This window comes from Ochotona princeps, chromosome 8 (assembly GCF_030435755.1).
Source record: "Ochotona princeps isolate mOchPri1 chromosome 8, mOchPri1.hap1, whole genome shotgun sequence".
Lineage (NCBI taxonomy): Eukaryota > Metazoa > Chordata > Mammalia > Lagomorpha > Ochotonidae > Ochotona > Ochotona princeps.
This window is the reverse complement of record NC_080839.1, coordinates 37706513-37778601: the sequence shown is the minus strand read 5'-3', so window position 1 is coordinate 37778601 and position 72089 is coordinate 37706513. Positions and strand designations below refer to the sequence as shown.

General features: G+C 46.7%; 1 protein-coding gene, 1 long non-coding RNA gene and 1 other non-coding gene across 3 annotated transcripts; all 3 read right to left on the bottom strand.

Annotated features, from left to right (window-relative positions):
- Positions 1-19835: 19835 nt before the first annotated feature.
- On the bottom strand, positions 19836-38955 carry LOC131480996 (uncharacterized). Its single transcript, XR_009245963.1, has 3 exons — positions 38494-38955; positions 23831-23958; positions 19836-19895 (listed from the first exon to the last, which is right to left on the bottom strand). It is a non-coding gene; the product is annotated as an uncharacterized LOC131480996 (long non-coding RNA).
- Positions 38956-38992: 37 nt separating this feature from the next.
- On the bottom strand, positions 38993-69938 carry B3GNT2 (UDP-GlcNAc:betaGal beta-1,3-N-acetylglucosaminyltransferase 2). The gene is made up of 2 exons (XM_004580111.4): positions 69749-69938; positions 38993-41497 (listed from the first exon to the last, which is right to left on the bottom strand). Exon 2 carries the CDS (start codon positions 41486-41488, stop codon positions 40295-40297), a length of 1194 nt encoding a protein of 397 aa, XP_004580168.2. The 5' UTR covers positions 41489-41497; positions 69749-69938; the 3' UTR covers positions 38993-40294.
- On the bottom strand, positions 54232-54294 carry LOC118760762 (small nucleolar RNA SNORD43). Its single transcript, XR_004996971.1, has one exon. It is a non-coding gene; the product is annotated as a small nucleolar RNA SNORD43 (small nucleolar RNA).
- Positions 69939-72089: the final 2151 nt, after the last annotated feature.

Genomic DNA, 72089 nt, shown 5'->3' with positions numbered 1-72089 from the left:
TGGCACAGCTCCTACAGAGAACAATCTGGAGGTTATTGAGTAAGTTAAACATGAAATTTCCACTCAGGAATATACACTCAATAGAACTGAGGAGATATCTTCACACAAGAATTGCACTCAAATGTTCATAGCAGCAGTAAGCACAATACCAGTAAGTAGAAACATCCCATACATCCATCATCTGGTAAGAGGACAAACAGGATATGGCAGAGTCACACAATGGGGGGAACATGACATAGCCACATTAGGAAAGAACTACTGATGTATGCTACAGGTTGGATGGACCTTGCAGGCACTGCACTAAAGGAAATCAGGGACACAAGGCCTGGTGTATAACGATCCATTTACATGAAATGTCCAGAAGAGGCAAGTCTAGAGAATCAGAATGTGAATTAGTGGTTTCTAGGGACTGCAGAGAGGAACGACTACCTATGGACATGGAACTTTGTTTTCAAGTGATGAAAATGTTCTGAAATTACATAGTGGTGATAAATGTGCAACTCTGGAATATTAAACACCACTGGAGCAGGGAAGGGATTGTGCTGCAGAGGGTAAGCCTCTGCTTGAGACACCTACCTTCCATATCAGAGTATCTGGGGCTGAGTTCAGCCTCTTCCTCCAAACCCACATTCTTGCTAATGTACCAGGGAGGCAACTGCTGATGGTCCAGACACGCACATGGGAGACCTTGATGGAGCTCCTAGTCCCAGCCTGATCCAGTCCTGGCTTCTAAGGAGCACTGGGGCAGTGACAGACGAACACTTCCTTCCATTCCCCCTCCCACCCTCTCTGTTGCTCCACCTTTCAAATAAATATAAACGAATCAATACTTCTCAAAAATCCCTGAATCATATATTTTAGTTTGTAATCTACGAGTTGGACTCAGTTGGAAGCACATCATGGGGAAAGCATCTGGCACAGCAGATAGGACACCAGTTGGGTCACCCACTGTCTATTAGAGCTCCTGGGTTCATGTCCTAACCCTGCTGCTGATCCTGGAAGGCAGTGCTGATGGCTCAACTGATCAAGTTTTCTACCACATTCATAGAAGACCTGGATTGAGTTCTGGGCATCTGGCTTCAGCCTGATCCAATCCCAGCTGTTATAGTTATTTGGGAAGTGAACCAGCAGATGAAAGATGGATTGTTTGTGGTCTATCTCAAATTAAAGAAATAAATACTAATTTTTAAGATTTTGTCCATTTTTATTGGAAAGGTGGATACACAGAGAGGAGAGACAGAGAGGAAGAGCTGTCCACTAATTCACTCCTCAAGTGGCTGCAATGGCCAGAGCTGAGCCTATCAGAAGCCAGGAGCCAGGAGCTTCTTCTGGGTCTCCCACACTGGTGTAGGATCCCAAGGCTTTGGGCTGTTCTTGACTACTTTCCCAGGCCACAAGCAGGAAGCTGCACAGGAAGCAGGGCCACAGGACATGAACTGGCATCCATATGGACTCCTGTCACATGCAAGGCGAAGACTTTAGCTACTAGGCTATTGTGCCAGGCCCAGAAATAAATATTCTTAAAAAGCATACCCTGCTCCCAATAATCCATTATAAGCAATCAATGTGAGATCAATCTTTTCCTAGCCCATCTTTTGCTGCTCTAACAAGATACAATGATCAGGTTTCACAGTCTGAAAGCTAAGAAGTCCAAGCACAGGGTCTGGCCTCGGGTGAGAGCATTCATGCTCACCATCCCTGGGCAGGCAGTGAGCGGCAGAGACAGAGCCAGCCAAACCCATCCCTTCACAGGGAGCTCCCTCCTGTACTAGCGAACCACTCTGGCAATACCATTCACCCTTGTGATGAGGACAGAACCCCTTGACCTAAGTGCCTACTAAAGGTCCCACACTGGGGATCAAGGTTCCAACACCCAAACTTTGGGGTCACACTCAAACTCCAGCAGATATCTTTCCAGGTCTATGTTCCAAAAACACATACTTCCTAAAATGAGCACAGGGAGCAGGGCAGCGTATATACCACATCTCGTCCCAGGAAGCTGGGTCTAATACTCAGCTCTAGCTCCTGACTCCAGTTTTTATGCTCAAGGAGTTTCTGCTGTCCACGTAGGAAACCCAGGACCAGCTTCAGTCACCCCGCCCCTGGGAGATCTGGGGAGAGAACAAGTGCATGGGAGTGCTCGCTATATGCCTGCCTGCCTGCCCCTCACTTACTGAGTCTCCCAACAAAAATGTAAGGGTACAATATTTAAACTGACTAGCCTATATTTGTCCCAACAGTTTTTGAATATCCATCTACGCCAATAAATACAGATCCACATTGTCTATGCTTGTGACTATATATTCAGACAACTGTTAAACATTTAGGCTGCTTCTAGTTTCCAAGCACTTATCAACAACACTTAAATATGCCTCTGGTTTACTTTGCTAATTAATTCCCTTAAGATGTATTTCAAAGAGGAGGATGCTTGGATTGGTAAGATACTGAAAAAAAAAATCACAACATTGGGCCCCAACAGTCTGTGTAATTTTACCTGATGCCCAGATCAGTAAGGAGATTTAAGCCCCCGGATCTTCAACATTGGGCACTCCTCCCCGCATTCATGTGCCATTTCTGACCACTTTTGCCACCTGCCTTTCCTTCCTTACCACAGTAATTTATTACTAGATAGTCCTACTGCACTCACCAGCCATCTTATTTAGGGGTACATCTGCATTTACCAAATATCTGCCCATTTTCTAAACTATCCATTTATTACAGTGGATACTTCAATATTTAAATGACCATGCGCATTGCTGTGTCCCAATTTGCTCGTCACAATACCATAGCAGGTAGGCTTTCCATCTTTTATAGCTGAGAAGATTGAATTGCTGAGACCACTGGAACTTGAAGCAGGCATAACAGAGATTCAAACACAGCTGCCTCACTTTAAACTTTCCATACTTCCCACGCAGACTGGAGTCGTGCTTATCTGTCTCCCAATCTGTCTTTAAAATTGCCCTTCTCAAGTCCAGGGCATAGCAACAAGACACACTCCGCATGCAATTCCCTACACACCTGTAGAAGCTGAAAGTCCCTCCTGGTGGGCCAGGGACAATTCTCTCGCTGCCCGAATAGACCACTGAGAACCCTCCTCGCATGCTTAGGCCCTGTGGCAAGTCCCTGGTGGCAAATGGACCTCACTCTGAGGCCACGTGGATGGTTGCCAATGGCAACCAGATTCACTGAAGTGAGCAACTCAAAGCTAAGGCTGCCTCAGGAACAGGGAAACCTGAGGTTTCTTTTTCATAGCGGGGTTTCATCTACAGTATGCTTCCCCCAAATATTAGATGTGCCTGTGAGGGTGTTTTCTGAAGAGATGAGCACTTGAATCAGTGCAGGAGGTAAGGCAGATGCCCACCCCAGTGTGATGGGCCGCACCCATCCCATTGAGGACTCAAAACAGAACACAAAGGCTGAGGAAGGCAGAGTCCCTACAGCTTAGAAGTCATCTCCTGACCTTGGACATGAAACCGTCCAGCTGTCTGGCCCTCTGTCAGGACCCTGAGTGAGGCCAGCCCTCCACTGCGCCCAGCCCTGCTTTCATGCACTGGGGTCAGAATTGGCACTGACACCACAGGCTGCCATGGTTCACAGACCTTCAGTCTTACACTGAAACCACACTGCCAGCTCGCCAAGGTGTCTGAGATAGCCAAAACAAACAGGTTTCCCTGCTCTCACACACTCACCACGCAATGCAGGACTTCACAGCACATCACGAATATGGCAGATCTTCCTCCCCCTGACAGCCAGGTTCTCCAGCAGACTCTACCTGGGCGTCTGGCCATGTAGCTGAGGTCTGGCACTACCCACAGGTTGGGTGCTCAGTCCCACACACGACTGCTTCCACTTCACACAACTGTGCTTTCGACCAAGCTGCTATGAATCAGCAGTTTCATGTTACTCCCTTCCTCAGGTTCAATTAATTTGCTGGATAGGCTCTCAGAACCAAGGGAAGCACTTCAGTTTACCCAAATGTTGTCAGGGGTGTTACAAAGGATACAGAGGAACAGCCACACGCGCGTGCATGTGGGAAGAGCTCCCAGCCCCTGCGCCTACATGCATTCCATGTGTTCAGTAACCTCACCTGCTCGGCCGGTCTGAGCCTCGGGATCAGGGAATGTGAGGGAAGCTCCGTCACACAGCTATGATGGATTAGTACAATCTCGAGTCTCTCTCCCTTCTGGAGAACAGGGGTTTGTGGAGGGAATTCCAGGCTTCTAATCATGACCTGGTTTTGTTCATGCCCAGCCCCGACCAGGAACCCATCAGGACACCCTTGTTAGAAGCAGAACTGCTCCTACCATCCAGGAAATGCCAAAGGATTAGAAACCCTGGGCTAGGAACTGGGGACAGAGACTAAACGTGCACTTCTTGCTAACATACAATTTCCAACTCACAGATGCCAAATCCCAGTATCAGGATTTGGCAAAAATCACACAAGCCAATGATTCATCATAAATCTTTCTCTGTACATCAGTTTTATTGCAAATACCATGTCTTATCAAACTCTGGAATCTTTGTCAGGCAGTTCCTAGGAGTTACATTCTACTTGGTTCTGATGAGCTGTCTAGCTTCAAGTTAACTGTATATTGGCAGAGCTGACCCTTGCCTTCTCATTTGACCCTTGCCTGTGTTTCTGTTGAATTAGGGTCTTTTTGCCTTTTGTTTGTTGAACTCTTTCGTGGAGTTCAACGAAACTCCTGTGAGTTTAATGTTTAAGCCTGTGAGTATAATGTGAAATTTAAAATTTTTCACAATGTTAAAAAAAAAAAGTCCATTTTCCTGTGTCTATGTATATTCTTTTGGTTCTGTTTCTTGGGAGAACCTCACACACACACACACACACACACACACACACACATTCACACAGGTGGATCTGTTGTCTTCTACGTATTCAATACTCTCCAATGAGCTCACATTACACAGAACATTACCTGTCAAAAACACAGGCTCCTGGCAAAATTCCAGTGAGAGATCACAAATAAACAGCAATGAGCACCAGCCACAGCCCACGACTTACTAGCTGCAGTGTCTTTCTTGTTAACAGAAACCTGATTTAATTCAGGGTGAGTTGGCGGGGACAGAGCAGGTGGTCAGTACGTACACCCAGCTAAAGAAGATTAATCATAATTGATCCAAACTTCACCTCTTTGTCAGTAATTGGTCTAAGGGTAGGTACATGACTCAACTCTGGCTAATCAAGCACAAGTGAAATACTGCCTGCAGCTGTTAGTAGGATGGCAGTCTTCGGTTGAAAATGAGAGAGGATACACACTACTTGGGGAGCCTACATCAGTACTGGAGTGCCTGGATTTGAGTTCAACTCTGCTTTGAATTCCAGTTTCCCGCTAATGGGCATCCTGGGGGCAGTAGATGATGGCTCAAGTGTTTGAGTCCCTGCCACCCATGTGGAAGACCTGGATTGGGTTTCCAGCTTCACTTGTTATGTACATTTGGGCAGTGAATCGGTGAATGAAATGAGAATTGCTGTTTCCATGAGAATCATAAGCGGAAAAGGCCCATCTTCATGTTAGGATGGTGCCATAGGAAGGCTCAGTAATTCCCAAATAATATTTGGCATCCAGAGAGAAGCTTAGGAAACAGGAGATGGCTGAAGCCACTCGAAAAGCCAGAGAAAGACCATGGTGAGTGGAACCAGAGCAAGTGATATTAAAAATATTTGTAACGACTGGACCCTCACAGGAACAAAGCAACCAAAGGGGGAGCAGCCCCACAGGAGGCACCCCTCACCACATAACACTGGTGTTTCCCTCCTGAACATCAGCCCTTGAATAGCTGCAAAAGATAAAACTGGACTCCACACAACCCATGCCTAGGAGTGAATTTGCTGGGCCACCTTTGGCCCACTGCTGGTCTCTTCAAAGCTCTGGCTCTCCCTGCTAAAATCAAGCCTTCCATATGCTCAAAGCCTTCTCTCAGCTTAAAGGAGAGCAGGGACTGGCTCACTTCAGAACATAGGGCCTGGAAGTCAGTCATTTACTTTTAATTTTTAAAAAAGATTTTTTATTGGAAAGACAAAAACACAGAGAGGAGAGACAGGGAGAAAGATTTGTCCATTGGTTCACTCCCCAAGTGGCCGAAATGGCTGTTTCTGAGTTGATCTGAAGCCAGGAGATTCTTTCGGGTCTTCCATGCAGCTGCAAGGTCCCAAGGCCTTGGGCCATGCTGTACTGCTTTCCCAGGCCACAAGCAGGAAGCTGGATGGGAAGCGGAGGAGTTGGGTACAAGCCGGTACTCATATGGGATTTCAGTGGATACAAGGCAGATTTAGCCACTAGGCTATTGTACTGGGCAGTCACTTATATATGGAACTGATATTAATGCTTCAAGGATGGAGGTGGTTTTGATCCATTTTCTGTTGTCTTTATTCAAAGAGTACATGAAGTTAAAGCATAAGTTAATTTTGGCAAAAAAAAAACCTCCTCCATACATAATTGCTTTATTAGTATGCATTTCCATAAACTTTTTGAAAACCCATTATATACATGGGCTTCAAAATAATTTTACACCAAAATAAATGTAACGTTTACTCTCAGATTCAACAAACTTTTTCAAATACCTTGTACATGGTCTGGATATAAAAATGTCAACATTACAGAATGTGTCACCCTTCATTCTAGCACATTTTTTGAGTTTAGGCACATTATTAATAATCTCCTATATATGCCTGTATAAATATTCTGTACATAGGAAAATGTGCACATATATATATATAATATATATATATATATATATTTTTTTTAAACATAAAGTGTTGTAGGGTTTGGTGTTATGTTGTAACAGGTAAAGCTACCACCTGGGAAGCAGTCCTCTTTATATGAGCACTGGTTCAAGTCCTGGCTGCTCCACTTCTGATCCAGCTCCCTGCTAATGCACTGGGAAAGCAGCAGATGGTTCAGTCCTTAGCTCCTGCATCCGTCCACATGGGAGACTGGAATGGAGTTCCAGGCTCTTGGACTCAACTTGGCCAGTGTCCACTTGTTGTGGCCATTTGAAGAGGGAATCTGCAGATGGAAGCTTGCTCTGTCTCCCCCTTACTCTGTAGCACTGCCTTTCAAATAAACACATTTTTATTTTAAAAAAGGGAAGGGTATTTTGGGCCCAGTGGTTAACATACTGCTTGGGACACTGCATCCCATACCAGAGTATCTGAATGATGTCCTAGGTCTGCCCCAGATTCCATTTTCCTATAGTGTATACCCTGGAAAGCAGCATATAATGACGCAAGTATTATAGGAGTTCCAGGTGAGTTTTAGGTTCCTGGCTTTGGACTGGCCAAGTCCTGACAAATGCAGACATTTGAGGAGTGGGACAGGGATGGAGAATCTCCCTCTGGGTTGGTACTCTCTCTCTCTCTTTCCCTGCCTTTGAAATTAACAGATAATTTTAAATGCATATAAAACACAAACAGAAACATACTTAAAAATGTTTATGCACTTTGTTATACTCACAATTTCTTTTTAGTTCTTATTCCATATCTGCACATAATTCCACATGGTTTTACAACCACATAGCAGTCTACTATATGACTGCATCATTCATTGAGTCTTATGTTGATTAACATTTAGAATATCTTGTATTAGAAACAAGGCTTCCACAAATATGACATCAGCTGGAATGTTTAGGATGTGATGAAAGCAGAAGAACACCCAACTAAAAGCAGTATGTGCCAGAGGATTTACTATCTGATATAGCAAGAGAGGTACAGCTCAGTTGTCCCAAGGTAAGCTGACATACTGGCACAACAATGTCATTTCAGAGACCAAATGTATTCACTATTTCTCTATCTCTCTTTTTAAGTATTTGTCTATTTGATTTATTTGAAAGGCAGAATCACAAAGAGAGGGGGAGAGACACAGAGAGAAATAAAAAGAGAGAAGGAGCAATCTCTCATCTGCAGGTTCACTCCTCAAAAGGCCAAAAAGCCAAACACTCTACATCTGGTCTCCTGTGTGGATGGCAGGGACCCAAAAAGTCATCCCCTGTTGCTTTGCTAGGCTTCTATTAAACAGGAAGCTGTATCAGAAGCAAAGCAGCCAGGATTAGAATTGGTATTCATGTGGGATACCAGCAGCACACTCAGGGCTTGATCAGTTACACCACAACGCTGGTTCCTAGAACGGTGACTGACAGGAGTTGCAGAAAGGAAGAACATGGAATCATCATTGAAATTTCAGTTTGTGAAAATGAAAACGTTCTGTAGATGGATAGTGGTGATGTTTGCACAGTAATGTGAATGTATTTAATATCATTCAACTGCATATTTTTAAATCTTTAAAATTTTAAATTTTATGGTATGCTTGTTTTGACACTACGCACACACACACACACTCACACAATGGTTTACAGATATTGCTAAACTAAAGAAACTTCAGCATTTAACCCTCTCATCCCAGAGTGGATGAGGAAGTATCTAATTTCCATATAATGCTCTGAGAAGGAAAGAGTGAGAAAAGAAGGAGAGATATTCCATCCACTGGCTCACTCCTCAAATGCCTGGGACTGAAGCTGGGATCCAGGAACTCAATCCAGGTCTGGTGGCAGGGATTCACTTGTTTGAGTCGTCACCTGCTGCCTCCCAGGATCTGCACTGCTGGGAAGCTGAAATCAGGAGCTCGGGGCAGGAATCAAATCTAGGCACTCACATGTGGGACACTGGCATCTTAACCACCAGGCCAAATGCCTGCTGCCTCTCCAATATTTTGAGCCCAGTACTTACTCACAAGGGTCCCTAAGTGACAGCACAGAGGGTGTCAGTCATGTGAGAGACCAGCAGTAGCTTTGTAAGGCTCAGGAGCAGTGGAGCGGGTGCTGTGAATACAGTGATAAAGCTGCTGCCTGGGGCAATGACATGTCTTATGGGAATGCCTGGCTTTGAGTCCTGCCTCCATTTCCATTTCCAGCTTCCTGCTAACGTGGACCCTGGCAGGCAATTGATAATGGGTCAAGTATTTGGGTCTCTGCCATTTGCATGGGAGACCTGCAGATTAAATTCCAGGCTCACTCTCTCTGTGTCTGTTTGTCTTTTAATAAAGAAAAAAGCAAACTAAAAAAAAAAAAATCAGTGGCAGAAAGGTGACTTTTTGAAGTAAAAGAAATCCTGGGGACAAAGGAGGGGGCGGGGCCAACAGGCAGTCAGTCTTCAATAACTTCAGTTCCCTGGATCACTTCCACACCTTCTTAGTGGCTACAAAACTTCACTGATAGAGTCATCCTGTGACTCAATGAAGCAATAGTCCAGTGCCTTACTTCCCCTGTTTAAAAAACACTCTCCCCAGATTGGAACTACAGCACGAAGAGTCCCACGTGCAAGGGCCGCCTGACCAGCTGTTAGGCAACAGCCCACCTGTGAGTCAGCCAACTCTCCAAGGATGTAACAGGGACCTGCCATTTACAAGCTATTGGGCTGAAATCGGTGAAGTTGCCTTTCCTGTGGACACACTGAGAGGCTGTGCACATGCCTGCTTGTGATCCTCCTCTGGGAGAAAAACACAAGGCAGAGGGCTACAGTTTCTGCTCAGTTCAGACAGCAAGCAGGCTGCTCTGCACCTGCTACTGTGCACCCCGACCAGCGTCCCTCTTCTCACCACCCACCTTCTGCACTTTGGACCCATGTTGCCACCACACTGGTTCCCCAGGAGGGAGCTAAATAACTGCTAAGGGATCACTGTATGCTTATAGCAGAAATATGTTCTTAACTTTTCCACAAGTGTGGTGGACATTCTAGCCGAGTCATAGCAGGCTTTCAAACTTCACTAGGTATGAAAGAGAGTAACTGAAAGAAGCATAAAAAACCATCTGGCGCACAGAGTGAGACTTCCGACCTTGTCACAGCAAAGGAATGATCTGCTTCATGGCTTGTTCACACAGATTACAAGTAGCACAGACATCTCTCACCTGCTAGTCCACTCCTGAAATGCCTGCAACGGTCAGGGCTGGGCCAGCCAGAGCCCTAAGCCTGGAACTCAGTCTGGGTCTCCCATGGAGGTGGTAGGAAACTAAGCTACTTGGGTCAGCACCACTGCCCTCCAGGATACAGATTAGCAGAAATTTTGGAACTGGGAGTAGAGGTAGGACTCGAATTTAAGCACTTCAATATGGAATGTGGTATAGAAAGATGCATCTTTTCTTCTTTTTTAGGTTTTATTTATTTACTTGGGAGAGACAGGGGGAGAGGACAGAAAGAACAATCTTCACTCACTGGCTCACTTAAACAGCTATAATAGCTGGGCCGTGCCAAACTGATGCCAGGAGCCAGGCATTTCTTCTAGGTTTCTTTCCTACACGGGTGCAGGGGCCAAAGCACTTAAGTTATCTGCCACTGCTTTCCCAAGCACATTAACAGGGAACTAGACTGGAAGTGGAGCAGCCAGGAATTGAACCAATTTCCATATGGGATGTTGGCACTGCAGGTGGTGGCTTAACTGACAGCACCACCCTCTGTCTGCTCTGTAAGGTATAGTATCTGTGTGTCTCCTTAGCCAACTCCCCTTCTCAGGCCTTACATGGGGTCACCTGGAAACGGAGTTCTTCCTTTGTCTAATCCAGTCCATCGTCCCTCCACTTACTTCCCTGACTACCAGCGCCTCTAGCGCTCTCTCAAAATTCAAAATTCTTCCCACCTTTCTAGGCAGAACAATTCAGGGGCCTCATTTTTGGCTCATTCTGACCTGAAGCTGGGTGTGGTTCATCTTTTAAGCTCCAGAAGTCAGCAAATTATTTCCCTAAACTTCCTCTCTCATAAAATAAGACATTCTCCAGGATAGTGGCAGTTAGTTTTTTTTTAAAAAGCAAAACTTGGGAGTTTAGCACTATGGCATGGTGCTAAATAAAACCTAAAAGAAGAAGCCACTGCCTGTGGCACCTGCATCCCATATGGGCATCAGTTCTAGACCTGGCTGCTTCACTTCTGATATATCTCCCTATTAATGGTCTAGAAAGGTAGCAGAGAATGGCCCAAGTCCTTGGACCCCTGTATCACAAGGGAGACCCAGAAGAAACTGTTGGCTCCTGGCTTCAAACCAGCTCAGCTTCAGCCATTGCAACCATTTTGGGAATAAACCAGAAATAGAAGCTTGTTCTCTCTCGAACTCTCTCCTGCTTGTTCTCTCTCTAACTTTCTCCCTCTCTCTCTGTAACTTTTAATTTTTGTAATTTTTAAAAAAGAAAAAATTCTTCTCGTACCACACATGGGTGAATATGATCCAAATAACCATTTGGCAAAATGAGGGGTGGGTTTCTTTTGTGCTACATGACTTCCCAATAAATTGCTGCTCAACTCATTACATTGTCTCTCAGCCCCCAAAACTCTATGTAGACTAAGGCATTCCCTTTGGGAAGTCCAGCTTTCCCAAAGACAGTGTGAAAGTCTTGGGGCAACCCAAGGAGACGCTCTTAGCAACTAATGCAGAGGTCAGTAACAAAGCAGTGTGTAGAACATACCAAGTAAATGCTCAGCTTCCCCTCACTATAACGAAACCCCTGAGGAGGCCAACATAAAGCAAAGGTTTCTTTCACTCAGTTTTTAAGCTTATCATAATCTAAGATCAAGCAGGCCCAATCAGTCTGGCTTCTGGCAATGGGATACTTGCTAACAGTCCCCAAAACACATAGGGAATCCCAAGTTTATATCTGTATCTCCTTAGAAAGTCAGCCAGATTTAACCATGAGGACTCCAGGCTAGAGAGCCAACCAATACAGCTCTTTCCCAAAGTCCCACCTCTTAACACCATGACTGGGCTGTATTCCTACCCTCTTAGTACCATTAACTTAGAGCCTTAGGGTTTGCAGACCTGCACCAGCTCAGGGGTCAAAATCACGTTGCAAACACAGCACTAAGCAGCAAAAGTCCTCCAGCAATGACTGTCAGCTCATGATCTCCACACATCTGCCAGCACAAAATCTGAGGAACAGCTCAACTGTGAGTTGTCATTTCTTAAAATTAAAATTTCCTAATTTTAAGTTTCATCAAGGCTTCTGTTGATTTCACAATGGTATGCATATATCCTTCCTTTCTTACACTGTTTCAACTTTCACACGCTCTTGGGGACGGCCCTTCCCATAAAGAGGCTGGCTAAAGAAAGTTTTATGTTATCCCCTTTGCTGACACTGGCTATGGAAGCCACAAACTGAATCAGTTCAGTCTGCCACAGTAAGACACTGCAGATGGGGTGGTTAAAATGACAGGCATTCAGGGATCGATGTTCTGGAAGTGGGAAGTTTAAGATCAAACTGCCAGCAACCCTAAGTTTCTTTTATTTTTATAAAATATCAATATATATGTGTATGTACATATATATATATATATGCACTATTTTGAAAGGCAGAAAATGAGGGAGAGACAGATATGAGAGAGAGAGAATAGAGAGAGAGCTCTTCCAGGATCAGATTGAAACTAAAAGCCAGAGTTCCCGACATGGGTGGCAGCAGCCCAGCACTTGGGCCATCATCCACTGCCATCCCAGGTACATTATTAGCTGGATTAGATGTGGAGCCACTCCTATATAGGATGCCAAGGTCACAAGTAGTAGCTTCACCCACTATAACACAACGGCAGGCTCCAAGATAGCTTTCAATTTTGCAGTTTCATTTCTTGGCTGGTAGTCAAACACTATCCTTCTGTGTGTGCACACGACCTTTGGTGAAACAGAAAGAGCTTTTTGATGTCCCTTCTTGTAAAATCACTAATCCCATCACAAGGGTCACAGTATTTATGATCACATCTAACCCTAATTATCTTCAAATAGCGTTGTATTAGAGGTGTGAGTATCCACAGTGATTTGCTCAAGACACACTCAGCCCACAGCAGAGTATGACTCCAGGCTCAGCTTTTGGGTCAGCTACTGCAATTCTCAATCATGTGATATGAAATAAAACTGAACCCACTAGTTATAATTAAAACACTGCAAACTTTCCTTGTTACCTTCCACAGTCAGAAACAGAAAAGTGTTTTTAAAAATATTATTCTCACTTTAAAAGTATATATTTATTTGAGAAAGAGAGAGACACCCGCCAATACCTAGAACTGGGCTGGATCCAAGCTGGGAGCCAGGAATTCAGATTGGGTCTTCCATAGCGGCAGCAGGAACCTAACTGCTTAAGCCATCACCTGTTACCTCTCAGAATGTGCATTAGAAGGAAGCTGGGTAGAGCCATGTACCCAACCAACACCCCAACATGGGCTGAAGGGCTACCACTAGACCTTCTTTCAGTCCTGTAGGGGATCCATCCCCAGGAGAGTACATAGCAGTATTTCTCTGTTTTAACAACTTTCTGCAGGATGGCCTGAATCTCTAAGAGATCCATGCCAGACAAAGGAAGTCAATGACAGTAAGTTCCTCTCTGTGGTCTAAAAATATCACAGAACACTACGTGTTGAACCACATTAAAATGCTTGGTAACGGTCCTCCCACCCTTTTAAATCTCCATGTGTAGGCTGAGACACATAAGAATACTCTGTCCCTGGGAAAGTGCAGAGCTTAAGGAAAAGCTGGGGTGCTGCACCCATGGGTGAATCTTGTCCATTTGGTCTGTTTTTCCCTTCCCTGTGTTGTCAGTGTTGACTCTGCTACCATTTAGAGAACAGAAGGCATGAGGGCCAGTCAACCAGAGCCAGTGTCTTGCCCACTCCTTCCCCTTCCTGTCTCATTCCATCCCCACAAAAGCCTCATGGGGTGGATACTGTTACCCATAAAGTTGCAAACAATATTAAAATTATGTAGTTGTAACTGTCTCTCTGCTCTTGGCCTCCAAAGAGGGTGGATTCCATTGGGGATCTTCTATTTCCCTCAGTGAGGTGCTGTGGGGAAAAGGAAATGCAAACTCCAAGATGGCCATGGCTAATGGGAGGGAAAGAGATGGAAGCCTATAGGGGATAGGGGAGGTGAACCAATTGAGTTGGGAGAGCAGAGAAAAGAGAAAATGAATGTGGCACAGATAAAGAGCTGGAAGGAAGGAACAGAGGAAGGGAAGGGTCCATGGCCATGCCAGAAAGGAGAATCCGGACAAAAGCTAGACTATCTGGAGAGGCTTTCTCAAAGTTAGGGCACAGGAAGTGTAATGCCACCTTTCTTCCCATATCTCCAGGGAAACCTCATACCAAATTGGCCATGTTTCATCCAAAATAAGGTGCCACTGACTACAGGATACAATCAGTGGCAAGATACATTTCTATTTTTTGTGCCAATAAGAAAGCAACCAGTTATAACTCCTCATCAGTCGAAAATATATTCAAACTTAAAATATGTAAGTATGGGCATACTTCAAAAAGTTTGTGGAAGACAGAATTAAAAAACAGATTTTGACACACAAAATTTTTGAAATTCATGCACATGGGAGTCTTTGAAATATTGATAGGAAATGCAGACTATGAAAAAGCTATGCTATGAATTTCAAACAGTTTTGCAACAAAACACTTATCTTCCAATTTCATGTTTCGAAGAACTTTTTGAACTGCCCATATACTCTACTTTAACTATATCACTATCAAATTTATGGGTTTTCAGTTTCATTTTGCTATTTAGTGCATTTTTATCCTACATGGCTAGATCAGAGCTGCCCTAGAAGGCTGCATTATATTTCAGTCACTGCCAAATTCATTACCCTTGGACTCACAGGAACTACAGAGCCAACATGCCAGCCCGAGTCAGCCTGACTTCCACACCTGTACTTTCAAATTTTTCTTCTTCTGCTTTGTTCTCTTTTCTCCTTTCCTTCCTTCCTTCTCTCCCTCAGACCCTCCCCCTCTCTATTCTTTCTTTCTTTCCATCTTTCTTTTCTTTCTCTCTTCCTTTCCTGTTGACAGAAGCAACAATCTGACAGCATTTTCTAAAAATCTGAAGGTAGGGGCCGGAGTAATGGCTTAACAAGCTAATCTTCCACCTATCCCTATCAATTCAATCCCAAAGAGGCACCAGTTCATGTCTGTACTGCTCCACTTCCAGTTCAGTTCCCTATTTATGGCCTAGGAAAGCAGCAGGGGATGGTCCAAAGTCATGGGCCCTGCACCAGCAGGGAGACCTGGATGAAGCTCCCACTTCCTGACTTCAGACTGGCCTAGCTCTGGCTGTTAAAGTCATTTGGGAAGTGAACCAGCAGATGTAAGATCTCTCTCCCTCTTTCTCTCTCTGTAGCTCTGGCTTTCAAATAAATAAGTCTTTCAAAATTGATTTTAAAATCTTCATGTAATAACAAACATGACTTTAGAATAAAAATAACAGTCTTACATATATGTTTTAATAGTTACGGAACTCACACCCTGCTGTTCCCTCTGGAAAAAAATGTGGGAAACTGGCCTTCTAGGCTCAAGAATTCATTTTTCCTTTTTCACACAATCCTGATCCCAATCTGGACTCAAAGATAGGATGGTCAAGAGCCCAACATCCATGAGGGAGAGTCCAAGATCAAAGCTGACCCTGCCCCTCTACTCAACAAGCATTTCCCTTCCCAGACAACCCAAGGGAAACTGATTGTGATTCACGGAAGTAGAACAATGACAAGCTCAGAGACCAACCCAAATGTCAAGTTCTGAGGCCCAAATCAAAAATATATCTACTGGAAATAGACTGGCAGACTATGAACATGGAGAAAAGCATTCAGATTCCAAAAAACGACAAGCTCTTTGCCCCTCCACCTGCATAGCAGGCCCTGCCGAGGTGTCTATGGGACTACCAGGCGCCTTAACATTTGTGCTCTCTTCATCCATGTAAATGCCCCACGACACTTACAGCAATCCTCATGGGGCCGTCCAGTGTTGTCTTTCCTGCCATTCCGGATGGCACCAGTGGCTCTTTGTGGAATCTCCTGTTACCATTTTGAAGTGCTCCCTCCTTTGTCTACAGGCAGTTACTGAAAGATAGGATGATGTCCCTCAACCTGCCAGCTCTAAGAACGGACACAGGCCACTTTGCTTGTTCATGGGCTTGTTTTTAAGAGGTGATGGCCACAAAGCTTGGGCACTGTGACTGCCATGTAAAGGAGGAACCTGAGGCCCACTCACTGAGAGGTAGACCTAGAGGACACTGAGAGCTGTAACCCAACCCTTTGTGAACAGTGGCTCCCCACTGCCTGCCTGGTGTTCCAGGTGTTACTTACAACAACAGCAACATCAGACAAACTTGTGGCTGATGTTTGGTACAATGATTAAGACACCATTTGGAGGACCAACGCTGTGGATCAGCAAGTTAAGCCACCACCTACGATGCCAGCATCCCATACAGATGTCAATTGGAGTCCTGCATGATCCAGCTCCCTACTAATGCACCTAAGAAAGCATTGGAGGTTGGCCCAAAGTCTTGGGCTCCTGCCACCCATGTTGGAGACCCAATTGAAGCTCCTAGCTCCTGGCTTTGGTCGAGCAAAGACCTGACCTGGCTGTTGTGGTCATTTGGGATATGAACCGGCAGATGAAAGACCTCTGCCTGCCTTTTCCTTTCTATAATTCTTTTAAATAAATTAAGATAAATATTTTAAAAACTAAAGATGCTACTTGGGATGCTCACAACCCACATCAGAGTACCTGGGTTTGAATCCTGGCTCTGTTCTCAATTCTGGCTTCCCGCTAATGCATGTCAGGGTTAGGGGTGGGCAGCAAATGCTGACTCAAGTACTTGGTCCCCGTCAACCTCATTGGAGGCCTGGATTGAGATTCCTGCTAATGATTTCAGCCTGGCCCAGCCTGCATAAAGTAAACCCATAGAAGGAAGATCTCTAAGCAAAATTTTTAAAAAGTAAAACAAATTTAAAAATAACAACTGACTACAGAGGTTCCTCAGTGTCAACTGAAAATATGCCCTCACCTACGGAACATGACAGCTGAGCAACAGCCTGATGTGGGTTGTTCCCCCTGGGGACCATGGGGTGATAGTAGCTGCCAGTGCTCAGCAGGTGAGAGATCGCCACCCATGTGGACAGCCCAGGATAAATCAGACATGGAATTCTTACTAAAAGCCAAGTAAAGTCAAAACATCCTCAGTCAGGGGCTGTCTGCTCATAAAGGAAAAAAAGGGAATTTTGAGAGGGAAACTGTTATTAAGGAGTGTCTAACAACCACAAAGTTGAAAGGGATAGTATGATAAACATCACCCATTGTCAGGAGTTGTTAACTGTTTTTTGCTGAACAACCTAAAATTATATATCAAGGCACCTCACCACTTATTATTCTAGCATGAATTTCCTAAAAATAACATTCTTCTTTAAAACTACAATATCGATAATAATGTAATACAGAATAATTCCCAGCTATTTCTGTCATTTGTGATTTTTAGAATTCAGACCACTGGGCTCATGAATGGACACCAACTATGCTTCTATGTAGTTATATCTTTTTATTCTGGCTTTATTTTAAATACTTACTTGTTTATTTTTTTCTTGAAAGTCAGAATTACAGAAAGAGATCTTCCATCTACTGGTTCACTCCCCAAATAGCCAGAATGGCAAGAGCTGAGCAGGCCTGAAGGAACCAGGAGCTTCGTCCAATCTCCCATGTGGGTGTGGGGGGCCAAGAATCATCTTCAGCTGCTTTTCCGGGTGCACTATCTGAGCGCTAAATCAGAAGTGGAGCAGCCAAGTCTTAAATTAGCACCCAGATGGGATGCCAGGGTCAAAGGTGGAGGCTTAACCTGCAATGCCATAACACCAACCCCATGGTTCTGTTTTTGAAAGGCATCGTTATCCAAAAAAGCCAGATCTGAGCTGCCCAGGAAAACTTTCTTACATTATTAGAGTGACACCCATTTGCCAGAAGAGAAAAATCAAGTCTCAGAAAAACTGAATTACATACCCCTAGACTCATGGGTGATACAGAGAGGGCCAAGATTCTAACCCCTGCCAACAGTTGCTTCTCTGTGTGCAATGCCGCTGCACTGCTGTCTATGACCTGTGTTTCCTATGTGAGGTTGGCTGATTCAGGCTAAAGCTCAGCAAAATGGTCTACACGTGGCAAGTCATCAAAATGCATGTCAAGTGTCCACTATTCCTGGTGAGGCTGGGCCTTATGCTTAGGATCTGCTCACAAGATATCTTCCTTTGCAGTTAATGAATAATGGGGGGGTGGTGCCAGGATAGGAGGAGAGGATGATACCATGAAACTTACTGTCTGCCTCACTCATTTTTGCAGCCTTCTGTTTCCAACACAGGCCAGCCCAGTAGATTGGTGAGCTGTACTTGGCTCTGCAAACTGCGATTAAGCACAAGCACTTTCCCTAATGGATTCTTCCGTAGTAATGGAGGCCCTACAGGGACAAGAGAGGGCAGCAGGGGTCCCTGGGGCAGGTGCTGAGGACACTGAGGCCTCCTCTGCCAACGCTGAGTGCTTAGGAGAAGCTGTCTCCCTTTAGAGTCCGCTGAGGGAGGCCACCAGAGCATGGCAGAAGCAGGAAAACACATTTTCAAAGCTGTTATTTTAGAGCTGGAAGCTGTTCCTTGTTTTGCAATAAGCAAAGACTCTGAATCTCCCTTTGTTCTTGGAAAACCACCTGCCTGGTTCACTAATGTTATACAAATGTTAAGCAGGAAATGCTTGAGCTAAATTGATATCTCTAATAGTGTAAGAGACGGCTAAGCTTTGGCAGAATCAAATTTCTTCAGGATTTGTTCCCTGAGGAGAAATGTGGTTTTTGTTGTGGGTGTGTGCAAGGATGGTTTGAAGATAATGTATTTGAAAACTGGTGCTAGTTCTGGTTTAAAACAGTGGAAGGGACATGCAAGCAATGGCCTGCACTGTCTCAAGGGCACAGCCCCAGAAGCTCCTTCAAGCTGAGTGGAAAAATCAGCAATCTCTAGGCATTCCCAGAGACCCCCAGGAGATGCCTGAGGGTGGTGTCTGTGACAGCAGGCTGACATAGCACACAACATGCTGTCACACTAATACCTACACCTGATGTCACCATCCTGAGAAAGCCAAGGGGGTGATGCAAGTAGAGGAAACAGAGCTCAGTGACAGGGAGAGGGTGCCCCTCTTCATGGGCAGCCTGGGGAGAGACTGACACAGGGCACCTCAGTATCAGATTTTTCCATTTATAATATATGTATATTTATGTGTGTATGAAATACAGAGATCCTTCCAACGGTTCATTCCCAAATGGCTGCAGTGGCTAGAACGAGGCCAGGAGATCAAACTTCTTTTGGGTTTCCCTCATACTGTCCCAGGCACATTAGCAGGGAGCAGGATGGGAAATGGAGCAGGTGGGACTTGAACCAAGGGTCCAGATGGGATGCTGACATTGCAGGCAGGCACTTTACTCACACTACACCACAACACCAGTCCTAACCTTTCCAGCTTTAAACAAGCTAACACTGTCTTCTAAAGGCAGGCCTGGACAGAAACTACCTTTGCAGCATTACTGAAAAGGAACTAGGGGCCAGTGTTGTGGCATAGCAGGCGCCAGTTGGAGACCCACTACTCTACTTGTGATCTGGCTCCTTGCTAATATGCCTGGGAAAGCAGCAGAGGATGACCCAAGTGCTTGATCTCTCTGTCTTCTTCTCTCTGTGTAACTCTGACTTTCAAATAAATAAATCTTCTAAAAAATAAAAAGTGTGGGGTGTGGGGCTGACATTCCATGTGGGCCTTATGTGGGGGGTCCCAGCTACTCCACTTTCAATCCAGCTCCCTGCTTGATGGCCTGGGAAAGCAACAGAGGATGGCCTATGCCAGATCAACAGTACTGTCACTTACTGACTTTGACAACCACATTAAAATAGACCTCTTCACTAGAATGAACACATTCAAATTTTCTGGATTCGTGCAGTTCCTAGGTATGTTAAACCTCTTAGCAACAGAATCTAGGGAGCAGCCCATCCATGTCCACTTACCTCAAGCAAACCATCAAAGCCCTCCCAGGTCCCCAGAAGGCACTCTCAGGACCTGCTCCCTGCGATGACTTTGTGCCCTGGGAGAGGGAAACAGCAGGTAGGTTAGAACCCAGAGCCAAGATCTGAAAACACTGTCTCTCTCTTGTCATCTGATCTTCTGATAGTCTATCCCATTAATCCCACTCCCAAATGTTTCCTTCTCTAAATAAGCAAATAACCAGTGAGTGCTAAGTCACTAAACTGATTTCATCCCACCAAAATGATTCCATTGTATATGGCAGGCAGTGTTCACGATGGATGTTTGAGGTGGTACATTCTTCTGTTTATGCACAAAATTGAATTTTCTCTTTTCCTTAACACTTTGACTTTTGGGAGGGGAGTGGGACAAAAATAACTTTTTAGACACAATTTTTTTTCTGCCAGTCTTACTCTTTCTTCAGTTGTTATACTCAATTGTTTTTAACAGTTCTTAACTTTTTGTAAAATCCTTTTAAGGCTATTAATTGCCTTCCCATTGATATTTGGGTTATAACCCACAAGTTTCAATATTAAGTTTTCTTACTGTCACTAACTTCTAAAGACTTAATACTTTTTTGATTAGTTATTTAACATAAGAGTTATTTAGAATGGTGCTTTTAGCTTTCTAAGACAGTAGGAGCTTTTCTGGCTATCCCATTAACTGCTTGCCTTTAATTTTGTTGCATCATGGAAATAATGTTACATTTATCCTGTTTTCTGCAACCTATTTCTGGTTTCTTGATGGTCCAATATATGGTCAATTATCACTAATTTGCCTTATGTAAGAAAAAAAAGTGTTCTCCAAAAGTTAGGTACAAAATATGTGACAGCACTTATAACTTTTTAAAAAAAGACAGAGAGGGGCCCGGCACGATAGCGTAGCAGTTTAAGTCCTTGCCTTGAACGCACCAGGACCCCATATGGGTGCTGGTTCTAGTCCCGGCAGCTCCACTTCCCATCCAGCTTGCTGCCTATGGCCTGGGAAAGCAGTCGAGGACGGCTCAAAGCTTTGGGACCCTGCACACCCACGTTGGGAGACCCAGAAGACGGTCCTCGTTCCTTGCTTTAGATTGGCTCAGCTCCAGCCATTGCGGCTGCTTGGGGAGTGAACCACTGGACAGAAGATCTTTCTCTTTGTCTCTCCTCCTCTCAGTATATCCACCTTTCCAATAAAAATAAATAAATCTTAAAAAAAATGAGAGCCAGAAAGACATTTCATTTGTTTGTCCACTTCTCAAATGGCCACAACTGGGGCTGGGCCATGCTGAAGCCAGGAGCCAGTTGCTTCATCCCATCTCCACATGGGTATAGGGGCCCAAACATTTGGGCTATCCTCTGCTGCTTTCCCAGGCCATTAGAAGCTAGGAATAGAACTGGCACCCATAGGGATGCTGGCATCACAACCAGTGGCTTAACCTGCTATGCCACAATGCTGGAGCCTAATTATAATTATGTAATCAAAAAACATTAAATCAAGCCTGTTGCCCATAATGTCTTGATTTACAATTTTTTCTTATTTAAAAACATATTTTTGAAAATTTCATTTTCATGGGTTTTAAATGTAGCAGTATTTGCTGTATTTGAAATGAAAACTAAGAAGTGTGAAAAATTATAGACAAATATTACAATATTTGCTATTAATACTTTTATTATATATAACATCATATATTTTAATAAAGTGTTTTTATGAAAATACTTTCCAAAATTTAAAAAAAACAGAATTGTTTTAGTTCTTATGAATCTCTTTATTGTTTGAACAAGACAGCTGAGTTCTCATTTGGGCTTTGATTTAGACTGCTAATAAGCTTAGCTTCAAGGGCCCAGTGCAATAGCCTAGTTGCTAAAGTCCTTGCCTTGCATGTGCTGGGATCTCATATGGGGGCCGGTTCATATCCTGGCTGCTCCACTTCCCTTTCAGTTTCCTGTTGTGGCCTAAGAAAGCAGTTAAGTATGGTTTAAAGCCTTGGGACCCTGCATCCAGTGGCAAACCCACAACAAGCTCCTGGCTTCTGTCTTCAGATCAGCTCAGCTCTAGCTGCTGACTCCTGGCTCCTGGCTCTTGACTTTGGATTGGCTCAGCTCTGGCCGTTGTAGTCAGTAGACAGATCTTTCTCTCTGTATCTCCTTCTCTCTGTAAATCTGACTTTCCAATGAAAAAAAAAAAATAAATCTAGTATAAGAGTCCAGGAGCTGGCATTGTGGCTGAGCAGCTAAAGCCACCACCTACAATGCAAGCATCCCATATGGGTGCCAGTTTGTGTCCTGGCTGCCCTGCTTCCAATCCAGTTCCCTGCTAATGCTTCTGGGAAAGTAGCCGAGGATGGCTCAAGGGCTTGGTCCTTGTACGCACAGCAGACTTCATGAAGCACCTGGCATCTGGCTTCAGACTAGCCTAGCTCCCACCACTGCAACCATTTAACCATTTGGGGAATGAACTAGAAGAATGAAGGTCTGTCTCTCTAAATTCTGCCTTCAAATACACAAAATAGAGCTTTAAAAAAAAAAAAAAGAAGGAAAGAGTGTAATCTCACACAGCCATGAAGATGGGAAATGGAAAAGAAACTTTAAAGTAGCCTTCTCAGATAACTGGATGTTCTTCTTAGCTGTTACAATAAAACTTCCAAGTGATAATTCCTAAAAAGTTGATCACAATGTGGAATCTGAAATCTAACAATGAACTTTTTTATACTATTATTGTAAAATCAACTAGTTGAAATTGCACTTTGAATGGATTATTTTTTTTTAAACGTGAGTAATGTCTTTTTTTTTTAAAGATTTTTTAATTCATTTTTATTACAAAGTCAGACATACAGAGAGGAGGAGAGACAAAGAGGAAGATCTTCCGTCCGATGATTCACTCCCCAAGTGACCGCCACAGCTGGTGCTGTGCTGATCCGAAGCTGGGAAACAGGAACCTCTTCCAGGTCTCCCGCATGGGTGAAGGGTCCCAAAGCTTTGGGACGTCCTCGACTGCTTTCCCAGGCCACAAGGAGAGCTGGATGGGAAGTGGAGCTGCCGGGATTAGAACCAGCTCCCATATGGGATCCTGGTGCGTTCAAGGCGAGGACTTTAGCTGCTAGGCCACGCCGCCGGGCCCTGAATGGATCATTTGTATCTGCATGATTCTGTGACATCATGCATTGGAAATACAGATTCACTGAATTATGCGGATTAATTTTTGATACATTTTGTTTACAATGTCAACACATCATATTCAGCAATACCACCATCTGTTAACATCCAAAAAGCCTTTAAAAAATCAGCACTGTGGTGCTGTGGGTTAAAGTGTCACTTATAATACCAGCATGCCATACTGGAGAGCTGGTTCCAGTTCCAGTTGGTCTGCTTAATCCAGTGCCCTGCTAATGCACCTGGAAAGGCAGTAGAAGATGAGGCCCTGCCACCAAGGTGGGAGCCCAGGTGAAGTTCCTGGCTCTAAGCTTCAACCTGGCCCAGCCCTGGCCACTATGGCCATGTTGAGGGTGAAGCAGCAGATGGAACATCTCTTTTACTCTCCATCTCACTCTGTCATTTTGCCTTTCAAGTAAATAAAATAAATCTTAAGAAAATCTTTATGTATTAGGAAAATGTCAAACTCACAATAATGCCCAAACATTTTGTTTTGCTTGTAATCTCAAATGCCATCCTTTGGCTATAAACACTGTCAGTTGTTACCTGTGAAATGAGAAATTTCAAGAAACTGTCTGCCAACTACAAGTCTGGATAATCATTGCTGGTCTGCCAGTCCTCTTTTAAGTAAAGATAATGTCCGAAGGGAAAGGGGCTAGTCCAGCTCACCGCTCTAGCAACTTGCACAGTGCTTTTTACTCAAGCAATCATGGTAGCAAAATATGCAGTCTGAGTGCTAGCTCACATTTCATCGCACAGAATATTGTACAAATATGTACTTAGGAGTGGAGATTTGGGGCTCTAAAGGTGCCACTCTCAGGCGAAACTGGCCCGTGTTTGCTTTTACCTGCAAGTGCTGGGCATCAAGGGCTATGGCATCTCCACGTACACTCTGCAGCCTCTGTCTGATTTGTGCTTGGCTTCCAGCAGTTCCTCTCAGCACTGCTTTTGCACCAATCACTGCAAATGTCAACACTGTGAAAAAGGCAAACATTGTCAGGAGGAAATTTTCCCCTTTCACGGCAGCGCTGAGTGTCTGGGCTGAATGATCAGACAACATCCATCTGCAGGGGAGAACTGTGGGTGGTGCCTGCTCCAGCATTCAAAGCAGGGGCACTGTGTGCAGCTTGACACAAGCAGAGGGACAGAGAGAGGCCTGCTATGGGCAATCAGATGGGCTGCTGGGAGAGGTGAGGGAAACTGGGGTATGGCAATATTATGATAATGTCTACCTAAGCAATTTCTCACCTGGTGGAGGTTCCCCTGAGGGGGCAATTCACGGCAGCTGCCTTCCCAGAAGGCTCTGCCTCTAGCCGGCTCTGGGAGAGCCAAAGGTGGCTGCTTTCTGCTGTACATACAAGCCCTCAGGGTCCACTTTGACAGGGATGAATAGATCCCACCATCATTTGATCTTTTCTTTGAAAGTACATCTGACCTACTGGAACCCCCAGCTAGGTCTACTGGACCCAAGAGTATGTGATGACACCCTGAGAATCCCTGCCTTATGTCCATATTAAGGCTCTAAGATCTGATTGTTAAGAAGGCATGTTGATCTCTCCCCATTATAATCCTGAGTTTGTATCACTTATGCTTTACGAGTCCGGAAGATGGTGCTGATGGGAACATGCAGGTTCATGGGAAATTTGTGTTGTCTTCATGGTTAGTGTCTTTTGTCAGTATGCAATATCCTCTCTCTGCCTTGAAATCATTTATCTGGTATTGATGATGTTATGCTTTCATAGTTACATCCATTCTTATCAAAGCAATATGTGCAAATGTTTTTGTTTTTCAAAAGTTAACTATTAATATAAAGCCTCTTACAAAAAATAGCAGACTGCTTCCCTCACTCTCTACCCAGTTTCATTCGCAGAGGCAACCACTCTGAGCATTTCCGTCTATGTCCCTAAACAGTATGCTAACACTCACACTGACTACACATACTTCAGCCTATTTCCCCTTGGGCTTTGGATTTACATTTTTCATGGTTATTTTTATTTATTTTAATCTCTTTGAAGGGTAGAGCAATGCAATGACAGATTTTTCTCCACTGATTCACTCCCAAATGCATCCAAGGATCCCAAGTGGCTGGCAGGGACCCACTATCTGCTGCCACCAGGATGCATTAGAAGGACCTAGACGGGAAATCCGGGAGCTGGGACTGAAACCAGCACTCTGAGAGATGATGTAGGCATTCAAACAGTAACTGAATCCATTGTGCCTCAACACTTGCTCCAGTACATTTTCCATTAAACTGACTTGGTTAGTTTCCAAAAACCCCAGTAAAATGGTGAGGGACCTATTCAGCATCCCACAGGGTTAGCTGGGCCATCCTGCCTCCCAGGGTGACATTAGCAAGAAGAGAGAATCAGGGTTGAAATCAGGACCAAACTTAGGCACCCCAATACTATGTCTTAACTCCCAGGTCAAAAGTTTGCCGTAGCCACTCCAGCTTTCTTTTGAATAGTTTCACATGACTCTTTTCCAGCTTTGCACTTTTATCTTGTATGCCTTCATATTTAAGTTGTGCTTCACACAGGTAGCATCTAGCTGGATCTTGTTTTGATAGCCAGTCTGATAGCCGGTGACTTACAACTGGAGATATTTAGACCACTTCCAAGTATGATTGCATTTAAGTCTACCTTGCTATTTACTTTCTATTGGTCCTATATATTGTTTCTCTTTTCTTCTTTTTCCGCCTACTTAAAGGTTATCTGAGCATATTTTATGATTTTGTGTTATCTTCTTTACTGGCTTATTAGCTATAAGTCTGTCGTTTTGTTTCAAATGCATTAGAGTTGATAGTACACATTTGACTTTTTATGGCCAATCTTCAGATAATACACAATCTCCTATGTCATATAAACTTTCCAATAGTCTAGTTCATTTCTCCTTTCCTGGGCTTTATAATATTGTTCATGTGTTTATTTTTTTTAAATCTTCATATATTACAAATCCCACAATGCATAGTTATTACTTTTTGTTTCATTTTTCATTTCTTTTTACTGATGTTCCTTTTTTTTTACCTGCTTTTGTATTTTCTTAAGTTTTTGTTTATTTGGGCCCTGTGTGATGGCTCAGTGGTTAAATTCTCACTTCGCATGTGCCAGGATCCCATATGGGTGTTGGTTCATATCCTGGCTGCTCCACTTCAAATCCAGCTCCCTGCTTATGGCCTAGGAAAGCAGTGGAGGATGACCCAAAACCTTGGGACCCTTTATCCACATGGGGACCCAGAAAAAGCTCCTATCTCCTGGCTTTGGATCAGCTTAGCTGTGGCTATTACAGCTGCTTGGACAAAAAAAAAAAAAAAATTGTTCTCTCTGTCTCTCCTTTCTGTAAATCTGATTTTCCAATAGAAATAAAATAAATCTGACAAAAAGAAAGTCAATTGTCTGTTGAGATGTCTCAGCCTATGGCCTGCACTCAACAATGGGACAGAATTAGGAAGTGGTTGAGGTCCCAGGCTCCTGCCACGAGCTTCCTCTTGCTGGTCCTTGGGCAACAGCAGAAGTGTACGAGCAGCGTGGGGACACAGACCAGATGCAGGACAAGCCTTCCACAGAAAATGGAAGCCAGCTGTCTTAGATGGCCTCAAGCAGCTTACCTTCAGCCAAGACAGAAGGGCCATGCCAAGCTAGTCAGTGACAGGGAGTGCAGCAGGTGGAGCTATGTGGAAATGAGAACCTGGTGCTGTCTGCCTGTGGTTACTGCTGATATGGGTGGCAGAGGGCAAGGGCTGAAAAGCCTTCCAGGTGGCAAAAAGACTTGTACTGCCAACAAGACCACAAGCCAAGCCCCTAAGCCAGTCTCGAGCTGAGCGATTCCATCTGCTTCCCCCAGGGCCTGGCATTTGACTTAGATTCCTCTAACCCTAGCCCCTCCTCCAAGCCAGCCTTCTGTTTTCCCTGAGCTGCAGATCTGCCCCTACAGACTTGCTCAACCTTCCCCAAATTACCCACAGATTCCTGCCCTAGAGTGCAAACAGCTCTCCCCAATCCCAACAAGCTCTCAGGTCTCCCAGGGTCAGCCTGCTGGAGGAGCCTTCACCTGGGTTTGTCTCCAGGCTCTACCCTGCACCCATGCCAAGTTCAAGCTCAAGAGCAGCCCCTTTTGCCAGGCCTGAACTGCTGTCCTCAGCGCAGATATACAAACACTTCACACACACATATACATACACACACACACACACACACACACACAGTCCAGTCATCTGTTGTTGTGTAAGTAATGACTCCCAAGTTAGTGCTTTTAAAAAGTACATACTTACCATCTCCCAGTCACCATGCTTCAGCAATCCACACTGCTGAGCGGGGTGTGATGCTTCCCCAGCTCCTGTGAGGCTGCGGTCAGTGACCAGCCCAGAGTGTGCAGTCTCATCTGAGTGCTCAGTTGGGGCAGGATGGTGCCTATGCTCCCAGGAGGTGCTGACAGCATTCAGTTCCTGAGTTCATTTCTGGGTTTGCAGCGGTTAGAGGCACCCTCAGTTCCATGCTACACAGACCTCTCCACTGTGCCAGCTGCTCACAACATTAAACCAACCAAAGGCTCTGCTAACAAAATGGAAGTCCTGATCATCTATAACCCAGCTGTAGAAATGACACCCCCTGACTCTTCTGCCGTTTTCTATTGGTCAGAAGAAAACCATTAAGGCTACAAGAAGCAAACTGATTTCTAGAATAATTTCTGATTTTCCTCCATCAGCAGCACAATGGGAAGGAGAGATGAGTCATCAAATGTAGAACTAGGACACACAGCAAAGGAAAAAAAGAAAGCAGGCAAACAGGAGTAGGGAAACTGGACAGGAGACAATTCAGGAAGGCTTTGGGGAAGAGGACCCCAGCTGGGTATTAACCAACTCTGAGGTTATCTTACGTAGGCAGTTTGGATCAACACAATCGCCTAAAAGAGGACAAAAAGCATGTAAAAAAAAAAGTCAGTGGCTATGTGAAACCAACACTTTCCTGCTCTTTCTTCTTCCCCTCTCTGGAGAATTTTGATTTCCTCTCTAACCTCTCTTTTTCCTTCAACAAATACTACCATGTTCATCTGTGAAGAAGGTCTATTTATTTGAACAGCAGAGTTACAGAGAGCACGGGACAGGCCGATTCCACCTGCTGATCACTCTCCAGGTGGTCTCCTGGCTGCCTGCTATTTTGTGTGAACTCAGTTTGAACAACTTTTGAAAGCATAACTGTATTTATTATTGGAAAACCATTTACAGAAAGAAGGAAAGACAGAAAGATCTTCTGTCTGGTGGTTCATTTCCCAAATGGTTGCAACAGTCAGAGCTGAGCCAATCCGAAGCCAGGAGCCGAGAGCTTTTTCTGGGTCTCCCACTGGGTGCAGGGTCTCAAGGCTTTGGCTCATCCTCTGCTGCTTTCCCAGTCTATAAGCAAGGGAACAGATCAGAAGTGGAGCAGCCAGAACACAAACTGGGACCCATATGGGATACCGGCACTTACGGGTGAAGGATTAGCCAGTTGAGCCAAGACTGACTTTTCACATCTGTAACCTGAGGGAGGAGATCAGGCCTGGGGCTGATGGGTCACAGGCACATGAGCTTGCCTCACTATTACCAGAGTACCTGGCACACAACAGACCCACTATGCCCTCCAACAGAGCCCTGAATCTACCAGCACACAGGTTTTCTTCAATGCTTATGTGGATGATAGCAGCACGGACTGGTGAGTTGTTCTAACTTCAGCAGCTGGCTGTGCCCTGCCTGGCCCAGTCTACTCTGTCCCAGAAGAATAGTGGGCAGCTGGAGCAAAGAATTTTCTAATGAGTAGACGTCTTCTTTGTATAGCAAGGGTCTGGACCAGGCTCTTCCTCCCCTTGTAGCAGACACATCCCATACTTGGTACGCAGGCAGCTGTAGCAGCCGGCTCTTCATTTCTCTAAAGTGTCTGAGAGGAGCTTCTTGGAAAACAGAAGACTTATCCTGACTTACAGTTCAGAGGTTCACACTTCAAGATGAGGTGGCCCCGTTAGTCTGGCGTCTGGTGGAGCACATCTGTTGTGGAGGAATGGTCATGGGGTAAGCCAGAACGCAGACACACGCACAGGGTTATAGAATCAACCTTCTCCCAAGAACTACCTGCCAAGTGCCTCCAGCCACCAGGCCTACCTCTCAGATGCCATAATTAGGTCAAGTCTTGCTCCCTAAGCCATCAGCATAGATTTTGGGGTTTAAATGTCTATGTTTGAATTTGGGGAGCCATGATTTATTCAACCACAACAGCAGTTACGCCCTCCTAACCCCGCCCAATCTCTTCCAAGCCTACCAGCACCTTCTTCTCCCAAGGAACTGGATTTCTCTTTCTCTTTCTCTTTCTCTCTCTCTTCCTTACCCTTCTCTCCTCAGCTCTTTAGCTGTCTCTAGAGCAAAAGTATAAACTGAGCCTGCTCACCTGGCCCTGAAAAAGAACTCACAGCCGCTCAGCAGGGCTTTCAGAACACAGCCTACTCTTATTCCTACAAACTCACACTTGGCCCAAGATAGGGACATGGGCTCTTCCCCTGCTGTCTCCTGGGAGCAATCACCCATACCTGAATTGAGCATCTTAGGGTGGGAGTCTAATGACACCAGCTGCTGGTATCGAAGCAGAACCAGCTCTCATGGCACCAGCAAGGAACAGGAAACCCAGCTCCAGCTGCTTAGGCTGAAAGACACCAGAAGATTCAATAGCACTGAGAAGGCTGGGAGAAATGGGTCAGGGAGCCCGAAGGCCCACCTGCGCCGCCATCACCACTGCCCCCAGCCCTTCCTGCTGCCATTCAAGTAGCCCTGATACTCACCTTCTGTTGATGAGAAGCTTTCTTAGGGTCATCTGAGAGCTAGCCAGGAGCATCAGCCTCTACGCTGCTAGCCCAGAGGAAGTAGAAACTCTCTTAGGCATAGGAAGTTGAGGTCAGGGGACTGCAATCTGCTGGGCTGGTCTCGTACTCTCCCCTACTCACCCCTGCACTCTGGGGCACGATCTCCCAGAGCAGGAGGATGGAAGGAAGCCCAAGGGACAGGCCTTAGCAGCAGCCAGGACAACACTCCACACTGCAGCTGGTTTCAAATGGGGGAGACAATCATCTATGAATAAAAATAGAGCCAGTGCTCCAGAGTAGAAGAGTCTGCCAGGCTGAGAAAGCTGCCAAGGACAGCCACGCTTTATTTACAAATAAAGTCCTGTGCACTATAGGAAGACCGGGGACCTCCCAGAAAGCCCAAGCTGGGCTGTGGCACACAACTGCAAGCTTGCTGGAGTTCTCAGCCATGCCCTCCTTAAGGGCACAGATATTTTGAATGAGATAGCTAATCCTGAGGGGAGGAGTGAGCAGCAAAGCATGGACCTGCAGGAGAGAGAGAAGACAGTGAATGTACAGCAAAGACCACTGGAGGAGGAGGAAGCCGGGACAGAAGCAGTAAGACGATGGAGCAAGTAGCTGCATCAGTCAGGTGCCGGGCTCCCAGCCAGTGCGCCATGAAATAACCCATTGACTGACTTACATATTTTACATGTATAAATGAGGCCCAAGATATCTCTTAACCACGAACAGACAGGGTACTGTACTGCAGAGGAACCCAGGGCTCAAGGTTATCATCAGCAGTCACAGGACTCAGTGCCATCACACAACACCCACGTGATACATCAAGGACAAAGCATTACTTACGTGGGATCCCTCCAGAAGCATGTGACTTTCTAAACACGAGAAAACATCAGACAAGCCCAACCTGGAGGCCAGTCTACACTCAGAAATACTCAGCCCAAGTTTTTAAATCATGAGAGACTGGCAAACAAATGAAGGGATATCAAAGACAAATAACTACATGCAATGTGGGACCTAACCCAGACATGATCCTCAAATAGAACACAGACACTCATGAAAAACAGTGGTCAAACCTACATAAAGACTGAGGTGGAAGCAACAAAATCAGAGTCATGTTACTTTCCTGTTGTTGGTCCAATGCCGATTTTGATCATCACAATGTGGATGATACAAAAGATACTTATCAAAGATAATTGTGTAGAGGTATACAACTTTCCTGAGAGGGGGAAAGAATTAAAATTTCAACTCTCTAAAGTATTTTAAACTTAAAATGATTTTTCAGGGGCCAGCACAATTAAACTTCTGCCTGCAGCACTGGCATTCCATTTGAGTGCCTGTTTGAATCCCTGAGAAGTGACTGATTATTGCCTGGGAAAGCAGGAGGGGAGGACAGCCAGGGTCCTTGAGCCTCTTCACCCACATAGAAGACATGGAAGAAACTCCTGGCTTCAGAATGACCCAGCACCTGGTATTGCAGCCATTTGGGGAGTGAACCAGTGAATGGAAAATTCTCTCCTCTCTCTCTGTTAACTCTGCCTTTCAAACAAAAATAAATTTCTTTTAAGTTTTTTTTTTTTTCAGTAGAAAATTCACCTAACAAATCAGTCCCATCTAAGAAAAGGAACGCATTGGGTTTGTCTATCCAGCACAGAAATAGGTCCGGATCCAGATAAAAGCAGAAACTGCCACCTGGGTTTGCTTGTTTGACTGCTCTGGCAGTACACTTTGTTGAGTAGGCACAAGTGTTAGACCTTCCCAGTGATAATCTCTCCATTCTCAGAAGAAGTGCCAATCACACAATGGCATGCTTCTTCCAGCCTGGCCAGCAGGCAGGACTCAGAAACAAAATTCTCTAGCTTTCTCGACAGCACTTCACAACCCCTGCTGCTTCATTCCTTCCGCGATGACTCACTGCAAAGGCTTTTGTAATCCAGTAAACAAAGGCTTTTCCCACCAGATTGAAGCCAGTGGCCTGTTCCTTCCGTGGCCACCACATCTTAGTGCTACCTTGAGGAACCAGCCAGGTGAGTCTGCTGCTCTGTGACAGGTCTTCCCCCTCCCTGGACCTAACCATCCCACACCCCAGGGTAACAGCAGTCAGAGGCAGCTGCCCCAGCACGGGAAGCCCTGGCCTCCTGGGGAGCAGGTGTGTAGCTCCTTAAAGTTTCTAACAACTACAGCAATAAGTCAGGATTTGGGCCAGGACTGGATCTTGACCCCTTCTGACTGACTGCTGGACCTTTGCCCAGTCAGCTTCCTGGCAAGCTTCTCCTTGGCCATCTTGTGCTTTGCTGACAAAGTTCTCCATTTTTATCCTCTCAGACTAGCAGTAACTTCTCCAGTGATTAGTTAAGACCTCGTTGCTGTGTAATGTGGCAAGACAAGTGGACAAGTAAAGACAGGCATGCTGGCCCAGTGACCTCAGACCCTGCACAAGACAGAAGGAGGTGAATGCTGGGTCTACCTCTAGCACCCAAGCAGATACTGGGTAGAGCCAGGATAGGTCTGGCGAGTCTCGACCCTGGGCACCCACAGCAGGGATTTAGGAGAGCTGCAAGAGTGTTGCCTGGGCAGGGTTCAGGCTCTGTAATTAGGCCTGTGGCCTCTTTCCCAGGGCCACCTTGGGACTACTGAACTGTGCAGAGGGGGCAATGTAATAAACAGGATGCAGGAGATAGCTATGTCCTAGGTTCCTTCAGGTCAATTCCATTTGTCACCAACAGGGAAGCAAATACACTCCTTCCGGGGCAACAGAGGCTATGTGGAGGGGGTGGAGAGGAATGATAGCACACTCAGCTGAGAGCCAACAGACATTCCTATAAACCACTAAAGGAAACATTCCTAAGAAGCCATGAAACAGAACCCTTTCTGGTTCTTGGAAAATCAGATTCTTTCAGGCCAGGGGACCCAGAAAGAGATCCATTTCCCCAGGATAGGGAGAAGAGCAGGATATTGGCGGGATGTGACAGGGATGCAGCAAGTTCTACACTAGCAGGGCCTCAGAGGAAGGGCAGCGGTGCATGACGGGAGAAGCAGGCAGGAAGGCTCTACAGGGGTGGACCTGTCACAGCCCAAGGTGAGATAGTAGGCTCCAGGAGCAGTGCTGGGCACCAGGTCAGCTTGAAGGTCTCTTGCAGGCCTGAAGGCCAATAGCACCTTCTCTTCTGGCAGTCCCCTGAAAAGTGGGACAGGTGCAGAGGTGGGGATAATGAAGGGCAGGAAACCCACCAAGAAGACCCCAAGGAGCACGGGAACAGGCGGCCCAGGGAAAAGACTGAGAGGGCTGCAAGCCAGGCTCAGGACACAAGGGTGCGGCCAGGACTCAGCAGCTAAGGGAGGCCCTGGGGCAGGGCCCAAGAGCAGAGACAATCCTGTGGGGAGGTCACTGTATGCCACAGAAGTCAGGAGCGACAAGAAAAGTCAGTTCAAAACCTTGGAAAGTGAAAGGTGTTGGTCCACTCCCTGACTCAATCATACTGCAATGACAGTCAAAGAAAAAAACAGAGCAACCTAAAGCAGCATGGGCAACAAATACGGTTCAACACCAGGACTTCATTCCTTGGGGCAGGCGTTTGCTTAGTGGTTAAAATGCCTACATCCCACGTCGAAGCACTTGGATTTTATTCCCAGCTAGTGTTTCCAACTCCAGCTTCGTGCTAATGCCAGTGTGAGTCCTGGCTATTCTGCTTCCAAGCTAATACCCTGCTAATGTACCTGGGAAAGCAGTAGAAGACGGTCCAAGCGCATGGGTCCCTGCACCCTCAAGGGAAAAGCAGAAGAAGCTTCTGGCTCCTGGCTTTGGCTCAGTGCAGACCTGGCCATTGTGGCTGTTTGGGGAGTAAAGTAGTAAATGGACATTCTCTTTCCCTCTGCATCTAATTCTGCCTTTTGAATAAATACATGTTTAAAAAATAAAATTAGAAAATTCATTTCTGATTGATGGAAAATATGCAGAATTTTATTATGGACAAACTAGATGAGGAAAGCACAGCACAGAGTAAGAAAGGGAGAAAGATGCAGCGGCCTAGGGGTTACTCTTCCCAGGAAAGACTAAGAAAGGCTCCCCATATAAAGAAGCAATGGACATGACGAACTGGGGTCTGGCAGCTCAATAGTTGGACCAATAGCCCCTCCGCAAAACAAATGCACACGAGTTGGGTGACCATGGTTCAGCCCACCTACCAGGAAATATTCCTTTTTTTTTTTTTAAGATTTATTCATTTTATTACAGCCAGATATACACAGAGGAGGAGAGACAGAGAGGAAGATCTTCCATCCGATGATTCACTCCCCAAGTGAGCCGCAACGGGCCGATGCGCGCCAATCTGATGCCGGGAACCTGGAACCTCCTCCGGGTCTCCCACGCGGGTGCAGTGTCCTAAAGCATTGGGCCGTCCTCAACTGCTTTCCCAGGCCACAAGCAAGGAGCTAGATGGGAAGTGGAGCTGCCGGGATTAGAACCGGCGCCCATATGGGATCCCGGGGCTTTCAAGGCGAGGACTTTAGCCGTTAGGCCACGCCGCCGGGCCCGGAAATATTCCTTAAACAGAGCAGAGATGGCGTTCAGGCTTAGAGAAGACGAGTACAAAACCCCACAACAGACCCAGAGCAAACAGAAGGCATCTGATGCAGTAATTAAGACAAAACTTGAGTTATCTACATCCCGTATGGGAGGGCCCAAGTTCAAGCCCCAGCTCCACTCTTGTTTCCAATTTCCTACTAATGCCCTGGGAGGCAGGAGTGACATCTTCAGCACCTGAGACCCAGGTGAAGTTCCTGGCTCTGGCTTTGGCCTAACCAAGCCCTAACTGTTACAGGCATTTGAGTGGGAGCTCTTTCTTCTTGTTTTCCAAATAAGTACCTTTCAAAGCAACCAACAAATAAGAACAAGGGAAGACAGCTCTGGTACCTGGTCATCTGCTCTCCACCTGAGCAATCCCTGACAAAGACCAGGCCATCTGCCCACAGAGCCCCTCAGTCCACCTTCCGGTGCAGGGAGCAAACTACTGCCAAAGCAGCCCTGATACAAACACTTCCCAGTAACTTTTGCGCGAAAGTTTAGTACTTCTTCAATTTTAACAATGCCCAAGAACAACTATTCTCCCTGAACACTAGGGTGACCATAATATAACTAAGCCCTATAATTCAGTAAGAATCTTCAAACGAGGGGCCAACACTTGGGTGCAGCAGGGTAAGCCACCACCCAGGGCATCTGTGTCCCAGAGTGCAGCTCCTAGATGTGAGCCCTCACTCTGCTTCTGATTTCAACTCCTGCTGACACATACCTGGGAAGGCAAGTGATGACTCAAGTACTTAGACTCCTCGCATCCCCATGAGAGACCCAGGCTAAATTCTTGGCTCCCACTCTGACTTGGCCCAGCCCCAGCCATTGTAGGCAACTGAAAAGTGAACCTGTATGCAAAGAGCTCTATTTCTATGCCAGCCTCTCAAGTCAATGAAAAAATGTTTTAAAGAATGATCAAAATAGAAGTAATTCATTTTCTTAGAAGCTGTTTCATCGATACAAAAACTGGCTTCTATAGAAAGAAGAGCAATCAAAAGGTAAAGCATTATTTTGGAAAATTTTCTGAACAACAACAAAAAATCATGGTCAAACGAAAAATTCTACAGAGCACTATGGTATGGAACGGTTCTGCCTCAAAATCAGATTTGTTTTGTGGTAGTCTATAGCAATGATAGTCACCACACAATTCTATGTTCCACTAAAAGTCAACATATACCCCAAACGAGTGAATGTCTTAGATGAAAAATTGTACTTCTACGAAGCTGTTATAAGAGCCCTGGGAAAACATCTTACGCTGGTCTCCAGATTTCCCATGGTGGTAGTTAGCTTAAAACTGGGCTGCCTTCCTTTCCCAGGATCACTTCCGTCTTCCTACGACTGCACATCCCAAAACAGCACTTGAGGCCACAGTCCTCGTCCTAAAGTCTGTTTCCAGAAGAACCTAACGTAAGCATTGTATTTGGTACTCTTCTGACCTGTTCATGCCAGGATCAGGATCATTCATACCTAGCAGTAGAATGGCTAGGGAAGCTGTTTTCAGACAAGGCTGGGAGATGAGTTGGTTAAAGGCAGGCTAGGCCAGCGCAAGTCACAGGACAGAGGGTTTGCAGAGCAGTGAGAAGCCCTTGGCTAGCAATGAGAAGGCAAGTCCCCTGAGTGCTGTGTGGCCCCCAGGGAGGAAAGAGCACACCCAGAGCACAGCAGCTGTCAGCGAGGTGCAAGCAATTTTATTCAAGTCTGACTTAAAAATAAGCCCTTGGATTACAACCAAATTAGAAACAGCTTTACTGCTCCAGTGCAATCAATACCTCCCCTTTCACAATGCACAATAGGTCAGGAAGAAAGCAGCTGCCAAGGCTCAAAGGCCACCAAATGTCCCTCAGGATGGAAAACTCCTAAACACAGATCAAAGTGACAGAAAAGCAGGAAACACGCCTAAACAGAACTCTCTGCTTCAATCCAAGGTATTTTTTTTAAATACATATATGGTGTGGATATTGGACCTAACAATTAAGCCACCAATCAAAATATCTGCATCCCACATTGGAGTAGCTGGGGTCAGTCCCAGATTCTGGCTCCTGACTCCAGCTTCCCACTAAAGCTGCTGTGGATATTTGAGCAACTCTGTCTCACATAAATAATTAAACTTATTTTTTTAAGATTTATTTTATTTTATTTTTATTGGAAAATCAGATGTACAGAGAGGAGGAGAGACAGAGAAGAAGATCTTCCATCTACTGATTCACTCCCCAAGCAGCCGTAATGGCCGGAGCTGAGCCAGTCCGAAGCCAGGAGCCTCTTCTGGGTCTCCCTCACAGGTGCAGGGTCCCAAGGCTTTGGGCCGTCCTCTCCTGCTTTCCCAGGCCACAAGCAGGGAGCTGGATGGGAAGTGAGGCCGCCAGGATTAGAACCAGTGCTGATATGGGATCACGGTGTGTGCAAGGCGAGGACTTGAGCCGCTGGGGCTACCACACCAGGCCCAATAATTAATCGCTTAAAAATTGAAATAAGGAGGCCAGTGTTGTGGCATAGAGGGTATAACTGATGCCTGCAATGCCAACATCTCACATGAATACCAGTTCAAGTTCTGGTGGCTACATTTCCAATCCAGCTCCCTGCTAATGTTCCTGGAAAAAAAGCAGGAAACCGCCCAAATGCTGGAAGAAGCTTCTGGCTCCTGCCTTTGGTATGGCCCAGTCCTAGTCATTATAACCAAGTGAGGAATGAACCACTGGATGGAAAATTTCTCCTCTCCCTCTGTTAACTGTGCCTTTCAAATAAATAAAAATAAAATCTCTTAAGAAATGAAAGTAAAAGTGGAAGTGCAGTGGCTCAGCTGCTAATTCTTTGCCTGTAAGCACTGGCATCCCAAATGAACTCTGGTTTGTGTTCTAGCTGCTGGTGCTCTACTTCCCATCCAGCTTCCTGTTTCCAGCCTAGGAGAGTAGCAGAGGGCTCAAAGCCCAGCACATACATTATTTTCTGGTTCTAAATAGGAATTTTTATTTGATCTGGCATTTTTCATCAGGAGATAAATCAGAAAAGCTGGCCATTAGCCAAAAATCTATTAATTCCAGTTTTTCCAGAAGTGAAAATAAGATATCTTTTGCATTAATAATGCCATCCTCCCCCTGCCTCTGTGGGGGCTGAGACAACCCAGAAGAGCAAATTTTCTACATTCTCATCCATCCGGAGTGGGAACACAGTCTGTAGTTGGTGACTTGATGCTAACAGTGCATCTCACCAACTTCTGTCTCCCAGGACTACTTCAGGAAAGCAGGTGGCTGCATAGCCAGCACCAGGGATGGGAATGAGCTGTTCTGGTCTCTTTCCAGCTTTTCCTCTCTGGAAGGCCAGCTTGGATTCAGAAAATGCTTAAAACCCTAGCAATGCTCATTAGCCCCCTTTGATTTTCAAACCCAAAATCAACAGGACTTCACAATAGCCCCACCCCCCAAAAAAAGGCCTACAACACCCATTCCCACAGAGCCTCATGTGTTCAGCCATTGGCAAAGAAATGAATTATACCCATGGTACTTAACACCTGTAAGTAAGCACAGAGCCAAGAACAGGTTGCATGCAGTAAAGATTCAGTCAACCCCATAACTGAGTCCAAACATTATGTAAAACTCTGAAAGCCCCTAAGGTCAACTTCACCGCTTAGCAGTAACCAGCGACACAATTCAGGCATCCACTGCCCTACAACTTCCGTGAGGTCACAGAGGATTGACAATTGCCTCACCTAGCCACCACCAGCACTCAAACACTGACACAAGCACACAAGTCCCTCCAAACCTGCTCTGAAACCTGCGACACCCTCTAAAGCTCTTCCTTGCAAGGAGACTGGAAACCTCCAGGAAGAAGGGTCTTTCTGGAATTAAAAAAAAAAAAAAAAGACATTTCCCTCAGAGGAGGAATAGAACACAGGGGCTTTAAAGAGTTCCCAGAAAATACAATGCACAAACAAGCCAGCCATGGGTCCCCTGCTTTCACACCAAACATTTCGGTTATCCACATTTCACAGCACTCCCACCCATATGTGTTCTGAGAACATTTTTCTTCTTCTCTAAACTAGGGTAGCAATACAGCTCTTTGGGAAGTGTGTACTGGAGTAGGGAGGTCAGACACAGGTCCCAGGAAGTCCCCAGAAAGACCAGGCTTACCCCAAATCTTCAAGCCCTCATTGGGCTGCCGGGTCATCACCCCTGCCCACCAACGACTTCCACAATCCAAGCACAGAACGGTTTGCTAAGTCTTCTCACAGCATTAATTCTTCTGTTCTCTGGGCTTCAAAGGTTGACTGCTTTTAACTGAATGAGTGGTTGCTTCTTTACGGGAGTCTATGAAAGCGACTTGAGTGGTCAAGACTACCTCTGCATTTCATCACAGTGACTACAACCCGAAACGGAAACAGCCCATAACAACACTGCACCATTCTCTAACTAAATTGCTTATGCTAGCTGCAAATGGAAACATAAATTGTCACATTTCTCTTTAAAGACTCCAGGTAGAGAAGCATTTTTGAGATTTTAAATGCAGAGTTATGACTCCCTGCAAGACAAAGGGAAAGGTATAATTCAATATAACTATAATGGTATTTAGGAGGTAGGGAAGAAATATAATCAGATATAAAATCATAGATCATAGATTACACAGTACACATAAATAAAAATACATCAACTTTATTTTCACTTTTTACAGTCCCCATTATCGCATCTGATAAGAATTCTCATCTCTATAAACACAAAAATAGTTCAAGAAAGCAAGTTATAAGATAGTACATATAAGCAACAGTTTGGCAGAATTTTACCAACTCTAACAGTTCAAATCCCCCCAAAATGAATTTTAAAATTCAAAAATAACCATTAGCTTTATTTAACATATTGTATACCTTAACATTTAAAATATCATGCTCTAGTTAAATATTTCATTAACAACACTGTATACAAATAAAATATTACACAAAATATATTTAAGAAAATGTTTTGCTCTTTGATCTAAATAATAAATAAAAACACAGGCACTTCTACACTGAGACAGAGAAGTAATCACTATTCAGAAGGATTCTGTATGAGCAACTTGTGAAAATATGGCGAGAACAGAATCCTGGAGTCTGAAACGACCTCCCAGTGATGAAGCAGGTGTGCGGCTTCACTCTTCTCCCTTCAGGTTCAGAAGGTACATATTCATTCTTGGTCCACGCTGAAAATGCACAAACCCAGTATGGCTATCAGGGGTGATCCCAGCTGGAGTTGGTCATTCTGGAATGATACTCATCTCATTTTGAGATACTAAAAGCAAGTAACTAAGATGGTACCAACAAACCAAATACAAGTAAAAATTAAATACACTCTCTCGTTACGGCCTTTATAAGACCACAGCAAGAAAAACTGGATGAGGGCCACACAAGCATGTTCATTTTGCAAAATGAACTAACTAGATTAACACAAGAAAATACTGTTGCGTGGCAGGAAATTCTAACAAAGAAAAATGTGGACAATTTTTCAAACTCTTTCCAAATGACATGAAAATAAGGGTAATTCCTCTTCACAAAAATCACTGACTTGTGTATAACAAAGTCTTTGTAGTCAATGTTTATAAACACTTGAATTATACACAAATCAGCATTACAATGGGAAATAGGAATGTTATTCACACAGAAGGACAAAATGGTGAATTCTAGAAACTTAATGATCTCAGGTGGAAGGGGGACACATTAGAAAACAGTGACCACAACACCCACCCAGTGGAAAGGATCCAAGCCAATCACGCTACCCCCTCCTCCAAAAAACAAATACAAAAAACACTATCTTCTGCGTTCTGCTTCACCAAGGGCAAGTGCTAACCTTCACAGGGAAGAGGCAGTCTCCAGGGCGTAGCGCACAACCACCCTGACCGGAGAACCCTACAAGGGAACTATTTCAGGATATGCCTTTCTAACGCAGAATTTAGCCTGCATCTATTTTAGCATTTTAAATGAGCGTTTTGCAACTGAGACCAAATGTCAATCATCTCCTGAGGTTTTCGACTATGCACTAACATCAGGTCTACATAGGAACAAATGTTATTCTTGTTTTTTTCCTCGATGTCGAATGTCCTGAAGCCTTTGTGCTTCTCGGGAACTAGGCCAAGTTTCTGAAGGCACATCCCCGTGTACACATCATCAATGGGGTAGAGGTGGACACGCTCGGTGGCATTATACAGCCGTAGCGCCAGGGAACCCGAATAGAGGAAGCCACCCCCCCCAGCATATGGTGGGTAGACCCCCGAGTACACCACTTCTGGGATGTAGTACTTGAGTTTCTTATCCCGGTGTGGTCCAGCATTGTGAATCACATCGCCGATAAACAGATCTTTGGCTTTGTTCCTGGCTAAGCTATTCAAGTAATTCAGGATGTGGTGGGTGTTGACGAACACATCGTCGTCGCCCTTGAACACGAACTGGGTGTCTGGGCAGTTGGTGCTGACCCAGCGCAGGAACAGCACCTCCTTCAGGGACAGGTTGAAGAATGTGTCCCTGTAGTTCCACAGCAGGATGTCTTGGTGCTTCTCACTCTCGAACTTCAACATATCTGACAGGTCAGGGTGGTTGTCCTCGGCTGGGGTCTGACCCAGCAGGAAGACACGCACCACGCTCTGGTTCCCCACCTGGGTCTCCTGACCCCAGGACTCCCGAATCGCCTGCCTCCGGGCAAAATGGGACGTGAGTGACTTGATGGCCAGCAGCAGGAAGGGCTTCTTGGCACACTTCCCTGGCTGATCAATAAGCAGGGAATAATTTCGACATCTCAGATACAGCAGGAAGTCTTTAAACCTGTCCGGCAAGTTTTGAAAATCCGTCACCACCGATGGGACCCTCAAGTCAGGCTCACAGTAGTTCAGGTGGCTTACGTTGGAGGCCCCCAATGCCTCCCCCGTCTGGTTGGCCAACATGCTCAGGATGGGGTTGTACTTCCTATCCAGCTTTTCTTGCTCTCTGTTCCAATAGGCCTGGGGAGGGTTGGAGATCTTCCAGAACTTTTCTTTGGGTATTATCACTTCCCCCTTTCCATTTTTTTCTTGGCTACTGCTTTTGGAGACTTCCATAATCAGATAAATGAAGACATTTGCCATCATCAGGATACCCAACAACTTTATTCTTCGACGTCCAACACTCATGTCTCATATCTGGAATACAAGGGAGAAGAACAATATGCTAATTAGGAATTTGCATTTGCACTTTCCTTGCCTTTTTGTCTTCCCCAGAGCACAGACTCCAGATTTGCATGGTCCTGGTTCAAACCATGGCACTCGCTTTCCGAATTTGTGACCTTCAGCAAGTGATGTTTAGCTTCCCCATCTATAATGGGGATGATAACCCTCTTGAGAGGAATTGTGAGGAATCTATAAGCTTATATGTAAAGCTTCCAAAACAGTGTCTGTCCTACAGTGAGCACCACAGAACTGACTACTGGCACTGCTATTTCAGATATCCCAAGGGCAGAGCCCTAAATAACCTCACTGGTCTCCAAGTTCCTTGCTTACAAAAGCACATACAAATGAGGGTTTTGCAAACTGATTTGCCTACAATTCAGAACAAACACATTTTATACTGTGATCCATTATACACATGTGCACACATTCATAGATATATTTAAAGATATGTGTTGTAAGCCCAGTACGATAGCATAGTGGTTAAAGTCCTCGCCCTGAACGCGCCCGGATCCCATATAGGTGCCGGTTCTAATCCCAGCAGCCTTGCTTCCCATCCAGCTCCCTGCTTGTGGCCTCAGAAAGCAGTTGAGGATGGCCCAAAGCCTTGGGACCCTGTACCTGTGAGGGAGACCCAGAAGAGCTCCTGGCTCCTGGCTTTGGATTGGCTCAGCGCCAGCCATTGCAGCCGCTTGAGGAGTGAACCACTGGACGGAAGATTTTCCTTTCCGTCTCTCCTCCTCTCTGTATATCTGCTTTTCCAACAAAAATAAATAAATCTTATTTTAAAAAAAGAGATGTGTGTTTGTACTGTATTTCGTTCCTTGCCATTTACTCGCAATTTTTTCCTTCCTCTTTAGTGTGCTGGTCCCAAACATGAATTACGTTGGAACCCACCATTTTACACAGGAACCCAAGTCAGAGAGATTAAGGTGTTTGTCCAGAGCTGCAGAGCTGGGACCTGTAGAAAGCACCGACCATTCTGCCCATTAGGAGAAAAAATAAAAAGATTCCAATAAAAAGACCTTCATTGCAATAGCACAAAACTGAGAACAAGAACCAAAGTTTGGTCAATGCAAACAATGGAATAATAATAATAATAATAATAATAATAATAATAATAATAATGCTGTGGGCTACAGTGCCAACATCACATAAGAGCTCCACTTTGAATCGTGGCTGCTCCACATCCAGTCCAGCTTCCTGCTAATGCACCAAGGAAAGCGGCAGAGGATGTCGCAAGTGTTTGAGCCCCTGCACCTATGTGAGGGACCTAGAAGTTGTTCCTGGTTCCCAGCTTTGGACCAGCTGGCCCACCTGCAGCTGTTGCATCCCCTTCTCTCTCTCTGTCAATGATCTCTTCCTCTTCAATTCTGCCTTTCAAATAGTAGATAAATTGACTCACAAACAAACCACTGCACCAGCAACAGCATTAAACGAGGAAGCCAAACCCTGTATTTTCATTTATATTAATTTCATCAACAAGCAAAATTAAGCTAGGCCCTCAAACTGTAAAAGTAGTGGCACTAAAGGACAGGTTGGAGAGGGACAGGTGGGAACTTTCTGGGGTAAAGAAATCTACCATGTCTGCTTTGATCTGGGTGTTGGCTTCAGGGTTGTGTATACTTTTTTTTTTTTAAGATTTATTTATTTTTATTCAAAGTCAGATTTACAGAGAGAAGGCAAGTCAGAGACAAACATCTTCTATTTGCTGGTTCACTCCCCAAATGACCACAAGAGCCGGGGCTGAGCCTATCACAGCCAATCTGAAGCCAAGAGCTTTTTTCAGGTCTCCCATGTGCGTGCAGGGGTCCAAGGCTTTGGGCTGTCCTCTGCTGCTTTCCCAGGCCAAAAGCAGGGAGCCAGATGGGCAGTGGAGCAACCAGGAAACGTACCGGCACCCATATGATCCCAGCACAAGCAAGGTGAGGACTTTAGCCACTAGGCTATTGTGTCTGGCCCGGTTGTGTTTACTTCTTAAAACTCAGATACTTTAGACTTAGGCACAAAAGAAAAAAGTTTTAAATGGTTTGGTTAGATGACTCTGGGTTTCTCCCACTGATGCCATGGGTGACTAGCCCTTGCCCATCCATTTGGACAAGTGCAACGCTGTAACAGACAATTCCAAAAAGTGGATGGTGACACCATAAAAGCATTATGAGAAACTCCTTAGGAGGTTACTGTTCCACAACTGGAAATTTATGTGTTTACTCCTCAAAAGCCTGCAACCTGTTCCTGGCCAAGACCAGAGCTAGCAGCCAGGGGTTCAATCCAGGGCTCCCACAGGAGTATCAGGAACCAAATGAGTGTCACGTGGACTTTCACTGCTGCTCCCAGGGTCTGCATCAGCAGGAAGCTGGACTGAGGAATAAGAGCCCGGGCTGGTGTTGTCTTCACCAGTATTTGAACTGTTAATCCAAACAACATGCCCTGTGACTATTTAAATCACTTTTTAAAATATAGTTTTCAGTTTGGTGAGTTCTTACAAACAGTCCTAAGGCAAAAAGAGTATGTCAAGCTCAGAATGCTGTGATCCTATCACATACTGGATAACCAGGATTGATCAACAGGAATTCACATGCTCTTCTGTGTCTTAAAATCCACCTAGCCAACCTTAATCTAGCGGCTTGTATTCACTACTGCTCAACAATTTCAGCTATGAACAAGGGCTGTTGGTTTTGTTTCATTTACTGTGAAGCCAGCCCTTATTACACGCCCCACACTCCTGCAGCCTGTGCACATGCACCAAGCATGCCAACCGGGAAACGATGTAGGTACTCTCAGCCACCAAGCAAGCCATCTCCCCTCACTACCCCAGGTCCCCCGCCCCATCTCTCCCCATCTCCACCTTGCAAGGTTCTCACCACAAAATCAGCAACAAAGAAGGCTTTCCATAATCATCCTTCCAAAGACAGCGGCCACAAGACATTTGTTGTTCCCCAATCACCGCTTAAAAGTACCCCAAGTAACATAGTCTGAAAAATTGAAAATGACCACACCCACCTTTCAGGACGACCAATCCTCCCCCTCTTAGATCAACTCCTTTCAAGTGTTCTTCTGGACCAATCTTATGACCTCACTAATGCAGACTGAGTTTGGCACTCTCTGGAGGCCTAACCCTCTTTGTCAGGGGCCTAACTGCAGAGACGAGAAAACTCAGCCACTCACAAAGCTCTGGCCTGGCTACCTGGTGCAGATGAAGAAATCAGGGACCGCTTCAGAAAATGATTCACAAATACATTTCAAGCACCTTTTGAGAAGTGAAAGGCTCTCAGGTGGGACAACCCCTCTGAAGGTAATGAAGCCTTGACCAGTCCTGCTGACCTGTAAGTCCTGAGCCCTTCCTGGTCTGAAGGAAGAGCTCACAGCAAGTGCGTGGAGACAAGAGGACAATGTTTTGAGGAAGTACTAGGGAAAAAAACCAGCACATCACAACAGCTAAGTCTCTGGCAGCAATTTTCAGCTTCAGTAAAGGAATTTAGGCACCAACAGGCTACAGAAATTTCTACAGTGAAAGAAGGCAGTTTAAGTAAAGATAAAGGGAAACCTAGGACTTCACACAGCAAGCTGAGAGGTTCCACAGCCAGGTCACCTAAAGAGGTATGCTAAGGGGCAGGTTCAGCCTAGAGGTTAACCTCCAGCTGCGAGGCTCACATCCTACCCTTGCAGTCCTGGCTCCACTCTTGATCCCTACTTCTTGCTAATGCAGTCCCCGGGCAGCAGCAGGTAATGGAGCAAGAGGCTGCACTCTTGTTGCCCACTTGGGAGACCTATATTGAGCCCCAGCTTCCGGCTGTGGTGGAAGTGTGTACATGCTTACTTGCCCTCTCTCTTAAATAACCTTTAATATGATAAACACGGGCCTGGCACAGTTGCCTAGTGGCTAAAGTTCTCACCTTGCATGTGCCAGGATCCCTTATGGGCGCCAGTTTATGTCCTGACTGCTCCGCTTCCCTTCCAGCATTTTGCTTTAACCTGGGAAAGCAGGTAGGATGGCCCAGAGCCTTGGGATCCCAAACCTACGTGAGAGACCCAGATGAAGTTCCTGGCACCTGGCTTCAGATCAGCTCAGCTCTGGCCATTATGGCCACCTGGGGAGTGAACAACTGGATAGAAGATCTTCCTCTCTGCCTCTCCTTTCTGTAAAATCTAACTTTCCAATATCAATCAATCAATCTTCAAAAATGATAAACATACAGGGTAAAACTTTGTGTAAAAAAATGACTTGAGGTAACTTCACAAGCATGCAGCTTATGTGAGAGGCCACAGATATCCAGAGTCATAACAACCTTAAGTAACAAGTTTCTATCACGGAAAGCATCAATCCTTTCTCAAATTCTTCAAGGAATAAGTAGGCTTGGTGACCCTGACCAAGATTTCCAATTTCATCCTCTACAGTTCAGTTCAGGTTTTCACTTCCTCAACTAAGACCCAGCTCAAGACATGCCCTACTTAGCTTGGAGAGCTTAGTGATGTGGGTTCTAAGATGTAAGCAGCACAGCTGAGCTGAGACAGTCTCTGGCTTGTCTAGATAGAAGGTGCAACCACATTCTCTAACCTGGTCAGGTCCTCTGTGAAGTCTCCACGGCTGCCTCATGGGTATGGAGTCAGGAGCCATTAGAGCATGACCAAGGGTCTCCCAAAAGGCAGAAACGAGGGCAGCAATAAAGCTCCCAGCCTCTCTTTAGAAAATGGGCCAGCTTTTCTGGTCAGCCTCCTCCAAATCCCCAAAGGCTCCATTTTGGGGAAACGCTTCCCAACCCTCGCTAAAAGGCATTTCTTCCCAATCGACCTGCGAACGGAGGGGGCAAGAGCCAAGACACTCAATGGTACACATGTGCCAAGGGCGGATGTCATCTTTTGCTTGTGACTAGGGCACAGTATCTCACATGAGAATGCTGTTTTTGGCAGACTTTTAGAACAAACTGAAGTTCATGAAGACAGGATAAAGTTCTGACTCCCATAAAAATATCTGTGGGAAAAACTCTCTCTAAATATCTCACTGCCTACTCCCACTGCAGACAGAAAGCCCAACTCCATGTCCTTTTCTGAGCAGGAAGTTACGCTGCTTAGAAAGAATTTCAGAATACGTAAACCCCCAAAGCTGGGTAAAATGTTACAAAATCCTCACTGTGGAAGTTTTTATTCTCACAGAAACAAGAAAATCCCAAGTGCAAACAAAAGAGGCACCTTTGCTTGTCACCTTGTTCCCGACAAGGACACAGCAGTTTGAAAACTTCCAATGCACCTCAGTGAGTTCTGTTTAATGAAAAATAACTTCCTTCTTTATTTTGCGATTAAAATATCTAGAAAGGTAATATGTAGAAACTGTGAAAATGGCAGCTGAAAATGGATTAAAAATAGCACAGATGCTGTGTGTAAACTATGGTGAAAATCCAGATAAAATAGCACACAAAACAAAATGGGTAGTAGGATCAGTGGCTGTTTGAACAACCTTTACCTCCACTACCAGCTTTCCCTCTGAACAGCCCCTTGTGCAAACTTTCAGATGCCCAGGGCTGGCAGATGCATGCCCCACTATGGGACTCCCACCGTCACAGCCTGCTTTGCCAGTCCACCATGGCTGTACACCTGACACCACACTGTACCACTGTGCTTGACTCCTACAGTGGTTCATAGGCCCCATCCCTATATCACATCCACATCTTCCATTCTGCTGTCACCATCTATTAGAAAGATGGCATTTGTGGCACATCTAGTCAGGTTTCCACCTGCAATGCCAACATCCCATGTGGGAATGTTGGTGTGAGTCCCAACTGCTTTTCTTCTGATCCAGTTTCCTGTCACCGCACATGGGAAAGCAGAAGATGGCTCAAATATCTGGAACCCGGACTCGGCGGCGTGGCCTAGCGGCTAAAGTCCTCGCCTTGAACGCACGAGGATCCCATATGGGCGCCAGTTCTAATCCCGGCAGCTCCACTTCCCATCCAGCTCCCTGCTTGTGGCCTGGGAAAGCAGTTGAGGACGGCCCAATGCTTTGGGACCCTGCACCCACGTGGGAGACCCGGAGGAGGTTCCAGGTTCCTGGCTTCGGATCGGTGCGCACCGGCCCGTTGCGGCTCACTTGGGGAGTGAATCATCCGACAGAAGATCTTCCTCTCTGTCTCTCCTCCTCTGTGTATATCTGGCTGTAATAAAATGAATAAATCTTTAAAAAAAAAATATCTGGAACCCTGCCTTGCATGTGGGAGATTAGCATGGAGTTCCTGGCTCCTGGTTTTAATCTAGCTCAGATCTGGGGAGCAAACCAGCAAATGGAAGATCTCTTTCTCTGTGTCTCTACCTCTTTCTTTTCTCGCTGTCACATTGCCTTTTAAATATTTAAAATGTTCTTAAAATTTCTACAAGAATTCCTAACATAGTCATAAAATGTAAACACATCCACCTTATTTTTAAAAAGATAAGCCAGGAATGAGCAGCCAATTCTATCAGGCAGATCTTCTAAACACCCCTGTTCTCATGTCACCAATGGGGAAAAGGAGGTCCTGGAATGGGGTGGGTAGTCCTGGATTTGCCCAGGCCCCAGAGCTGGCAGATGGCTGAGTCAGGATTGCAACCCAAGTGACACGGCCCCGAATTCCACGGCTGAGTTACATTGCAGCAGTGGAAAGCGTGCTGGGTTCCTCTTCAGTGGCTAACCTTCTTGGAGCTGTTGTTTTTAGAAAGCTTTATATTTAAACCCACAGAATCACTGAATCACTGTGAGTCCAAACTCAGCTACGGGAGGCAGGACAGCTTCGTAAACATTGTTTACTGAATGATTATGCTACAGGAAAAGCTCCTGGCACCATGCAGCCCATGTCTCTGCTGTGTCTCTCCTAAATGAGGGAAAGCAAGGCTCGGGGAGGACTCTGCTCCTGGCCAGGGAGTGATATGGTCAGGGCTTGGGCATGGCATCTCCTTCTAGGCTGCTACCTGACCCACTGCAACATGGAAAAGGTGACCACATTTGGAGGACAGACACTCACACGTGCGGACTTTCAATCTGACCTTGGGAGGCCAATTTCTCAAGACCTTACCTTCAGTGTGAGGCTGGATTCCTTTTCTCCTCCCACACAAACCCATACTTTTTTAAGAAATCAATTTTCCTGTTCTGCCATCTGGGAATCTGTGATCCCACCGGCACTCCCATCCACGGACTGACAATGCTGCTGGGCTCTGTGGACTTCACTGCAGTCAAGGCATGCACCTTCAACCACCTCCTAGCCCACACAGGCCTCAGAAAGACAGGTCACCCAGAGGCTCACTCACAGGCCCACAGCTCACAATTATGGCAGGATCAAAAGGCTTCTCCCACCCCAGGACTCCCCAGCACTTAAGTCATATGCTGGCCACAAAACCTGGGTGAGTGTGGCTGGTGCAACCAACAACAGCCGCAGGACTCTCACAAAATTAGGCATTCTGCAGGGGGGTGGCGGGGGGAGCTCAGCAGTCAGATGGACACCAGGGATGCCTAAACTAGGAGCACACCCAAGCCAGCCCTAAAACCTGGGCGAGGCCATGAGGGTCAGAGAAAGCCAGAGTATTCTTGTAATCCGAGGTGAAACACATCAGTCACCTCCACCCAATCGGCAGGAAATCCACCTCCTTGTATATAGAAAGGCCCTGATCCCTGCTGACTCACAACCTACAGATCCTCAAAGAACAAGAGTTCACACCCTCTCACTTGGGGAGAACCTGTCAATCATCCACTTGTTTGTCACCTGCCAGGCCCTGCTTTCCCAGGAGCCTGCCCAGCGTGGCTTACCTAAATCTTCACCTCCTGAGATATCCCATCTGTTGTCTGGTCTTTGCCAGCCTCTTCCAGGTTCTGCTCAGACAAGCAGCTAAGGAGGCAATTTGCAGCTAAGCTGAGAGAACAGTTCCCAGCCCTCGGGGCAGATGGGAGAGTGTGGCGGTGTTCTGAAAACCACACTAGCCCAAACCTAGAGTGTGTTCCTCCATTATAGCAAGGTGCTGGTCCAGCTTCTTAGCCCAACTGATTCAGGGGAGTCCCAGGACTGCCCCCACTCACCACTCACCGAAAGGCTGGTGCGAAGCTGAACAGATGTGTCCACTTCTGTACTTTTGGTCTGAAAGTCACAGAACACCAGAGAACATGAATTTGGTTCCTAGCCATTAGTTTCACCCATCATGTTGACAAATCAAAGAGAAAAGTGCTGATAATGAACCTGTTCACCTACACATCCCCACAGGCAACACCGCAGATCAAAGTGTCCCTGGCAGACCATGTGCAGGTCCTCATTCATTACAACTCCCCTACAGCTCAAGCAATATTGATCAACAAAATTAATGACAAAACTCATTCATGAAATGAACACATACAGGACTTTAAGAATAAGAAATAAACACTCCCAGGACCACCTCGCCCTGCCCTGAGCCAAACTAAAAAGGGATTTGGGTCCTCCAGGCTCACAGATATTGGAGGAAGATGGAAAACTAGTGCAGCATCTAGAGTCAGAACAGAGCTAAGTTCTGGGTATGGAACTATCCGTGTGTCCTCCAGTAACCTACCTGGCTTCTCCAAGCCTCAGTTTCCTCTTTTACAAAAATGGGGTGCTATCACTTGCCACACAGTGGGTTGTCTACCTCCCTACGGGCACCCAGAAACAGTCCTGCTTCCTCCACCAAACACTGAAGGCAGGCACAGCTTTTAGGCTTTGTCCTTCAATGCCCCTTTAATACGTATTCTCTCTAAAAACATATCCACCACATCACCCCAAAAGCAGAACTCACCCACCGAACTCCAGGGTTCAGCTTCTGAATGCCTGCCAGATTCTGGCCTCATGTGGAATGCAACCAGTTCCCAGGTGCCTGGGTGACCACTTCAGCATGACTCTTTGCTCTCTGGAGCTGGGTGCTATGTACCCACCTCCAGAGTGTCTCCCGTGCCTCCTCCGCCTCTCCTCTCGGGTATTTCTGCTCTGCCATTGGCCATCACAATGGTCTGAAGCTTCATTCTCCACTATGCTTCCTAATACATCCTCTTCCCCAAGCAAATCAGTCTCCAGGCCTCTTTATGGAGCCTCCCTGCTGTTGCTCCTGCCCCACCCCAGTTTGGACAGACCACCAGCAAGCTACTGTTCCCTTCAACCTGAACTCCCCCTGGATGCCATGTTTTAGCATGCTTCTTCTCCATTCCCAGGGATTGCACTCAGGATTGTCCTCTCACCAGCAAGATCGCCGACCCTAGGATATGTCTCAGCATCACCTTCCACGAGCTGGGGATCTTCTCCTGGTCACACTGGCCTATGTGCACGTGGCTTCCATGATCAAGGCCTCCTCACTGTACCATCCTTTCACCTTGACATGTGGCACCTGACAATCCCTCACTTGAAGAAAGAAAAGCTGCAGGGATGCGTGGCGTGTTAACCACTGGGATGCCCACAGTCCATCTCCCAACACTCCCAATTCCATCTTCCAGCTATCGGTGCACCCTGGGAGGAAGCTGTGATGACATGAGTGGTGGGGCCCCCTGTTACATAAGAAGATCTGGTGGAGTTCCAGGTTCTTGACATCGGCCAGCCCCAGCCCCAGCTGTGGAAAGATCTCTCTCTACCTTTCAGATTAAATGAACTTTTAATCAAGGGAAAGGAGGAAGCAGTGTTGCAAGGCAGGCAACGGTTACTGGAAGAGCCGACAAGGTATCAGCTGACTGGATGAGGGCTTGGCTAATGTCTCCACACCCCCTCAAGACCTACAAATGAGCAAGCATGGCCTGGCAGCTGCTCTGAGGACTTTGCTGATCCGACCAGCTGCTGGCTAAGCTGGGCAGCACACAGCACAGTGTGTCTAACCATAGAGACGGAACCCAGGTGGGAAGGTAAGTCAGGGCAGTTTAATTCGAAGATGATGATAACCGATTGCCTATGGAGTAAGAACTGAAATAGTGCCCCAGCTCACTCCAAAAAGATGAATTGGAAGGGGGTCTTTACAGCAGGGCAGAAGTGAGGATGGTGGGCAGCCACGCAAAGCAAAGAGAGGGCTGCAGAGAAAGCTGAGCTATGAGCATGCTGCAGGAACCAGGAGCCCAAGCGGCCTCTCTTCACATGAATGCAGGGCTGGAAGCGGGAAGACAAGCCCCTTCCTCCCCTGAGGACCCCTTCAGAACTCCACACTTACAGAGGGCAAAGGTGAAGTATGTAAGAGCTACAGATCCGTCTTCAGAGACAACGCAGCACAGGCTGGCTGTGGAGCTGAGGGGCTCACACACACAGCTCCATTTAGGTGCTGGCTCACCACTTCACAAATCTCACACGATATCAAGTCAGATGACAATGCACTCTATAAGTAAATAGAGCTTTGTCTAAAAAATAATGCACAAACTTCATTTTTAAAAAATGCTTTTTGGAGTCAGCATTGTGGCATAGCAAACAAAACCACCACTTGTTATGTCAGCATCCCATACAGGTGCTAGCTGAACTTCCAACTGCTCCACTTCTGAATCAGCTCCCTGCTCATGACCTGGGAAAAGCACCATGTGTTTGGGGTCCCCAGACCCACATAAACCACCTAGAAGCAGCTCCTGGCTCCTGGCTTCAGCCTGGCCCAGCCCCAGTCATCGCAGAGAATGAACCAGCAGATAGAAGAATTCCTTGTCTCTAATACTGACTTTCAGATAAATAAATACATCTTTTAAAAAGATGCTTTATTGCTTAAAAAAAAATGCTAGCAGTCATCCGAGCTGTTGGGAAGGTGGTGCCGACAGTTCTATTTGTGAAAGATACACTGGCTGTGGTGGGACAGAAAGAAAAGGGATGTTCTCCACTGAAAACAAGCACTAGCTGTAGATCCTGGTATTTCCAACACAGAATCACCTACAAAAAAAAAAAAAGACACAAAACATGTGTGCTAGGCAGAGAGGCAAGAAATACACTACAGCAACAGCAGGCAACAAGCAAGACCTAAGCAGTGTTGACAGTAAGGCTGATTTCAGGACCTGAGTCAGAAGCAGGGCAGTGAGGGCCACCACGGTCCGCTCACCCAAGCGGATAGGCAGCCCGGAGAAGTCCTCAGAGAAGCTATCAGGCCACGCTTGCTCATATATTAGAGTGGTGAGGCCAGGGCCTCTCCAAGGAGGACAGACCAGGCCAGTGCTGCTACTGGGTAGACCAGAGGAATGTGTTTTTCTTCACATCTCCTCTACTAAACACACACACACACCACTCGTCTGCAGGTGTTTGGTGCAGCAGTTAGATTACTTTTGGCGATACCGCATCAGTCAGTTCTAGTCCTAGCTAACTCCACTTCCTGGTCAGCAGCTTTCTGTTTATGTGCACCCTAGTAGGCAACAGATAGTGACTCAACTTTCTGGGCCCCTGCCACATGGGAGAGCTGGATAGAGTTTCTGGCTCCTGGTTTCTGCCTGAACCAGCCCTGGCTATTGTGGGAACTGGGGGAGTGAACTAGAAGATAGAACTCTCAGCATCTTTCAAATACAATGAAAATAAACTTCTAAAAAAAAAAATTTATTGCAAAGTCAGATATACAGAGAGGAGGAGAGACAGAGAGGAAGATCCTCCACCCGATAATTCATTCCCCAAGTGACCGCAACAGTCCCAGCTGCCCCACTTTTTTTTTTTTTTTTAAGATTTATAAAAGTCAGATATACATAGATAGGAAGATCTGTCTGCTGAGTCACCACCCCCCATGCATCTGCAACGGCCAGAGCTAAGCTGATCTGAAGCCAGGAGCTCGGAGCCCCTTCCATGTCTCCAAGGTTCTGGGCCATCCTCAACTGCTTTCCCAGGCCATAAGCAGAGAGATGCATGGGAAGCAGGGTTGCCAGGATTAGAACCAGTCCATATGGGATCCCGGCGCATGCAAGATGAGGACTTCAGCCACTAGGCCTCTGCACTGGGCCCCCTAGTTGTTCCATTTCTATCCAGCTCCCTACTAACAAACTGGAAAAGCAGTGGGAGGATGCCCCAAAGCCTTGATGCCTTGCACCTACATGGGAAACCTGTAAGAAGCACATAGCTCCTAGCTTTCGACTGGCCCAGCTCTGACTATGGTTTAGGGAATCAACCAGTAGTTGGAGGATCTCCCTCTGTAATTCAGGTTTTAAAGTAAAATAAATGGAAGAGGACCCGGCAGTAGCCTAGTGGCTCTAGTCCTCGCCTTGCATGTGCTGGGATCCCATACGGGTGCCAATTCGTATCCTGGCTGGTCTACTTGCCTTCCATCTCCCTGCCTGTTGCCTGGGAAAGCAGTAGAGCATGGCCCAAAGCGTTGGGACCCTGCACTTGCGTGGAAGACCCAGAAGAAGCTCCTGGCTTTGCACCAGCTCAAGTTCCGGCTGTTGTGACCACTTGGAGAATAAACTGGTGGATGGAAGATCTTTCTGTCTCTCCTTCTCTATATATAATTATGACTTCCCAATAAAAATAAAGCAAATGTTAAAAAAAATGGAAGAAGGAAAGGTAGGTAGGAAAGAAGGGAGGGAGGGAAAGAAAATTGACTATACCCAGAAAACATGAAGAAAAAAACAAAACGTTGTAAACTGGTTGTCCATGTTAACTGCAAATATGGCTAGCATATGTGTTCACTGAAATTAACTTTCTGTAAAGCAGATTCAGCTCATAGTAGTCTTCCTCTGTCACCAGGTAGCCAAAGCACCTCTGGGAGAATACAGGTGTCCTTGGACTCAGCAATTTTCTTTTCTTTTTTTATTTTGTTTTGTTTCCCCCGAAACAGAACTTGACAATCAGCACAGAGTCTCTGTCCGCCTGTCAAAAAGCACATCATCTGTGGCCCTGGGAATTGCGGGGGGCCTTGTGAGCTGCACCTGCACCCAACATCCAGCATGCACCCAAGGTGAGGCCTTGACTGCCCTCACCCACTTCCATCCTGGGCCTGCACCCTTATACTGCCCGTGAATACTACCCAGCCCCAAAAAGCTGCTCTAAATGCAGCTGTCTTCTAGGCCTACTCTCTCCCACAAAACCTGCCTGTCCATGTCCTCTTCCTAACCAGCTACCGAGTTTGCAAGAAATAAGCCTGATCGTGGACACCTCTGTGGCCCTCTTATTCCGAGAGCAGGCTGCCAGCACCCGCTAACCGAGGATGGCGACGATGACCACGGACACAGACGGGCTGAACCGAGATACAAAGAAAACACAAAAACTCTCACCATCTTGCTGACTAGCCTGCTGGTAGAGCAGCAATTCTCAACCAAAAGGCATATGAGCTATTTATGATTTTCCCTATAATTAAAAAGTGATGAATAACCTCCTTTGTGCATTTTTTCATCATGTGATTATTTCCTTAGGAAAAATTACAAAAAGAGTATGACCTTTCAAAATCACTTATCACATAATCAAAAGTTATGGCCCGTCCCTTGCACTCAGGCCCCAACAAAGTGATCGGCCACTAAGTCAAGAGGTACAGTCACCCACGTGGACAGACGCCTCCTCTACACAGCTCTCCCCAAGAATCATGTGCCCATATTCTATTTCACGCCATCTTTCCACATACTTCCTTCTTCAGTCTCCTATTCCTTTGTCCTTTACACACTTTTCTATGTCAGGATGGTCTCATCTCCTTTAATCTTCGCAAGCTCAAAAATGTGAAGCAACTAGTTTGAGGTCACAGGAACTAATCCTGCTGTAGTTGGGACTTTGGAACCAACTCCCCCACCAGGGCTCGAAGAGGACTTCCCAGATTCCCCAAACAAAGCTACACTTCTCAAAAACAAAGCAGGAACTGAAAGTGTTGCCTTTGTGGAAACCCAGAGAAATATGATGATCCAAAGCCAGAAGGGTTGAGATTTTTGTTCTAACCAAATAGGAGCAGCACAGATAAGATGACAGGAGGGAGGGGCATGCCTCACTGGTTGAAGGCATCTAAGGGCACCTGAGTCCTGTGGACAGAATCCCCTGCACATGGGGACCTGAAACAATCGTTGAGCTGTTCCTCACTAACCCACACTTAGGAACAGGATGGCCAGGAGCTTGCACAGCCTAATCACAATGACCAGGCAACACCCTGGGAGGGAGGGAGCTCCCTTACAGGCTTAACCCTCCAACCCAATCCAACTGCAGTTTCCCCGGTCATAGCCCAAGGCAAACAAGGGGCTCAAACAACCTGTATGATTCCCACACAGACCCTAGTCACTCTTATTATCCAACATGCATGTGCATTACAAATACAAACCATGTCCCTACTGTACTCCCACAAAGATGCCATAAGAATTTCTGAGCCAGGGCTTCACAGATCAACTCAGGGCTCACAAAGGAGGAGGCCAAGGCCAGGAAGCAGGGGGGAGGTAGTTAAATCACAAGCCCCAAGGGTATGTGGGGTGTGACTCTGGCAGTGAGTGGGAAAGTGAAAAGGCTTCAGTCTGGAGTGTCAGTCTTGGGCTAGCTCCATTTCTTCCTCGATGCTTCCACACACATCTGATTGATCACACAGTGACAGTCCATCAGACACACCCACAGGACCCAAACCAAAGAGACAGACTCTGGTGTCTGCCTCACACAAGAGAACCAACTTGAGGACAAGAAGAACATATAACGGCAGAGCAGTAAAGGAGCCGGCACCTAGCTAAAGATGCTTTTTCACTGTTTGATCTTCACCAGGATAAGTTTACACAGTAGCCCTGCCTTGCCAGGGATCCCTGATCTCTACCAAGGTCAAGAATGCTTCCTGTCCTTTGCGAAAGCCCTCACCCCTCACCCACTGACACAGCTCTACTTGGTGTCATCTCAAGGCAAGTCACCTAAAAACATTTCTCAGGAAACAGTGATATACAATTAAAGATATCTATAAACAAACACAGGCCCAAGGGAAGGGAGGGGGAAGAGGCAGGAGACAATTAAACATTAATGGAAATGCACAAGCATAAATTACAGTACTGAACTGGAAACAGAAGCCCATTACATAAACGGAGTTATCAACTGACCTTGCATAAAGGCTTCTGAAAATAAGTAGGCCATGCGCGCTGGTTGGCCAGCAACAATGGGTAAGGCTGTTACCTGGGCTAGTCAGGTCTGCAGACTCGGGGGCAGAAAAGCTGGGGCCTGTGTTCAAAAATCTCCACACAGGTTTTTGGAAAGTGATTATGTCATCTTACATTACACAACACATCAAAATCTCAACTGAAGACCAATTAACAAAAATGAAAGTCAACTCCCTCTAAAGTCTTTCAGATTGACTCCCCAAACTAGGAATCCCCACAGCTTAGATCCATGTGGGGTGCAGTAGCTAACAGACCACTACCATCACACTTTATTATTCAGCAGCTGGACACCCAGCTTCCTTGGCATGAATTCTTATTTATATTACTTCCAATAAGCACTTCACAAAATTACTCTTTCAAAATAATCACTGCCCTCCCCGTTGCCTCTAAGTCATATCTGGCAAGTCTTGTGCCCCTGGAAACACATTTCATAGTATCTAAGTCATGCTCCTCCAATACTTACACTTGGTTTCCCTCCAAAATAAACAAGGAATCTCCAGGAAAGCATTGTTTGAACATGCTAAAACTTGGGATCACACATAGCATATTTTTAAAAAGCCATTTTTTGTAACTTCAATAAATGTTTAAATTGATATCAATGATATTCCCTGTGGGTATTTTAAGTCACTCAGTAAATTTCCTGGAAAGGTCTAAATTTCATGTTCCAGCTTCTCCATTTTCCTTCTAAATCCCTGCTTGTGGACTAGGAGAGCAGTAGAGGATGACCGAAAGCCTTGGAACCCTGCATTCACATGGGAGACCTACAAGAAGTTACTGGCTTTGCATCGGCTGAGCTCTGGGCACTGCAGACACTTGGGGAGTGAATCAATGAATAGAACATCTTTCTGTCTCTCCTTCTCTCTGTAAACTGTCTTTCCAAGAAAAATAAATAAATTTTTTTTTAAAAGTCTCAATTTATCAGCCAAAAGGACAAAGGTCTCCCATGACATATTCTCCCTTATGTCCAGGGAAAGGGGCACCGAGGTGTCCCAGCAACCAGAACCAGGGCCTCCAGGACTCCTCACAGGCCCACTTGGTGGCTCCCAGGGACACAGCATCTGAACTACTATTCAAAAAAATGGGCACAGAAAGCACAGAAAATTCTGCAAAAATTAGCCTGGGCAGGGATTTTTAAATAATGCATTTGAGTAAAGAGAACCAACAGGAAGGCTGGCCATCTTACACCTTGTGGGATGGAAGAAAGATGAGATGTGGCATGCAGGTGTCAGAGACGTTCCTTAAACCCTGCACACCTGGTGTCCACTCATCCACCAGGGCTTATTCAAGGGCCAGAACAGGTGTCAAGGACCCAGTTGGGTACACAATTCTGTGAAGTTGTGACTGGGATCCTTACTCCATAAGCAAAGCATACAGCAACACGGCTGGGGTGCTGTGTTCGGGTCAAAGGGAAGGAAGGCAACCCATTCGCATCTTCACTGAGCATTCTAAGACCTGTTCCCACATCTGGGCAGGCCACCCCTAATCCTTTCCCATAGCCCTCCTGGACAGCAACACCCCTAACTGGCTGTTGCCATTCTGTATGCATACCTTGGGGCTCAGGCTGGCATCTGCTAGCCTGAAATGTTGCTTCTCTTGCTTCTCAGCCCTAGCTCACTGCTTGCAGATCAGGCCCAAACCTTCCTCCTGGGAGGTAGAACCCACCAGCTGGAATTCCCTCAGAGGGGGCAAAAATCACCTTGAATCCCCATTCTCCAGCAATGCTCCCCAGCCAAGAAGGTTCCAGAAGAGCTGAGATACACAGCTCTCAACTCTCAGGGAGGCAGGAATTTCACATTCCATCCCCAAGTGCCACAACTGCCAGGAAAGACTGACAGCCCCCTGCCCAAACCACAGCACCCCATTCACACACAAACACTGAGAGGCCAATTAACCCGAACTTGCCTGGGGGAGCCCCAGACCATCCTCCTCCCAGAAGACAGCCTTTGTGTTTCATGGGACCCTGGGGTAGCAACTTCAACACATAGCACCCAATAAGCAAAAACACTCCCCCTTATCCCCAACTCTTGTCTCTCGGGGTCCTTTCCTGCCTTTCTCAAATGTTGATTAAATTTCAGCACGTAACTGACAGATATTTAGGACAGTCAGTTTTTGAATACCAACATAGATCAGAGGCAGCCATTTGGCACAATGGTTAAGATGCTGCTTTTGATGCCCACATCCCATAGTCCCAGCTCCACTTTCAGTTCCAGCTGTCTATAAGGTGCACCATGGGAGGCAGCAGATGACACTTGAGTTCTTCAATCCCTGCCACCCATATGGGCAGGCAGAGATGGAGTTCTAGCCTCCTGGCTTAGGCCTGGCCCAGCTGCAGCTCTTGCAGATGTCTGGGGAATGAACCAGAGCAGCGGAAGATCTTTCTGTGTCCATCCTTCCACCTTTCAAATAAGTACAATTTAGAAATAAATACAGGGGCTGGTGTGATGACTCAACTGACTAATCCTTTACCTGTAAGCTCTAGGATCCCATATGGGTACCAGTTTGTGTCCCAGCTGCTCCACTTCCCACCCAGCTCCCTGCTTGTGGCCTGGCAAAGCAGTAAAGGATGGCCAGCCTAAGGACCCTGTACACACATGGGAGACCTGGAAGAAGCTCCTGGCTTCACATGGGTTCAGCTCTGCCTATGTGGCCATGTGCAGAGTGAATCTGCAAATTAAGATATTTCCTGACTCACCTTCTCTGTAAATCTACCTTTCCAATAAAAACAAAATTTTAAAAACTATATATAATAACATGGACTTAAAGATATAAACCCTCAAAACAGTGACATTTTGTCCTTTTAGAATCTCTGAATATTCTAGGGTTTGTTGTTGTTGTTGTTGTTTTTAAAGATTTATTTATTTTTATTGGAAAATCAGATTTACAGAGAGAAGAGACCAAGAGTAAACCTTCCATTTGCTGATTCACTCCTCAAGTGACTGCAACCGCAGGAGCTGAGCCTATCTGAAGCCCAGAGCCTAGAGCTTCTTCCAGGTCTCCCACATGGGTGCAAAGTTGCAAGGGTTTAGGCCGTCCTGGACTGCTTTCCCAGGCCACACGCAGGAGCTGGATGGGAAGTGGAGCAGCTGGGACATGAAATGGCACCCATAAGGGAGCCCAAGGAGTGCAAGGCAAGGATTTGGCCACTGAGCAATTGTGTCGGACCCTAAATATTCCATGGTTTGGAGTGGTGGTGGGAGGTTGTTCAGCCATTCAACCAAGAGTTACATGTGCATATCTGAGGTAGAGGTGAAATAGTAACATAGCTTCTTCTGGTCACTTGCAGAGAAAACTTTGTGTTACCAAAATAGAAAATCTTACTTGCTCAACACATGGATACACCACTGTGGACCTCTTCGGCCGAGAAATTTAACCACCCCAGCTTTAAGTACATTTATGGGGGCCAGACAAAAGGCTTGGTGAGCAGCAATGCGGCACAGATATTCTGACTTGGGGAGCAGCAATGCGGCACAGCTGTTCTAACTTCCCTGCTTAATTAAGGCCTGGGAAAGTAGCAAAAAAATGGCTCAAGTCCTTGGGCCCCTCCACCCATGTAAGAGACCCAGAAAAAGCTACTAGTTTCAGATCAGCTCAGCTCCAGCCTCTGCAGCCATTTAGGGAGTGAACCAGAGGATAGAAAATGTCTGTCTCCCTCTGCCTCTGCAATTCTGCCTTTCAAATAAATATATCTTTCAAAAAAAAAAAAAAAAAAGTAGTGTGAATATGACTTTCAGATGCAGGCTGAGAATCCCTTCTCCAAAATGCCCTGAAGTGATCTGCAGTTGGATTTTTCTGTAGATCTTGGAATATTTTCATATGTATAATGAGATATCTAGGGGAAGGGACCCAAGACAAAATATGAAGTTCATTTATGTTTAATATACAGCTTGTCTGCATAGCTTGGAGGAAATTTTGCACAGTACTTTTAGTATGCCTATATTTTGATTGTCACCTGTCACATTAACTCAGGTATGGAATGTTCCACTTTTGGAAGGATGTCAGTGTTCAAAAGCAGTTTTGGGGTTTGGAGTATTTTGGATTTTTGGATCAGGTATATTCAACTTGTACTGAAAGCTACCACAAACACGGGCATGTTGGTACCTCAGCCATCCATAGTCTCCCCTCCCCCCCACAGCCTCCACTATCCCTACAGTGACAGCATCCACTGCTATGGCCCATGGGGACCTTTCTCCCTCTGGAAGGTATCCCAGTGCCCCAGGCATCCACGGGACAGGGATGAACACACAATCTTCTCGCTGAAACTGCTGAGGCTCCACCATGGGCTCCCTCACACCTCTCTGCACCTGCACTTGTTCAAAAAATTTCCATTATAAAGAATCTCTTAAAAAAAAAAAAAAGGATCCAGCAGAACCTTGAGGTACAAAAATTCAAGAGAGAAACATTCAGTTAAAAATAGGACTATTCATGAGAGATATTTTAGGTTCATCTGAAGAAAATAATTCCTTATGTGGTGAAGGGAGAGAAGAAAAACTGACTGCATCTCATCTAAACAATAAAAGCAACAGAAGTTCCTTATAATCAAGGTTCACAGTCAGCCACAGCCCAGCACATGGGGAGCACATCACATTCATCCGAACATCAGATGCATGCTCCCCGCGGAGTGAGGATGGGCTCCAGGACCCCTCGGACACCAGAACCCACAGATGCTCAAGTCCCTTTCCTAAAATGGCAAAAGATGTGCACAAAATTTGCACATTTCTTCCTGTGTGCTTTTCCCAAGTCACTTGTTTTTAATTTTTTTTCACTTGAAAAGCAGAGAAGAGAGATATCCAGAGGAAGCCAGAGAAACTGACAACTATAGATATTTCGTCTCCTGGTTCACTTCCAAAATGCCCACAACAGCAGGTGAGGGGGCTGGGCTAGACCAAAGCTTGGAGCAGGGAACACAAGTTCTAACTACCACAGAGGTAGTTAACTAAGCTAAGTTAGTTAAGCTAAGCTAACTGCCACAGAGGTGGCAGGGACCGAATTACTGGAACCAACACTGCTGCCTCCTGAGGTGTGCATCAGTAGAAAACTGCAATGCGAGGCACAGCTGGAAGCTGAATGTAGGCATACAGATAATGGATACACGTATCCCAACTACGTCGGAACAGCTACACCAAATACTCACCCCGCCTACACATTTCTCAAAGATTTGTTTGCTTGTTTGTTCAAAAGGGAGAAATAGCAAGGCAGCATCCAACTGTTGGTTGACTCCCCAAATGGCCACCAGGAGCCAGGAGCCAGGAGCTTTGTCTCAGTCTCCCATCTGAGAGGAAAGGGGCCACGCAATGGGCCATTGTCCACTGCTTTCCAGGGGCATCAGCTGAAACTTGATTCAAAAGTAGAGCAGCCGCTCTGATACATGATGCAGGTTACGTAAGCAGCAACTCTACCTGCTGCACCATGAGGCTGGCCTACTCCACGTACTTAAATCATCTCTATATTACTTACAGAATGGAATATGATACAAATGATACACAAATAGCTAGTACACCATTTTTCCCTATTGTTTTATTTTTTTTTTCTGAGCATTTTCAATCCACAGTTGGTTGACTGTGGATGTAAAAATCGCAGATGCAGTGGATGTTGTGTTTTGAAAGAACGGTTCTTACAACATGAACCCTTCCAATGTCCCACAAATACATTAGTTTTCCCCTGAGCCATCTAGAACCAGACATGAACGGACTGTGTAAAAACATATGCACAACTATGTATACTCACCGATCAAGGCTCAAAAAGGGAATACTTCAAAGAAACATGTAGACATTAAGCACTTCTTAAAGAAAATAAACAATTAAAAAAAACCCTGAAGCACAAATTATAAGCTGTAGCAAAGCTTATGGTCCATAGAAATGCTTTCCTAGAATGTTAATGCTTTCACATGCATGATTTCAATGAATTCAAACAATAAACAAGTTGGCTCTATGCAGCTTTTATTCTATTTTATAGGGGGTGGGAAAAAGAGAAGTAGGTTACCATGGTTACAAAGCTATTTGATATCAGTTTGGAAACCAAAACCTACTTCTCCCAGGTCCCAGATAACAAGACAGCCCCACGCCCACCTCCAGGATGGCTCCCTCCCAGGACTCCTGACCCAGGCATAGCCCTTATTGTTCCCTTGCGGTCTTGTACCACTGCATCCCCTCAACCTGGAAGGCCACTCTCTCCAGCGGCCACAGGTGGGTGCTCCGGATCGTACTTTTTCCTGCCTAGACCTCGCCAATTCCCTCCCCCTTCTGCCTTCCAGAATCTGCCTGGTCCTCCACTGCCCTGACTTTCCCAGATGCCCACATTGCTGCCACCAGCCCTGCCCTTCCCCAACTCTGAGCTCAGGGCTAATCTAGCCCCTTGCTTCTTGGCAGCCTTTTGCTCCTGGCCTCTCCCCAGAAAACGGGCCCTCTGCTGAGCTGGAGCCAAAGCCTAAGGCCAGGCCTTCCCTCCCTCCAGGACTCACTTTGGCAAATGACAGGCCCAACATCCCATATGCTAAAACGTGCCCCAATATGCCTGGCTGCAGGCTGACTGCTCCACATGCTTCAAATCCCAACCCATCACCAGAAGTTAGGGTTGTTTGTTTATTCTCCCCCTTCTTTCAAATAAAATGCACACACTTTTCAATGTGTGCTCCTCCATTCCAACTAAGAGAACGGTCCTACTTCAACACACATCAAGCACCCATGTACACGAAAGCAGTATTTAGGCCACACAGTTACAATGAAACCACATGGCTAGAAGCGAAGAGGTTGACAGGCACTTAGATGGAACACAGGCACAGTAGGAGGGTTAAGCATGAGGCCTCAGCTAGCAAGGTGATCAAAGGTCTTTCTTCTTGCCTGGCGTGATACCCTAGTGGCTAAAATACTCGCCTTGCACACACCAGGATACCATATGTGCACCAGTTCTAATCCCAGTGGCCCGCTTCCCATCCAACTCCCTGCTTATGGCCTTGGGACCACAAAGCCTAAAGCCTTGGGACCCTGCACTTTGTGGGAGACCCTGAAGAAGCTCCTGGGGTCCGGTGGCGTGGCCTAGCGGCTAAAGTCCTCTCCTTGAACGCCCCGGGATCCCATATGGGCGCAGGTTCTAATCCCAGCAGCACCAGTTCCCATCCAGCTCCCTGCTTGTGGCCTGGGAAAGCAGTAGAGGATGGCCCAATGCTTTGGGATCCTGCACCCCCATGTGGGAGACCTGGAAGATGTTCCTGGCTCCTGGATCCAGATTGGTGCAGCACTGGCCATTGCGCTCACTTGGGGAGTGAATCATCGGACGGAAGATCTTCCTCTCTATCTCTCCTCCTCTCTGTATATCTGACTTTGTAATAAAAATAAATCAATCTTAAAAAAAAAAAAAAAAGATGAAGCTCCTGGCTCCTGGCTTCAGATCGGCACAGCATCGGCCATTGTGGCCACTTGGGGAGTGAATCAGCAAATGGAAGATCTTCTTCCTCTTTGTATCTCCTTCTGTGTACCTGACTTTCAAATAAATAAGTAAATCTTAAGAAAAAAATTAAGCCTGTCTTCTCAGATTCCAAGCAGAGGCTAGCAGTAAGAAAGCATGGGCCAACGAGGCTGAGGTGAGCTGAGGGAGGAAAGCAGAACAAGAGTCCTTGTGGGTGACCTGACAATTCTCTCTGGGTTTACTCTGGGGAGACAGCGGACCACTGGGAGAGTCTGAATAGAGAAGTAACCTTCATCTTCAGTCATTTCAGCTTTCAACAGATAACCCCCTCAGTTTCTGAGGACAGACTGACACCGGCAAGTGAAAGGCAGACAGCCCCTTAAGAGAGTGTAGATTGGCCCAGGGTCAGACCTCTCTGTCACCCAGCTGTCTAGCACTTCGTCAGCACTTGCAAATGTTGCTCTGTGCACTGCAAGGACTATCAACGGCTCCCACCACCTCCAGAACTGTTGGGTGCAGCTTCTTTGCACAGTTGCTGCAGCTGTTGCCCCTCAATCACCTGCACTCCAAACCCATAGACTCACATGCTGATTCCCCAGGCAACCTACTCCGCGAGCCGTTGGGCTGCACCCTGTGTTTTTTCAGCCTTCAGTCCCTTCACCGCCTTCCCTCCTCTGCCCCCAAAGTGCTCTTTACTCAACCTTCCCACTAGGCACATGCCGCTTTCTTGGCAAGCCATTCTTGGCTGTCCCATCATGCACTCTGCTCACACCTCTGCTGGTCCTCTAGCCAGTTCCTCGTCAGCATCTTTCAGGCTACGAGCTCCACAGGGCAGGACACGCACGCCCAATCCACAGACAGAGCAGAGCAATGCTAATTATGCACTGAGTACTGCCCCAAAACCTACCGGTTAAGTGAACAAGCCATGCATTCCACTAGACATCCTCTGGAGGACTCACTTGGGGAGGAAGACTCAAGGGCCGCTCTGCTGGAGCCTCAGGCCCCAGTGTGCCCAGTATGCCTGACACAGGGAGAGCCATCGTAGGGGCTAAAGCCTGGATAGGTTTGAATGGATGCCTTCAGTGTCTCTTTATCATCTCTCCCAGGTCCATGTCATTCTAGAAATGCACAAATGCAATTATTAACAATGGTTACAGTGTTCAGAAATGGTGGAACTAATTTTAATTCCCTTTCCCTTATTATGAATTTTTTTTCCTAAAGAAACATAAGAAAAATATCTTTTAGAAAGAATACCCAAATACCATCCAAGTTAGATTTAAGGAGTGGGTCCAAAAATAAATCAAACACACACACAACGGAGACATGACACCAGTGAATACACAACAGAAGCCAAAAACATTTAGAGCAGCTTGTCTGTTGCACACAGCTAAAGTAATCGGCTGTGTGCATTCACTTGCGAAACAATCTTTTCCTAAAACATAAAGCAGTAAGCACACCGTGCACTGTGGGCACCTACTGAGGGCTCCTGTGTAGACTAGACTCGTGCATGCTCTTCACAGTCAGCTCTCACCACTGTGCAATCTACTGCATCTGCTGTCTTGTCACACAGGTGACCAAACAGCTCTGAATGGGGCATTCCAAACATGGTCACCAGAAAGGCAATGTCCTGGTTACAAACAGTGGATCCAGCTCCCCACAAATACATCTGATTTCAGTTAAATGCTATACCAATAAAGGCGGAACCAATATGGATTTGGCCTCTTGACTTTCAGTAAAAATCAACATAACTGCTATCGTGAAGTCGCTTAGCTCAACACAGAAACCACAGCTGCTTTAGCCATCTTTTTAGGCACAGCCCAGAATCTCCTGGCCAGTCTAGGAGGCAGGGCTTTATCTTCCCAATTCCGCAAAAGAGAATCCCGACTCTCAGAGACAGTTACTTGTCAATTCCAAGTCTGCTTCACAAAGGACTGCACAAGGATTCTATGATTCCATACAGATTAAGTTCAAGACTCATCAATAAGGATCCACGAGTGTAGGAGATAAGGAAGAATACCAATTCCCTCCAAGCAGTGGGTATGGACCAGAAAAAGCTACCACAGGAACCCTCTGGGGCAGGAGAAACCTTCCCTTCCTCCCCGGGGGGTGGACACGCATGCATATGCCTGTGCTTAGTATCAGGGCACTGCACACCCTTCACGGTATCCTAGACAGGGAGGCAAAAAAAGCTTCCTCATCTGATCCACTGCAGCTCTCGCTCATCACCATGAAACTGCAGCCTAGGCCCTCTGACAGAACACACCCTTACGCTAGAACTGATTACCCTGCCTATTTGACTTTTTTTTAAAGATTTACTTATTTTTATTGGAAAGGCAGATGAGATTTATGGAGAGAAGAGGAGACAAAGAGAAAGATCGTCCATACACCTGCTGCCTTACTCCCCAAGTGGCTGCAATGGCCGGAGCTGAGCCAATCCAAAGCCACAAGCTTCTTCTGGGTCTTCCACATGGGTGCAGGGTTCCTAGGCTTTGGGCCATCATCCATTGCTTTCTCAAGCCACGAGTGGGGCCCAGCACAGTAGTTTAGTGGCTAAAGTCCTTGCCTTGCAAGCACTAGGATGTCATATGGGCACTAGTTTGCATCCCAGCTGCTCCACTTCCCATCCAGCTCCTTGCGTGTGGCCTGGGAAAGCAGCAGAGGTCAGTCCAAAGCCGTGGAATGCTGCACCCACATGAGAGACCTAGAAGAAGCTCCTGGCCTCAGATAGGCTCAGGTCTGGTGGTTGCAGCCACTTGGGGAGTGACACAGCAGATGGAAGATCTTTCTGTCTCTCCTCTCTGTAAGACTGACTTTCCAATAAAAATAAATGTCTTAAAGAAAACAAAAACAAAAACAAAAAGACACGGTAAGCAACACCCAACAGAATCAGAATAAAGATATCTGAACAGGAAATCTGTCTTAAAAGGCCCCAGAAAGTAAAACAGGAAAAAGTATTAATCTCCTCACTACAGAGGAACTGTTCTTCTAGAGTCACAATAGAACGTTTTTTCTTTTAAAAAGTCACTCCAGCTGTAAGAGAATGTTCACACATGCACAGGAAAAGAGTAATCAGGAAGTTCCTGGATTCATCTGTAGAAACATCTAACGATAAAATGGCACAAAATGTCAAGATACATGTTCAAACATCATCCACAGGACTCATTCAAAACCTTCAGTTACAAGGAAGACCCGGGCCACACAGGAAACACAAGAATCAGCACTGTGACCATTAACAAGGAGAAAACTTAGTGAAACTTTTCCCAGCAGTAACTGTGCTATCAAACACAAACCCGGAAGCTTTGTTCAGACTAGCAAAGCCTCATCACCAACAGTGATGATGAAATGATTACATCAATTCTCCCCCACTCACCTCTTACTCAAACATTAATTGCCTCTCCAGAGAGAGGAATTTATTCATGCTACAATTTGGAGGCAACTTTGGCAAGCAGCTAGTAACAGTTACCCACCGGAGAAAGGAGACAGCTGGGGCTGTATCTGCTGGGTGCTATGTGCTGTCTTTTACACTAGCTGCTTTCATTTATGCTGTCAGCAAACAGCACTCTCAAATGACCAGAGCCTAAGTTATGTTTTAACCTTCTGTACAAACACACACACACACAAAGTGGGACTGATTGAAATGACTTTGGTTTCCCTTGGGCATATGTATACCATATAGATCAAAAGATCTTCATGACAATTTTTCACTGCTGCTCATTTATACACCACCACCAGTGTGTTGCAATAGATTGCATAACCAAATAGCACCCTGCTCTCAAGATCTCAGTGTTTATGAAAGCAGCCATTTGCAGTTATCAATTCTTCACACCCAACAATGCATCACATAAAGGAAAATGATTAATAATAATTGAGGGGTGCTCATTCATTTCCTAATTTTCACTCTAACACACATTTGAACAGCATAGTGAAATAAATCAAACATGAATTGCCAGTTCCACTTGAATACTTTTGACATAACCTTAATATACTAGAATAAAAAATGGAAATTTACATTTTCAATACAAGAAACTCTTTAAAGCTACAAAACTTCCATCAAAAGCCCAAAAGAAAAAAAATCAACATTTTCCACAAGCAAGTTATGTAGATTTTCTTCAGAAAACTACCTCATTCCTCTGATTTAAAAAATCCACAACTTGCATATCCCAAATGTGGGAACTTCCAGTCTCAGAAAAACCTGAACATCTCTCTCAGGGCTCCGGTTTTTTGCTAGGGAGAAGCTGAGACCAGGAGGGACTTTATTAATTAGGCAGAGGCCACCAGTCTTGAGGCAGTTCTGAATTCCCACTGTTCAGTGCCAGGGGCTGGCAAACACCCCACATGCCCCGTGGACCCAGATACCACCCTCACGAATAACCCGACACAGAAAATGAAACTCCACTGACAAACACCTTGCCCAAGGTCACTGCACAGAACCAGAAGCATAAAGACAAGCGAAAGGTGAGAGTGGGGGGAAAAAAAAACACAAAAACCTCCTGTCTGGAGGCCTTGAGGCAAGCACAGATGGTCATCTACACCCAAAGCTACAAGAAAAAGCCATTCTATGGAGGATCCCAAGGGAAGCAGCAATATCCCAAGCAATATTCCAAAAGTGGCTTCTGATACAAGGCTGAACAACAACCACTTTTGGAAAGGCTGGCTCAGATGACTCAAGCAGAGTTCGGAGTTCAGGAGGTTTAAGGACACAAAAACTCTCCAATCCCATCAGGCTTCACAGCCTGTATTCACAAGAGACACAAGCGGGAGGTAGGACCGTAGCGAGAGACTGCCCGCCCCGGTGTCCGGCTCTTGAGGATCAGCTGTCAGGGACGCCGGGACTAAGGAAGGACCCAACCCGCTGTCCTGGTCGCCTCCTCGTCAACTATCCCGGCGTCTCTCCAGCCACAAGTAATTACGCCGCAAGAAATATGTTGCGACAAGCAGAAGCGCATCTTCACCAACTGGTTCGCAGTGTGAAATCCCAGGCTGGGGAGGCCAAACCCTGCTCTAGCCAAGTTGAGGAGACGGAGGCGGCCGCGGGGTGAAGACCGAGCACCTTGCGCGCTGGGCGGGAAGCCCCCGCCGGGGTCACGAATGCACCCAAGGCTTTCAGGTACCACCGCGCCGCTGACACTAGCAGGGGAGCGGAGGGACCTGGGTCTGCTCCTCCCTATCATCCCCCGGGGGTACCATGCAGAGCCTGGAGCGCACCGGGCGGTAGACTGCGAAGCCCGCGGAGGGCCTGCACCCTGCGGGACGACCCCAACCTACCAGCCCGCTGGCCCCGCGCGCTCTCGGGCCTGCCCGCGACGTCGGCTCCGGCCCTAAGGCGAAACGCCTGGTTAATCATTCAAGACGGGGCAACACAAAAGCTATTTTTTTAGAGGTCAAAGCGAAACGTGCGCCCTAAAGTTTCGCAGAAACCCCTCTTCGGATGCCCGAAGGCGGCGGGTGGGGGCGGGGCGCGGAGCACCTGACCTCCCTTGCGGCGCAGCGCGAGGGCGGGCGCGCGGTGCGAGCTCCACACCTGCGCTCCGCCAAGTCGCATCCCCTGGCATGGGGTCCCCGGAAGTCAGGGTGCAGCGGGGAGAGGGTGTCCCCAATCCCCGGAGCCGGCAGGCGTGGGATGGGAGCGAGAGGCTCCAAAGACGCAGCTGGCAGTTTCGGTACCGGTTCCCTCTGCGGCCGGGGAATATGAAGGCAGCCGACTAGCGGTAGGAGCCACCTGGGAATGGTGTCCTCCGCCGGCGGGCAGGGACCGGGAGGTGGGGGTGGGGAGGGGCAGCTGGCCCCGGGGAGGTCGGGTGGGGGGTGGGGAGGACGGCAGCAGTACTCACCCGCCCGGCTCCTACCTTGTCCAGGAGCAGCTCCAGCTCGGCGGGGCGGGGGGCGAAAGATCGCGGCCGCATGCACGTCCCGGCCGCTCGGCGCGGCTCAGCCCGGCCGCCGCCGCTCACGCTCCATGCGCGGCGCCCGGGACGGGCGGCCCGACCAGCGTCGGCTCCGGTTCCGGCCGGGCTCAGCTCGGCTCGGCTCGGCTAGCCTATGGCACTTGTTGCCGCCGCTGTCGCTACTGCTGGTGTTGTTGCTGCCGCGGCGCCTCAGTGCCGGCGCCGGTGCCGCCGCCTCCCGGCGCCCAGCCCGGCACCGCCCCTTCGGGAGGCTCCAATCAGACCCAGCACCGCCCCTCGCGTCACCGCCCAGCACTACCCGGCGCCCCAAGTTTTGGGCGGCAGGCTCGGCTCCCGGCGACGAGCTGTTCGGCTACCGGGACACGCCCTGGCTCGTGCCGCCTGCGGCTTCCGGGGACCCCGCCAGGGCCTTACGCCCACGCCTTGGGAAAGTCTGGGGCTAAGCCGAGACTGAAAGGGAACCCCCTGGGAAGTAGACCCCCCACCCCAGAAAAACTGGGCAGCCTGCGCTTCCCTCCCCCCACCGCCCCGCCAACGCTACTTTATGACTGGAGTTGTCCGCAGTTGACGGGAGTAAACATCTCGCCCCCTCAGAACCTCGGTGGCTTTTTTTTTTTTTCTAGCTGGAGCCGGTTTGCAATTAGGCCCAGATGGAGGCCGCACCGCGAGTGCTGGAGCCGCTGAGCTCAATTCCCAGCGAGGGAGGCACAGAGCGACACCGGGGCCAAAGCGAGACTTGACCTAAGCACCATGCCCGCCCGGTGTAAGCAGTCACCTCCTAGGATGCCCCAGGCCACCGCACAGCCCTCGGGCCCTCAGGTTGACTCAGGAGTCGTCCGAGACAGGGGACGGGGTGGGAAAGGCGTGTCTCACACTTCTCCCCCGCGATACCAAGGCAAAGGGAGACACGAAGTACAGGGTCCCCGCTCGCACGGGCGGAACTCGGGCTGGGCCCGAGGGAGCCGCTCCGGGCGCTGCGGGAAGCCTGCGCGCGCGGCTCCGGACGGCGTCCCTGCCGGCTCTCCCGAACACTGCATTCCCAGGTGAGGCCGAGCCGCGGCCCGGGGCAACCGGATGGAGAAGTTGCCCCGGTCAGAGCGGCCCGGTTCGACCAGCGAGACGCTGGGAGCGCGCGGTGCGGAGAGGCGGACCCTGCCCGAAGCGCACTGGCACCGCCCCCTTCCCGTGGCCCTGATCTTTCCCAGTAGCCAAGGATCCCCTGTAGATAGTGGAACTGAGGAATTAAGGACACACCATTCCCCAGTATACATCATCTCCTCCTCCCCCGACAAAGCTCTGAGAAGCGAAACTAAATGGGGGTGACAAACTAATGTTGGAATTTCGGTCCCCTGCGTGCTGCGCGCCCTCGAGCTGGGCCCGGGCTCTTCTGGAGCGCACGGTGGGGTCAGGGCGGGGGATGTAGAAGAGCACCTGGCCACCGTGTGCGCACGCAGCCACCTGTAAGTGTGCTGACAGGCAGCCTTCAGACTACTTGGCTTCTAGGTCGACCACGTGGGTGTCAGAATACTGTGTCGTGGGTCTAACAAGTTAGGTTTTTGTATGTTCGTGGAAAGAAAAAAGCATCTGGGAGGGGGACTTGTGCGGGTGTGAGACAGGGGTGCGGAAAGGAGAGGAGCCCGACTTCATATTGACTTTTGAGTGGTTGCGGTTTTTTATTTTATTTGCAGCTTTGTTTCCTTTTATCAACTTGGAACTCTAATGAAACATTTTGAAAGAAGGAAAAGCTGGGAGTTACCCATGAATTCTCCTGAGCGGGTAACTGATAAATGAAGCAGATTTCTGTGCGGAAGTCATCTAGAGGCCGGTTCCTTTGTAAATTAACCATGTCTCCAGGCCGCCATGCCTGAGCTCGGAATGCTGTGTTGGGAAGAGGCCGACAACTGAAGACTTTCTGTGCCTCTGGTGGGTATCTTGTTTCCAAACCTAGATGCTGCCTTCCTCTTCAACGTGCTCCAGCCACGCAGACACCGACTGCCGGTGAAGGAGCTCTTAGTAAAGGAACTGCTACAATGTGAATTGGCAGCCAATAAGGACATTTTGTGTCAAAGGCTGCCCAAATCCTGGACTTTTAGTAATACTAATAATAGCATCACTCTGTCCATGGTGCCAGTAAGTACAGCTAGGAGTATGTATAGCTGTGACATTCTCACTGTGTCTTTGGGAGAATAATTCAGTGCTGGAGGCCACACCCCCTTGTTTTAGCCCCTCCTGTGACAGGGAACCAGGGGTCAGCAGGAGCACAGATACAGACATGTTATTC

Coding starts and splice junctions, on each gene's coding strand:
- B3GNT2 (XM_004580111.4), bottom strand. CDS start 41,488: ATGAGTGTTGGACGTCGAAGAATAAAGTTGTTGGGTATCCTGATGATG.